Raw genomic sequence first — 72,089 nt, forward strand, 5'->3', positions numbered from 1 at the left:
GCCGAAAACAAGGTTTTAAATACATGTACAAAACATTTTACATATTATATATGTATATATATATATATCTCAGATATAGGACAGAAACTTCAGAATAAACTTCCTTTTGTTTTTGGGGGGACTATGCTGTTCCAGGTAGAGAATCTGTTATTCAATGCGCTTCTATGGGCTAGTAGCAGTTTTGCCAAATTCAGTGTTTTATCAAATACACTGCTCAAAAAAATAAAGGGAACACTAAAATAACACATCCTAGATCTGAATGAATGAAATATTCTTATTAAATACTTTTTTCTTTACATAGTTGAATGTGCTGACAACAAAATCACACAAAAATTATCAATGGAAATCAAATTTATGGATGTCTGGATTTGGAGTCACACTCAAAATTAAAGTGGAAAACCACACTACAGGCTGATCCAACTTTGATGTAATGTCCTTAAAACAAGTCAAAATGAGGCTCAGTAGTGTGTGTGGCCTCCACGTGCCTGTATGACCTCCCTACAATGCCTGGGCATGCTCCTGATGAGGTGGCGGATGGTCTCCTGAGGGATCCCCTCCCAGACCTGGACTAAAGCATCCACCAACTCCTGGACAGTCTGTGTGCAATGTGGCGTTGGTGAATGGAGCGAGACATGATATCCCAGATGTGCTCAATTGGATTCAGGTCTGGGGAACGGGCAGGCCAGTCCATAGCATCAGTGCCTTCCTCTTGCAGGAACTGCTGACACACTCCAGCCACATGAGGTCTAGCATTGTCTTGCATTAGGAGGAACCCAGGGCCAACCGCACCAGCATATGGTCTCACAAGGGGTCTGAGGATCTCATCTTGGTACCTAATGGCAGTCAGGCTACATGGAGGGCTGTGCGGCCCCCCGAAGAAATGCCACCCCACACCATGACTGACCCACCGCCAAACCGGTCATGCTGGAGGATGTTGCAGGCAGCGGAACGTTCTCCACGGCGTCTCCAGACTCTGTCACGTCTGTCACATGTGCTCAGTGTGAACCTGCTTTCATCTGTGAAGAGCACAGGGAGACAGCGGCGAATTTGCCAATCTTGGTGTTCTCTGGCAAATGCCAAATGTCCTGCACGGTGTTGGGCTGTAAGCACAACCCCCACCTGTGGACATCGGGCCCTCATACCACCCTCATGGAGTCTGTTTCTGACCGTTTGAGCAGACACATTCACATTTGTGGCCTGCTGGAAGTCATTTTGCAGGGCTCTGGTAATGCTCCTCCTGCTCCTCCTTGCACAAAGGCAGAGGTAGCGGTCCTACTGCTGGGTTGTTGCCCTCCTACGGCCTCCTCCACGTCTCCTGATGTACTGGCCTGTCTCCTGGTAGCGCCTCCATGCTCTGGACACTACGCTGGCAGACACAGCAAACCTTCTTGCCACAGCTCGCATTGATGTGCCATCCTGGATGAGCTGCACTACCTGAGCTACTTGTGTGGGTTGTAGACTCCGTCTCATGCTACCACTAGAGTGAAAGCACCGCCAGCATTCAAAAGTGACCAAAACATCAGCCAGGAAGCATAAGAACTGAGAAGTGGTCTGTGGTCACCACCTGCAGAACCACTCCTTTATTGGGGGTGTCTTGCTAATTGCCTATAATTTCCACCTGTTGTCTATTCCATTTGCACAACAGCATGTGAAATTTATTGTCAATCAGTGTTGCTTCCTAAGTGGACAGTTTGATTTCACAGAAGTGTGATTGACTTGGAGTTACATTGTGTTGTTTAAGTGTTTCCTTGATTTTTTGAGCAGTGTATATATAAAAAAATATATATATAATGATAAAATTGTCTAATAAAATAGCTAAAGGATCCTTAGTATGATCTTCTTAAAATGTTAGGAGTTAGGAGACTCCAGATGGTTAATGAACAGGCTTTTTTAAGAGATCAGCAGAGGAAGGAACATAGAACAAGGTCTCTATCTGCCCTAGGGAATGTAGTGCAGCACTGTCATTCTGACAGTACACTTACCCTGATTATATATTGATACAGTGTAGCTACAGACAAGGAAAGTAACATCCTGTCCAACTGTTGGATGTCATTACTATGTCATTCAAGAAATCCATAACTCCATAACTAGGAATATCTTTACAGCAACGCCTTGTATGTCCAAGAAAGATATCCCATCTGGGACAATAAAGTTGATCTCATCTTCACTTTGTCCCCTCTCTCTAATAGATGTGTCAGAATGCTTCATCTGCAGAGACAACACGCTTGGAGTCAGGGACACCCTCGGGAACTTCTGTGACTGTAAGAACCCGATGGCCCATCACCTGTGTCTGTTTACCTGGATTCAGAAGGTAAACTCTTTCCCACAATTTAAGCCACTGTTATCATTGAATCTCTGGGCCTTCACAGGGCTAGCCATCTGGCTCAGATGAACGTTTGTCTGTCGATGTGTTGCTTTGTACAAAGCCCTTGTTGATGCTAGCCAGATGGCCGCAGTTATATAACTAGCTAGCAAGGGGGACAACAGCATGTGAAATTAATCGCATACAGCACATAGATACATTTTTTGCTTGCTGGCTAACATTAGCTGTATGGTTAGCATAATTCACTAGCTAGCTGTTATGCTAGGTAAAGACTCTCGGCAGCCAGCTACAGGCAGCTCCTTTATGGAAACAAATCCATTGTGATTTCAATATAATGTTACTAGCTACAGGGCCCAGATAGCTAGCTTGGTAGAACATGTCTAATGTTACTAGCTACAGGGCCCAGATAGCTAGCTTGGTAGAACATGTCTAATGTTACTAGCTACAGGGCCCAGATAGCTAGCTTGGTAGAACATGTATAATGTTACTAGCTACAGGGCCCAGATAGCTAGCTTGGTAGAACATGTCTAATGTTACTAGCTACAGGGGCCAGATAGCTAGCTTGGTAGAACATGTCTAATGTTACTAGCTACAGGGCCCAGATAGCTAGCTTGGTAGAACATGTATAATGTTACTAGCTACAGGGGCCAGATAGCATGTAGAACATGTCTAATGTTACTAGCTACAGGGGCCAGATAGCTAGCTTGGTAGAACATGTCTAATGTTACTAGCTACAGGGGCCAGATAGCTAGCTTGGTAGAACATGTCTAATGTTACTAGCTACAGGGGCCAGATAGCTAGCTTGGTAGAACATGTCTAATGTTACTAGCTACAGGGGCCAGATAGCTAGCTTGGTAGAACATTTAGTATTGTGTACATTGTGCTGCTCTTACCACCCAATGGCTTCATATGAAGTGAGTGTGACTGCCTTGCTCAGTTAGCTAACTAATAAGCTACTTTACATTATCAAAGCGAACAAAACAATCCTTCACAAATCTCCTTAGCTAGATGTACAAGATTTAAAGACTAGAATATTTATTATGATTTTTTGGGTTTTAGCTTGAACAATTCCGATGAAAGGGGTGGATTAGACCGACCGGAAAAAATACTGTTTTTTTTATTTTTCTTGTCACCCTTGTCGGGTCCCCCCTACATGGAGGTTCGTGCTCTCTGATTGGCTCAAAGACAAGTTGTCAGCCATTGCTGAGCATTGCGTTTTCACAGGTAGAAACGTCAGGTTTGTCGGTACCAGGTTGGTACACAGCAAGTACGTCTTTCGTTCCTGCAAGAGAAGGAACTGCCTCCTACTGTGATAATTACCTATCGTAAGTCTATCCACAGTCAGATGCTCAGTGTTCTCAGGAAAATAACAGTCAAAAAATTTAGTTTTCTAGATACCAGAAAAGTAGTTCTGCTAGGCTTCTGGTTTGTTTCCCTCTGATAAATTAAACTACTATACTACTATTCCACTATACTGCTATACTACAGTTTCAACTATACGACTACACTACTATACTGCTATACCACTATACTACTATACCACTATACTGCTATACTACAATTTCAACTATACAACTATACTGCTATACTGCTATACCACTATACTACTATACTACTATACTGCTATACCGCTATACTGCTATACCACTATACTACTATACTACTATACTAATATACTACTATACTGCTATACCGCTATACTGCTATACCACTATACTATATACTATACTGCTATACTAATATACCACTATACTGCTATACCACTATACTACTATACTACTATATTGATATACCACTATACTGCTATACTACAATTTCGTCTATACAACTTTACTGCTATACTGCTAAACCACTATACTACTATACTACTATACTGATATACCACTATACTGCTATACTACAATTTCGTCTATACAACTTTACTGCTATACTGCTAAACCACTATACTACTAAACTACTATACTGATATACCACTATACTGCTATACTGCTATACGGCTATACTACTATACTGATATACCACTGTACTACTATACTACTATGCTGATACGCCACTATGCTGCTATACTACATACTACTATGCTGATATACCACCATGCTGCTATACTACTACACTACTATGCTGATATACCACTATGCTGCTATACTACTATACTACTATACTGATATACCGCTATACTGCTATACTACTATAATACTATACCACTATACTGCTATACCACTATACTACTATACTACTATACTGCTATACTACAATTTCAACTATACAACTATACTGCTATACTGCTATACCACTATACTACTATACTACTATACTGCTATACCGCTATACTGCTATACCACTATACTACTATACTACTATACTGATATACCACTATACTGCTATACCACTATACTACTATACTACTATATTGATATACCACTATACTGCTATACTACAATTTCGGCTATACAACTTTACTGCTATACTGCTAAACCACTATACTACTATACTACTATACTGATATACCACTATACTGCTATACTACTATACTACTATACCGGTATACCACTATACTGCTATACTACTATAATACTATACTACTATACTGCTATACCACTATACTACTATACTACTATACTACCGTACTACTATACTGCTATACTGGCATGCTGCTATGCCACTATGCTGCTATACTACTATACCGCCATACTACTACACCGCTATACCACTATACTGCTATACTGCTATGATACTATACCACCATGCTACTATACTGCTGTACTTATATGATACTATACTACTATACCACCATGCTACTACACCGCTACACTGCTATACTTCTATGCTAATATACTACTATACCGCTATACTGCTATACCGCTATAATACTATACTACTATACTGCTATAATACTATACTACTATACTGATATAATACTATACTGCTATACGCCTATACTGCTACACTGCTATACCACTATACTACTATACTGCTATACTACTATGCTACTTTGGTGCCGTAGTACTATACTACTATACTACTATACTGCTATACTACTATGTCACTATACTACTATACTGCTATACTACTATACCGCTATACTGCTACACCTATATAATACTATACTACTATACTGCCATAATACTATACTACTATACTGCTATAATATTAATACTAATAAACTACTATACTGTTATACTACGGTACTACTATGCTACTATGCTGCTATACTGCTGTTCTACTATAACACTATACTGCTATACTGCTATAATATTATACTACCGTACCGCTACTATACTACTATACCACTGTGCTACTATACCACTATACCACTATACTGCTACTCTGCTATACTACTAAACCACTATACTGCTATACTACTATAACACTGTGCTACTATACTGCTATAACACTATACTACTATACTGCTATACTGCTATACTACTATAACACTGTGCTGCTATTCTACTATAACACTATTCTGCTATACTACTATACACTATACTACTATACTGCTATACCACTATACTACTATAACACTGTGCTACTATACTATTATATCACTATACTACTATAACACTATACTACTGTACCACTATACCGCTATACCACTATACGACTATATTACTATAACACTGTGCTACTATACCTCTATAACACTATACTACTATACTGCTATACTGGTATAACACTATACTACTATACTACTATACCACTATACTACTATACTGCTATAACACTATACTACTATCTAGGAACCTTCAAAGTAGGAGAAGAACAGCCAATTAGATGTCAGATCTGATCTCGATTGTCACTGAGAATTTTGCTGAAGCATCAGGAAATTCAAATGAGCCTCGTGAGTGGCGTAAAATGCAAGAGCAGTCGAGTCATTGGGATCGGGGCTTACTATCAAAATAATGTTCTCTCTCACTCGCTCAAACACTAGGCCTAGGTCCTATTACTGCAATGTTTGAATGCACAAAAATGGTTCTGAAATGCAACCATACACATAAACTACTGTTGATTTATATAGCTTAATAACACAAGATAGATATTGGTCTCCATTAGGCTACAACATACAGCTGTCTGGTGTTTCCTAAGCTTACAAATAAACTGTCAAAATTAAGTTAAATCGTGGGGTGATCTAGCGGTTAGGGCCGCTCCCTTCAGCATGCACATACAGTGCCTTCAGAATATATTCACACCCCTTGTATTTTACATACTGCATTTGAAATAGATTCAATTCGAATGTTGTTTTCACTGGCCAACACACAATCCCCCATAATGTCAAAGTGGAATTATGTTTTCAGAAATATTTACAAATTAAATAAAAAATGAAAAGCTGAAATGTCTTGAGTCAATAAGTATTCAATCCTTTTGTTATGGCAAGCCTAATATGTTTGGTAGTAAAAATGTGCCTAACAAGTCACATGTAATATGCTGGTATAGTTCCCCTGCATTACAGTCCCCGGCCACTAGGAGCGCCGCCTCTGGATGAGCATTTTCCTGTTTGCTTATGGCCTTATACAGCTCATTGAGTGCGGTCTTAGTGCCAGCATCTGTTTGTGGTGGTAAATAGACAGCTACGAAAAATATAGATGAGAACTCTCTTCGTAGATAGTGTGGTCTACAGCTTATCATGAGATACTCTACATCAGGCGAGCAAAACATTGAGACTTCCTTAATATTAGATTCCGTGCACCAGCTGTTGTTTACAAATAGACACAGACCTCCACCCCTTTTCTTAGCGGAGGCAGCTGCTCTATCTTACCGATCCACGACTTGGTGAAACATAAGATATTACAGTTTTTAATGTCCTGTTGGTAGGATAGTCTTGAATGGAGTTCATCCATTTCTTACTCCAATGATTGCACGTTGGCCAATAGGGTGGATGGTAGAGACCATTTACTCACACGCCGACGAATCCTAACAAGGCACCCGGATCTATGTCCGCTGTATCGGCGTCTTCTCTTCATGCGAATGACTGCGATTTGGGCCTGGCCGGACATCTGCTGTAAATGCGTCCGACTCGTTTAAAGAATAAAATCGTTGTTCAGTTCGAGGTGAGTAATCGCTGTTCTGATATCCAGAAGCTCTTTTCGGGCAAAAGAGATGGTGGCCGAAACATTTTGTACGAAATAAGTTACAAACAACGTGAAAAACACCCCCACAAAATAGCACAATTGGTTAGGGAGCCTGTAAAACGGCAGCCATCTTCTCAGGTGCCATTCTTCATAACTCAGTAAAATGAATTATTTAGCTATCTAAAAAAACACCTGTATGATACCTGTCATGTCCTCAACGATGGAGAAGCAGACCAAGCAATATGTGAGAGGAAGACCCTATACCGTAGGATAATTATTCTGGTCGGTGTCAACTTCATTCATTGTACTGATTACTTTTTTGAAATTCTTCTTTTTGTTGTTGCTAACCCTTGAAACCCCCCCCACTCCCCCCACCCCTTCGGAGGATACATATCTCTTTAGTTTTTTTCACAGATTGTCTGCTACATATACAGTACAAGTCAAAAGATTGGACTCACGGGTTTTTCTTATTTAAAAAAAGCGATTTTCTACATTTTAGAAATGTAGTGAAGACATCAAAACTATGAAATAACACATATGTAATAATGTAGTAATATATTTTATATTTGAGATTCTTCAAAGCAGCCACCCTTTCCCTTGATGACAGCTTTGCACACTCTTGGCCTCTCTCAACCAGCTTCATGGGGTAGTCACCTGGAATTCATTTTAATGAAGAGGTGTGCCTGTTCAAAGTGGATTTGTGGAATTTCTTTCCTTCTAAATGGGTTTGAGCCAATAAGTTGTGATAGATGTGGTATTGTCACGACTCCTACCGAAGTTGGCTTCCCTTCCTGTTCGGGTGGCGCTCGGCGGTTGTCGTCACTGGCCTACTAGCTGCCACTGATCCCTTTTTTCCCCTTTTCTGTTTATTGGTTTCACCTGTGTTTAGTTCAGGCTGATTGGTTGGGCTTTATTTACCAGCCGGCCCGACTGCTGGTTGTGCGGGATTATTTCAATGTACATGTGTACACGTCTGTATGTCACGGTTGTCCGTGTGTTTTATTTATTTTTGCTGTCCCCCGTGTTTGGGGCATTTGTTTTGGTTGGCGTCTGTTCACCGTTGTAGTGCATTAAAAGTTAGCGCTACCCTGAACTCTCTGCTTCCTGCGCCTGACTTCTTCCCCACTACACCCCGGAGGTTACAGGTATACAGAAGATAGCCCTACCTGGTAAAAGACCAAGTCTAATTTATGGCAAGAACAGCTCGAATAAGCAAAGAGAAACGACAGTTCATCATTACTTTAAGACATGACGGTCAGTCAATCCGGAACATTTCAAGAACTTTGAAAGTTTCTTCAAGTGCAGTTGCAAAAACCATCAAGCGCTATGATGAAACTGGCTCTCATGAGGACTGCCACAGGAAAGGAAGACCCAGAGTTACCTCTGCTGCAGAGGATAAATTCATTAGAGTTACCAGCCTCAGAAATTGCAGGTCAAATAAATGCTTCACAGAGTTCAAGTAACAGACACATCTCAATATCAACTGTTCAAAGGAGACTGTGTGAATCAGGCCTTTGTGGTCGAATTGCTGCAAAGAAACCACTACAATAATAAGAAGAGACTTGCTTGGGCCAAGAAACACGAGCAATGGACATTAGACTGGTAGAAATCTGTCCTTTGGTCTGATGAGTCCAATTTAGAGATGTTTGGTTCTAACCGCTGTGTCTTTGTGAGACACAGAGTAGGTGAACGAATGATCTCTGGATGTGTAGTTCACACTGTGAAGCATGGAGGAGGTGGAGTGATGGTGTGGGGGTGCTTTTCTGGTAACACTGTTTGTGATTTATTTAGAATGCAAGGCACACTTAACCAGCATGGCTTCCACAGCATTCTGCAGCGATACGTTATCCCATCTGGTTTGAGCTTAATGGGACTATCATTTGTTTTTCAACACACCTCCAGGCTGTTTAAGGGCTATTTTACCAAGAAGAAGAGTGATGGAGTGCTGCATCAGATGACCCGGCCTCCACAATCACCCAACCTCAACACAATTGAGATGGTTTGGGAGGAGTTGGACTGCAGAGTGAAGGAAAGGCAACCAACAAGTGCTCAGAGTGTTGGAAAACCATTCCAGGTGAAGCTGGTTGAGAGAATGCCAAGATTGTGCAAAGCTGGCATCAAGGCAAAGGGTGGCTACTTTGAAGAATCTAAAATCTAAAATATACTTTTTTGCTTACTACATGATTCCATATGTGTTATTATATAGTTTTGATGTCTTCACTATTATTATACAATGTAGAAAATAGTAAAAATAAAGAAAAATCCTTTAGTAGGTGTGTCCAGACTTCTGACTTGTACAGTACATCGATTCTGTTACTTTTTTAGTTGTTCACTGAATTGCAAGCACCAGTTGGTCACGCTGCTACAGCGGCGACAATGTTGCTTCAAACATCTTGCACTGGGTGGAATGTGAATGCATTATCACGTGATGCTACCTTCGAATCCCTTCCCAAATGGCAGTAACCTACTGGAAAAGTGTTACCTACTAATGTATGTGCCTGCTGCCTTTGGATTGGTTAAATAATTACAGTAGGCTACACCAACATTAGTTTCCATTCACAGAAAGTGTCAAAACTCACGATGCTCGGAGCCGAAGCACGCTGTCAGACCACTACTATAAGCCAGTTCACAATGCTTTAGTGAGAATTCTCTGTGAGAATACTTGATGATAAATTTATGGTTTAAGGTCCGTTGATGTGCACATCCATCCCCAAACCATAGCCCACTAGGTACGGTATTGTACAAACATTCCTACATTCTACGTCCTACAAACACTGCTTCCAGCTACTTCCTGGTTTGCGATTATACATGTTCTATATTCATTTAAAACATCCTGCTGCAGGATTATTTTCCCCGTACGACTAAATGGCTCGTATTAAGATCCGACATCTGTACAGTGTAAAGTTAACCTTACACTGTACAGATGTCAGATCTTACTGGTTTAATACTATACGTGGATAAGGATCTGTTCGACCACACCATGGATGTCTTATTGCATTGCAGCCTTCCTTCGCTGGCACGGTGATAGATACTCTCATGAACTAATATATCTTCTAAACGGGAAAGCTATCAATAGCCCATTGGAATGATTAACAGTGTGTAGTTAGATTGTGTTGTCTGTTGGTTGTAATTAAAGTTTACGGAGCTAAAGATCCATGTTTATGCTGAGGTATTTTTATCAACACTGATTCTTTACTGTGATTAGTGCCTCAGCAATCACCCATCAGGGGCTTTCTACAACTAACACACTAAAACACAGCCAAGACTCATCAGGCATCTATAGCTATCTATAGTAGTTTTGTTTCTTAAAGGCAGTTGTTGAAACCAGAGAATCTCTTTACGTAACATAACAATTCCAAAAAGAGAAAGCCTGTAGATGTACAGGGTATTCACACTTCTTGATTTTTTGTCCCTCATGTTGTTGTGTTGCAGCCTGAATTTATAACGGAGATGTTGTGTCACTGGCCTACACACGATAACCCCATAACGTCAACGTCAAAATGGGAATTATTTTTGCAGAAATGTTTACAAATTAAATACATTTTTTTAACTTGAAATGTCTTCAGTCACTAAGTTTTCAACCCTTTTGTTATGGCAAGACTAAATAAGTTCAGGAGTAAAAATGTGCTTAACAAGTCACATGATAAGTTGCATGGACTCACTCTGTGTACAATAACAGTGTTTTTTTTAACACGATTACCTCATCTCAGTCGTGCAGTGAAATTCAAACACAGATTCAACCTCAAAGACCAAGGAGGTTTTCCAATGCCTCGCAAAGAAAGGCACCTATTGCTTCTACACCTGCATTGCTTGCTGTTTGGGGTTTTAGGCTGGCTTTCTGTACAGCACTTTGAGACATCAGCTGATGTAAGAAGCGCTTTCTAAATATATTTGATTGATTGATAGATTTAAAAAAAATACATTGAATATCCCTTTGAGCATGGTGAAGTTATTGATTACACTTTGGATGGTATAACAATATACCCAGTCACTACAAAGATACAGGTGTCTTTCCTAACTCAGTTGCCGGGGAGGAAGGAAACTACTCAGGGATTTCACCAATGGTGACTTTGAAACAGTTTGAGGATGGATCTACAACATTGGAGTTACTCCACAATACTAACCTAAATGACAGATTGAAAAGAAGGAAACCTATACAGAATAAAACTATTCCAAAACATGCATCCTGTTTGCAATATGGCACTAAAGTAAGAAACTGCAAGAAACGTGCAAAATAAATTAGCATTATTTCAAAGATTCATGTTTGGGGCAAATCCAAACACAACACAGTACCACTCTTCATATTTTCAAGCATGGTGGTGGCTGCATCATGTTATGGGTATGTTTGTGATCGGCAAGGACTAGAAAGATTTTTGGGGGTAAAAAGAAACGGATTAGAGCTAAGCACAGGCAATTTCCATCAGATACTGGAAGACAAATGAACCTTTCAGCAGGACAATAACCTAAAACACAAGGCCAAATATACACTGCAGTTGCTTACCAAGATTGAATGTTCCTGAGTAGCCGTATTATAGTTTTGACTTAAACTGTCTTGAAAATAGCGGTTTAGCAATAATCAACAACCAACTTGAAAGAGATTGAAAAATGTTTTAAAGAATAGTGTGCAAATATTTCACAATCCAGGTGTGCAAAGCTTTTAGAGACATACCCAGAAAGAACCTCAGGTGTAATGGCAGCATGTAATGGCAATATGTATTGACTCAGGGGTGTGAATACTTATGTACATTAGATATTTAATTTTCAATCAATTAGCATGTTTTCACTTTGTCGTTATGGGGGTATTATGTGTAGATGAGTGATAAAAAAATAGATTTAATCCATTTTGAATTCAGGCTGTAACACAACAAAATGTAGAATAAATCAAGGGGTGTGAATACTTTCTGGAGGAACTGTATTTGGTTCTAAACGCCATTATCTCAACATGGGCAATATGGATAGAATATGATATCACTATATTTTTCGAATTTTTGACAGTATGGTGGTATTTGACGGTATTTGAATAATAACATGCCTTACCCTAGTGGTTAGAGCGTTGGCCAGGTATCCTAGTGGTTAGAGCGTTGGGCAGGTATCCTAGTGGTTAGAGCGTTGGGCAGGTATCCTAGTGGTTAGAGCGTTGGGCAGGTATCCTAGTGGTTAGAGCGTTGGGCAGGTATCCTAGTGGTTAGAGCGTTGGGCAGGTATCCTAGTGGTTAGGTTGGGCAGGTATCCTAGTGGTTAGAGCGTTGGGCAGGTATCCTAGTGGTTAGAGCGTTGGGCAGGTATCCTAGTGGTTAGAGCGTTGGGCAGGTATCCTAGTGGTTAGAGCGTTGGGCAGGTATCCTAGTGGTTAGAGCGTTGGGCAGGTATCCTAGTGGTTAGAGCGTTGGGCAGGTATCCTAGTGGTTAGAGCGTTGGGCAGATATCCCAGTGGTCTCTAGCGTTGGGCAGGTATCCCAGTGGTTAGAGCGTTGGGCAGGTATCCTAGTGGTTAGAGCGTTGGGCAGGTATCCCAGTGGTTAGAGCATTGGGCAGGTATCCTAGTGGTTAGAGCGTTGGGCAGGTATCCTAGTGGTTAGAGCGTTGGGCAGATATCCTAGTGGTTAGAGCGTTGGGCAGATATCCTAGTGGTTAGAGCGTTGGGCAGGTATCCTAGTGGTTAGAGCATTGGGCAGGTATCCTAGTGGTTAGAGCGTTGGGCAGGTATCCTAGTGGTTAGAGCGTTGGGCAGGTATCCTAGTGGTTAGAGCGTTGGGCAGGTATCCTAGTGGTTAGAGCGTTGGGCAGATATCCCAGTGGTCTCTAGCGTTGGGCAGGTATCCCAGTGGTTAGAGCGTTGGGCAGGTATCCTAGTGGTTAGAGCGTTGGGCAGGTATCCCAGTGGTTAGAGCATTGGGCAGGTATCCTAGTGGTTAGAGCGTTGGGCAGGTATCCTAGTGGTTAGAGCGTTGGGCAGATATCCTAGTGGTTAGAGCGTTGGGCAGATATCCCAGTGGTCTAGCATTGGGCAGGTATCCCAGTGGTCTCTAGCATTGGGCAGGTATCCCAGTGGTCTCTAGCATTGGGCAGGTATCCCAGTGGTTAGAGCATTGGGCAGGTATCCCAGTGGTTAGAGCGTTGGGCAGGTATCCCAGTGGTCTCTAGCATTGGGCAGGTATCCCAGTGGTCTCTAGCATTGGGCCAGTAACTGTAAGTTTGCTGGATAGAATCCCCGTGCTAACAAGTTACAAATCTGTCGTTCTGCCCCTGAACAAGGCAGTTAACCCACTGTTCCCTGGTAGGCCGTCATTGTAAATAAGAATTTGTTCTTAATTGACTTGCCTAGTTAAATAAAGGTTAAATGAAAGATAAAATTATGTTAAATCAAACTTCAACAAAACAATTTTTTGTTATACATTTTCAACGAATTCTTAGGAAACCATGTGTTTTATGTATTTGATACCATTCCACCAATTCTGCTCCAGCCATTACCACGAGCCCGTTCTCCCCAATTAAGGTGTTTACCAACCCCCTGTGGCGCAGCCCTACCTCACCATGTATTTTACATTTCATTACTCATCCAATAGAAGAGGAAGAAGCATCTAATTAGGTGACATTTTAAGATGGAACAAATTGTGCGACATAACGTACAGTATCCCAGTATACCATTAACATGTACAGTAGTATGGTGCCTTCATCATCGTACTCAGTTATTCACCCTGCTCTTTGACCTCTTCTTCCTCATCATACTCAGTCATTCACCCTGCTCTTTGACCTCTTCTTCCTCACCGTACTCAGTCATTCACCCTGCTCTTTGACCTCTTCTTCATCATCGTACTCAGTCATTCACCCTGCTCTTTGACCTCTTCTTCATCACCCTGATCTTTAACCAACTGTTCCTCTCTTAGTTTTCTCCATACTCCAATCCTCTGGTATGTTTGAATCTCCTATAAGTGACAGACAACATGCTACAGTCATCTTTTCATCTCCAACCCACTTCACCCTCCTCTCACCCCTCAACCCCCCCTCACCGCTCCACCCCCTCACTGCCTCCTACCCCCTCCACCCTCCCTGACTCCCTCCTACCCCTTCACCGTCTCCCCATCTCCCCCAGCTGCCAGAGTAGAGAGCCACTTCCCGTAAGTGTGTGTCTCGGCACATACCAAATTACACACAACACACACACTCATCCCTCTCCACCAGGAGTGTGTGCTGATATATGCAGCATGTCGGACTTCTCCAGAAGTTTTTTTTTTTTGTCTACCTCTCTAAAGTGCTCAGGGGAGGCTAACCGCTTTGCCTCAGTCCAAACAGGAATCAGTGACTGACCTGTCACTTTCCGTCTGATAGCCATCTGCAGAAAGCAGGTCTGCATCCCTAATGGCACCTTGTTCCCTATGTAGAGCCCATAGGGCCCTGGTCAGAAGTAGTGCACTATGTAAGGAATAGGGTTCCATTGGGGATATATCCAGCGATTGACCTGTCATTTTTCCTCTGATAGCCATCTCCAGAAAGCAGGTCATGCGCGTACGTCTAAAGTGCCTCTTAACCGCATTTTATGAAGCCAGAAAATGTAATCCAATAACGATTAGACACGTGAGTGCCGCGTTGCAGCCAGGCTGCAGGCTGGGAGGGGAGTGATAGCATGGGCTGTTACCACTCTAAAAAGCAGCTGGAAAAAAAAAAAAAAAAAAAAAAACAGCAAATTCCACGTCCTTATCTAATTTTAACCCAGAGCAGTTGCTATACCATCCAGATGCTGTGTTTTGAAACAGTCCGGCCTTAATTCTAGAACACTTAGGGAAACAAAGCAACCATTGACTTCAGTTCCCTTTGTTCATATATATCTCAGCTGTGTACAGCACAGACAAAATAGTATCAGACCCCCTCAGCTGTGTGAATGCAGCTAGTATAATGGTATCTCTATGCAGCTAGTATAATGGTATCTCTATGCAGCTAGTATAATGGTATCTCTATGCAGCTAGTATAATGGTATCTCTATGCAGCCAGTATAATGGTATCTCTATGCAGCTAGTATAATGGTATCTCTATGCATGCAGCTAGTATAATGGTATCTCTATGCAGCCAGTATAATGGTATCTCTATGCAGCTAGTATAATGGTATCTAATGCAGCTAGTATAATGGTATCTCTATGCAGCTAGTATAATGGTATCTCTATGCATGCAGCTACTATAATGGTATCTCTATGCAGCCAGTATAATGGTATCTCTATGCAGCTAGTATAATGGTATCTCTATACAGCCAGTATAATGGTATCTCTATGCAGCCAGTATAATGGTATCTCTATGCAGCTACCTAATGCAGCCAGTATAATGGTATCTCTATGCAGCTAGTATAATGGTATCTCTATGCATGCAGCTACTATAATGGTATCTCTATGCAGCCAGTATAATGGTATCTCTATGCAGCTAGGATAATGGTATCTCTATACAGCCAGTATAATGGTATCTCTATGCAGCTAGTATAATGGTATCTCTATGCAGCTAGTATAATGGTATCTCTATGTAGCTAGTATAATGGTATCTCTATGCAGCCAGTATAATGGTATTTAATGCAGATAGTATAATGGTATCTCTATGCAGCTAGTATAATGGTATTTAATGCAGCTAGTATAATGGTATCTCTATGCAGCTAGTATAAGTTTTTCAATGGGATCTATCCATAGGGGGAGCCTGGGCAACTAAAATGTCTGACCATTTTCCATTTTCAGTCTGACTGTGAACATCTGTACGAAAACCAAATTAAGGGAGACATTGATATAACTAAAATACAACCCTTTAATTAACAAATGCAATATAAAAAAAAAATGGGTGGAGGAGATTAATCATAAACCCAAACTGAGAACCTTTTGTTTGATTAAAAGGCGAATTTGTATGTGAGAGATATATTATGTACAATCTACCTATAAGCAAGTATTGAAACAGGTCAGATCAGGGATATTGCCTCTGCGTATTGAAACAGGTCAGATCAGGGATATTGCCTCTGCGTATTGAAACAGGTCAGATCAGGGATATTGCCTCTGCGTATTGAAACAGGTCAGATCAGGGATATTGTCTCTGCGTATTGAAACAGGTCAGATCAGGGATATTGTCTCTGCGTATTGAAACAGGTCAGATCGGGGATATTGTCTCTGCGTATTGAAACAGGTCAGATCAGGGATATTGTCTCTGTGTATTGAAACAGGTCAGATCAGGGATATTGTCTCTGCGTATTGAAACAGGTCAGATCAGGGATATTGTCTCTGTGTATTGAAACAGGTCAGATCAGGGATATTGTCTCTGCGTATTGAAACAGGTCAGATCAGGGATATTGTCTCTGCGTATTGAAACAGGTCAGATCAGGGATATTGTCTCTGCGTGCTAAAACAGGTCAGATCAGGGATATAGTCTCTGCGTTTTGAAACAGGTAAGATCAGGGATATTGTCTCTGCGTATTGAAACAGGTCAGATCAGGGATATTGTCTCTGCGTATTGAAACAGGTCAGATCAGGGATATTGTCTCTGCGTATTGAAACAGGTCAGATCAGGGAAATTGTCTCTGCGTATTGAAACAGGTCAGATCAGGGATATTGTCTCTGCGTATTGAAACAGGTCAGATCAGGGATATTGTCTCTGCGTATTGAAACAGGTCAGATCAGGGATATTGTCTCTGCGTATTGAAACAGGTCAGATCAGGGATATTGTCTCTGCGTATTGAAACAGGTCAGATCAGGGATATTGTCTCTGCGTATTGAAACAGGTCAGATCAGGGATATTGTCTCTGTGTATTGAAACAGGTCAGATCAGGGATATTGCCTCTGCGTATTGAAACAGGTCAGATCAGGGATATTGTCTCTGCGTATTGAAACAGGTCAGATCAGGGATATTGTCTCTGCGTATTGAAACAGGTCAGATCAGGGATATTGTGTCTGTGTATTGAAACAGGTCAGATCAGGGATATTGCCTCTGCGTATTGAAACAGGTATTGTGGTGAAATGGAAGAGGAAATCCTATGTAACTATTGGGACCTCGAAGAAATAGAGAATGAACCTCATTGTATCCTCTATTGCCATTTCTACCACGATATATGCTTGCTCTTACTCCAGAAAGCACACCAGATATACCCTGGAATTATGTGGCTGAGTGATGAGGAGACAGACCACCAGATATACCCTGGTATTATGTGGCTGAGTGATGAGGAGACAGACCACCAGATATACCCTGGTATTATGTGGCTGAGTGATGAGGAGACAGACCACCAGATATACCCTGGTATTATGTGGCTGAGTGATGAGGAGACAGACCACCAGATATACCCTGGTATTATGTGGCTGAGTGATGAGGAGACAGACCACCAGATATACCCTGGTATTATGTGGCTGAGTGATGAGGACACAGACCACCAGATATTCCCTGGCATTATGTGGCTGAGTGATGAGGAGACAGACCACCAGATATACCCTGGTATTATGTGGCTGAGTGATGAGGAGACAGACCACCAGATATACCCTGGTATTATGTGGCTGAGTAATGAGGAGACAGACCACCAGATATACCCTGGTATTATGTGGCTGAGTGATGAGGAGACAGACCACCAGATATACCCTGGTATTATGTGGCTGAGTGATGAGGAGACAGACCACCAGATATACCCTGGTATTATGTGGCTGAGTGATGAGGAGACAGACCACCAGATATACCCTGGTATTATGTGGCTGAGTGATGAGGACACAGACCACCAGATATACCCTGGCATTATGTGGCTGAGTGATGAGGAGACAGACCACCAGATATACCCTGGTATTATGTGGCTGAGTGATGAGGAGACAGACCACCAGATATACCCTGGTATTATGTGGCTGAGTGATGAGGAGACAGACCACCAGATATACCCTGGTATTATGTGGCTGAGTGATGAGGAGACAGACCACCAGATATACCCTGGTATTATGTGGCTGAGTGATGAGGAGACAGACCACCAGATATACCCTGGTATTATGTGGCTGAGTGATGAGGAGACAGACCACCAGATATACCCTGGTATTATGTGGCTGAGTGATGAGGAGACAGACCACCAGATATACCCTGGTATTATGTGGCTGAGTGATGAGGAGACAGACCACCAGATATACCCTGGTATTATGTGGCTGAGTGATGAGGAGACAGACCACCAGATATACCCTGGTATTATGTGGCTGAGTGATGAGGAGACAGACCACCAGATATATACCCTGGTATTATGTGGCTGAGTGATGAGGAGACAGACCACCAGATATACCCTGGTATTATGTGGCTGAGTGATGAGGAGACAGACCACCAGATATACCCTGGCATTATGTGGCTGAGTGATGAGGAGACAGACCACCAGATATACCCTGGTATTATGTGGCTGAGTGATGAAGAGACAGACCACCAGATATACCCTGGTATTATGTGGCTGAGTGATGAGGAGACAGACCACCAGATATACCCTGGTATTATGTGCTGAGTGATGAGGAGACAGACCACCAGATATACCCTGGTATTATGTGGCTGAGTGATGAGGAGACAGACCACCAGATATACCCTGGCATTATGTGGCTGAGTGATGAGGAGACAGACCACCAGATATACCCTGGCATTATGTGGCTGAGTGATGAGGAGACAGACCACCAGATATACCCTGGCATTATGTGGCTGAGTGATGAGGAGACAGACCACCAGATATACCCTGGCATTATGTGGCTGAGTGATGAGGAGACAGACCACCAGATATACCCTGGCATTATGTGGCTGAGTGATGAGGAGAAACTGAAATGTTTTTTTTTCCATTGTGTATTTTCCGTTTGCAGAATATTTAGATAAAGCCTTGAATTAAAGAAAAATGGCCACCTATAATCAGTGGTGGAAAAAGTATCCAACTGTCATACTTGAGTAAAAGTAAAGATACCTTAATAGAAAATGACTCAAGTAAAAGTCACCCAGTAAAATAACACTTGAATAAAAGTCTAAAAGTATTTGGTTTTAAATGTACTTAAGTATCAAATGTAAAAGTTAAAGTATAAATAATTTCAATTTCGTTATATTAAGCAAGCCAGACAGCATCATCTTCTTGTTGTTTTAAATTATGGATAGCCAGGGGCACACGCCAACACCCAGACATATTTTACAAACGATGCCGTTGTGTTTAGGGAGTCTGCCAGATCAGGTAGTAGGGATGACCAGGGATGTTCTCTTGATAAGTGTGAATTGGGCCATTTTCCTGTCCTGCTAAGCATTCAAAATGTAAGAAGTCCGTCTATGAGTCAGGAAAACTGTACGGAGTAAAAAAGTTAATTTTTTTCTTTAAGAATGTAGTGAAGTAAAAGTAAAAGTAGTCAAAAATGTAAATAGTCACGTACAGATACCCAAAAAAACGACTTAAGTAGTACATAAAATTATTTTTACTTAAGTATTATACACCACTGCCTGTGATTTAATTCTACAAATATTTAGCTTCTATGTGGTAAATGACAAATAGATTGTGTATAGGCTTGTCTCCCACTTCAAAAGTATCTTTGTTCCACACTGGGTTCAAATGCCTTCTGTTAAATTGTTATGTATTCATTTATCTGTATATGTTATGTACAGTAGAAGTCAGAAGTTTAGATACACCTTAGCCAAATACATTTAAACTCAGTTTTTCACAATTCTTGACATTTAACCCTAGTAAAAATTCCCTGTTTTAGGTCAGTTAGGATCACCACTTTATTTTAAAAATGTGAAATGTCAGAATAATAGTAGAGAGAGTGATTTATTTCAGCTTTTATTTCTTTCATCACATTTCCAGTGGGTCAGAAGTTTACATACACTCAATTAGTATTTGGTAGCACTGCCTTTAAATTGTTTAACTTGGGTCAAACGTTCTGGGTAGCCTTCCACAAGCTTCCCACAGTAAGTTGGGTGAATTTTGGCCCATTCCTCCTGACAGAGCTGGTGTAACTGAGTTAGGTTTGTAGGCCTCCTTGCTTGCACACGCTTTTTCAGTTCTGCCTACACATTTTCTATAGGAATGAGGTCAAGGGCTTTGCGATGGCCACTCCAATACCTTGACTTTGTTGTCCTCAAGCCATTTCAAATCAAATCAAAATGTATTTGTCAGTCGCGCCAAATACAACAGGTATAACTTACAGTGAATTGCTTACTTACAGGCTCTAACCAATAGTGCAAAAAAGGTATTAGGTGAACAATAGGTAAGTAAAGAAATAAAACAACAGTAAAAAGACAGGCTATATACAGTAGCGAGGCTATAAAAGTAGCGAGGCTACATACAGACACTGGTTAGTCAGGCTGATTGACGTAGTATGTACATGTAGAAATGGTTAAAGTGACTATGCATATATGATGAACAGAGAGTAGCAGTAGTGTAAAAGAGGGGTTGGTGGGTGGTGGGTGGCGGGACACAATGCAGATAGCCCGGTTAGCCAATGTGCGGGAGCACTGGTTGGTCGTCCCAATTGAGGTAGTATGTACATGAATGTATAGTTAAAGTGACTATGCATATATGATAAACAGAGAGTAGCAGCAGCGTAAAAATAATGTTTGGGGGGGATTGGGGGGGGCACACAATGCAAATAATCCGGGTAGCCATTTGATGACCTGTTCAGGAGTCTTATGGCTTGGGGGTAAAAACTGTTGAGAAGCCTTTTTGTCTTAGACTTGGCACTCCGGTACCGCTTGCCATGCGGTAGTAGAGAGAACAGTCTATGACTGGGGTGGCTGGGGTCTTTGACCATTTTTAGGTCCTTCCTCTGACACCACCTGGTGTAGAGGTCCTGGATGGCAGGCAGCTTAGCCCCAGTGACGTACTGGGCCGTACGCACTACCCTCTGTAGTGCCTTGCGGTCAGAGGCCGAGCAATTGCCATACCAGGCAGTGATGCAGTAATGCAACCAATGCTCTCGATGTTGCAGCTGTAGAACCTTTTGAGGATCTCAGGACCCATGCCAAATCTTTTTAGTTTCCTGAGGGGGAATGGGCTTTGTCATGCCCTCTTCACAACTGTCTTGGTGTGTATGGCCCATTCTAGTTTGTTGTTTATGTGGACACCAAGGAACTTGAAGCTCTCAACCTGCTCCATTACAGCCCCGTTGATGAGAATGGGGGCGTGCTCGGTCCTCCTTTTCTTGTAGTCCACAATAATCTCCTCAGTCTTGGTTACGTTGAGGGATAGGTTGTTATTCTGGCACCACCCGGCCAGGTCTCTGACCTCCTGATCAGGCCTACCACTGTTGTGTCGTCTGAAAACTTAATGATGGTGTTGGAGTCGTACCTGGCCATGCAGTAGTGGGTGATCAGGGAGTACAGGAGGGGACTGAGCATGCACCCCTGTGGAGCTCCAGTGTTGCGGATCAGCTTGGCATATGTTTTGGTACCTACCCTCACCACCCCGGGGCGGCCTGTCAGGAAGTCCAGGATCCAGTTGCACGGGGAGGTGTTTAGTCCCAGGATCCTTAGCTTAGTGATGAGCTTTGAGGGTACTATGGTGTTGAACGCTGAGCTGTAGTCAATGAATAGCATTCTCACATAAGTATTCCTTTTGTCCAGGTGGGAAAGGGCAGTGTGGAGTGCAATAGAGATTGCATCATCTGTGGATCTGTTTGGGCGGTGTGCAAATTGGAGTGGGTCTAGGGTTTCTGTGATAATGGTGTTGATGTGAGCCATTTGTACAGTCCTTAAGACATTTTGCCACAACTTTAGATGTGTGCTTGAGGTCATTGTCCATTTGGAAGACCCATTTGCGACCAATCTTGAACATCCTGACTGATGTCTTGAGATGTTGCTTCAATATATCCACATAATTTTCCTTTCTCATGATGCTATCTATTTTGTGAAGTTTAAAAAAATCATACAATGTGATTTTTGGGATTTTTGTTTTAGATTCCGTCTCTCACAGTTGAAGTGTACCTATGATTAAAATGACAGACCTCTACATGCTTTGTAAGTAGGAAAACCTGCAAAATCGGCAGTGTTTCAAATACTTGTTCTCCCCACTGTATATTCTGTTAGTATATTGGTATCTATATCCTGCTTGTATAACGGTATCTATATGCTGTTAGTATAATAGTATCTATATCCTGATTGTATAACAGTATCTATATGCTGTTAGTATAATGGTATCTATATCCTGATTGTATAACAGTATCTATATGCTGTTAGTATAATAGTATCTATATCCTTATTGTATAACAGTATCTATATGCTGTTAGTATAATGGTATCTATATCCTGATTGTATAACAGTATCTATATGCTGTTAGTATAATGGTATCTATATCCTGATTGTATAACAGTATCTATATGCTGTTAGTATAATGGTATCTATATCCTTATTGTATAACAGTATCTATATGCTGTTAGTATAATGGTACCTATATCCTGCTTGGTGCGGCAGGGTAGTGGCAGGGTAGCCTAGTGGTTAGAGTGTTGGACTAGTAACCGGAAGGTTGCAAGTTCAAATCCCCGAGCTGACAAGGTACAAATCTGTCGTTCTGCCCCTGAACAGGCAGTTAACCCACTGTTCCTAGGCCGTCATTGAAAATAAGAATTTGTTCTTAACAGACTTGCCTGGTTAAATAAAGATAAATAAAAAAAATCAAATAAAAAAATAACGGTATCTATATCCTGTTGTATAACAGTATCTATATGCTGTTAGTATAATGGTATCTATATTTATTTATTTAACCTTTATTTAACCAGGAAGGGCTCATTGAGATTTAAAATCTCTTTTTCAAGAGCGTCCTGGCCAAGATAGGCAGCACCAAGTCATCACAAAATTTACAGACAAACTACAAGTAATGAAAAACTACAAGTAATCTAGTAAAAACCATATAATTCACAAGAGTATAACAAAATCAAAAACAGCTAATTAAAAACATTGACAGGTCAGGGAATCAGCCTCAAGATCATTCATCAGTGATTTAAAAATACCAATCGGGACAAGTTCTTCCAGTTTAACAGTATTTTGTAATGCGTTCCAAGACGATGGCTCAGAGTACATAAAATACTAATTTCAGCTTCAATTTTTTTAACCTCTCTGTCCCTATATTTATATGCTGTTAGTATAATGATATCTATATGCTTTTATTATAATGATATCTATATGCTGTCAGTATAATGGTATCAAAATGCTGCTGGAGGTATCAGGGAACATGATAATGGTATCAGGGAACATGATTACTATATGTGTTGAGGCAAAACATAAGTTATATTTTTTAGAGTTTCCTCATATGTGACCCCCCCTTCCCTCCCCATTCAGGTTCCTGAAGACAAATAGGCACAAAACAAATTAGCGAGCAAGAACTAGTTAAGGGATGTCCTTTGAGAAAGCAAGGCCTGGGGCCTGATTTAAATATAGGGACAGAGAGGTTCTTCGCATCCCAAATGGAGCCCTTGTTCCCTTTGTAGTGCACTGATCAAAAGTAATACACGATATAGGAGACAAAGGTGGCGTTTGGGACGCGAGCCAGAGAGAGTCAGTGATTGAACGTGCCTGGGAGATCCCTCGGGCCTTAGGGTTCTCTAGGCTCCTTGACCATCTGACTCACCTTTATTATAGGGAGATAGTGCTTGCCTTTACTGGAGGGCTGGATGGAGCCCTGTGCATTCACCAAGGGCATTGTGGGAGGAGGAGAGGACTAGTGGGATTGGATGGGGGGACTGGATGTTTTGCTTCCCAAATGACACTCTATTTCCGATGTAGTGCACTACTTCGGACGAGATCCCTATGAGCCCAAATATAACCCTATTCCCTATATAGTGTTCTACTTTTGACCTTTCAAAAGCAGTGCACTATATTGGGAACAAGTTTCCATTTGGAACTCAACGATATGTGTGGGAGCCTTGTTTACTGTAACATATCAGCGTTAGTCTGGTGAGGTTCACTCCCTTTCCCTCAATCCCCTCTAAAGGGTTGGTTCTTTAAATCAGAGGGTTTGAGACCATACAGAGTAATGATGATAGTGGTATAGGTTTGAGACCGTACAGAGTAATGATGATAGTGGTATAGGTTTGAGACCATACAGAGTAACGGTGATAGTGGTATAGGTTTGACAGCATTACAGAGTAATGATGACAGTGGTATAGGTTGTGCAACAGGGCCTCCCACTCCTCTTTCTATTCTGGTTAGAGCCACTTTGCTCTGTTCTGTGAAGTGAGTAGTACACAGCATTGTACGAGATCTTCAGTTTCCTGGAAATTTCTCGCATGGAATAGCCTTCATTTCTCAGAACAAGAATAAACTGACGAATTTCTGAAGAAAGGTTTTTGTTTCAGGCCATGTTGAGCCTGTAATGGAACCCACAAATGCTGATGCTCCAGATACTCAACTAGTCTAAAGAAGTTTTAGTGATTTTTTTCAATCAGAAAAACAGTTTTCAGCTGTGCTAACATAATTGCAAATGGGTTTTCTAATGATCAATTAGGCTTTTAAAAAGATAAACTTTTATCTCACACAACGTGCCACTGGAACACAGTAGTGATGGTTGCTGAGAAAACTCAGCCGTTTCCAGCTGCAATAGTCATTTACAACATTAACAATGTCAACACTGTATTTCTGATCAATTTGATGTTATTTTAATGGACAAGAAATGTGCTTTTCTTTCAAAAACAAGGACATTTCTAAGTGACCCCAAACTTTTGAATGGTAGTGGACATATATTAAAAAATGGATCAAATCGACACACAATGAAATGGAAAAAACAGGTTTTAGACATTTTTTAACATTTATAAAAATAAAAAAACACTGTTGAAGCACCTTTGGAAGTGATCAAACTGTGAGTCTTCTTTGGTATGATGCTGCCAATCCTGTCACACCTGTATTTGGGAAGTTTCTCACATTTTTCTCTGCAGATTTTTTCAGGTGTCTCCAGAGATGTCCAGTTAGGTTCAAGTCCGGCCTCTGGCTGGGCCACTCAAGGACATTCAGATACTTGTCCCGAAGCCACTCCTGCATTGTCTTGGCTGTGTGCTTAGGGTCGTCCTGTTGGAAGATAAACCTTCACCCCAGTTTGCGATCTTGAATGCTCACGAGCAGGTTTTCATCAAGGATCTATCTGTACTTTACTCCGTTCATCTTTCCCTCGATCCTGACTAGTCTCTCAGTCCCTGCCGCTGAAAAACATCCCCATAGCATGATACTGCCACCACCATGCTTCACCGTAGGGATGGTGCCAGCTTTCCTCCAGACGTGACACTTGGCTTTCATGCCAAAGAGTTCAATTTTGGTTTCATCAGACCAGAGAATCTTGTTTGTCTTGGTTTGAGAGTCCTAAAGGTGGCTTTTTGTCAAACTCCAAGTGGTCTAAAGTGCCTTTTACTGAGGAGTGGCTTCCGTCTGGCCACTCTACCATAAAGGCCTGATTAGTGGAGTGCTGCAGAGATGGTTGTCATTCTGGAAGGTTCTCTCATCTAAACAGAAGAACTCTGGAGCCTTGTCAGAGTGACAATTGGGTTCTTGGTCACCTCCCTGACCAAGGCCCTTCTCCCCTGATTGCTCAGTTTGGTCGGGCGACCAGCTCTAGGAAGAGTCTTGTTGGTTCCAAACTTCTTACATTTAAGAATGATGGAGGCTTCTGAGTTCTTGGGGACCTTCAATGCTGCAGAAATGTTTTGGTACCCTTCCCCACATCTGTGCCTCGATACAATCCTGTCTCTGAGCTCTACGGACAATGCCTTCAACCTCATGGCTTGGTTTTTGCTCTGACATGCACTTTCAACTGTGGGACCTTATATAAACAGGTGTGTACCTTTCCAAATCATGTCCAATCAATTGAATTTACCACACATGGATTCCAATAAGTTGTAGAAACATCTCAAGGATGGTCCATGGAAATAGGATGCACCTGAGATCAATTTCGAGTCTCATAGCAAAGGGTCTGAACACTTACGTAAAAAGGGTATTCTGTTTTGTTTTATTTTTAATGCATTTGTGAAAATGTAAAAAAGTATGTTTTTCCTTTGTACAAAAAAAAACCAGTAGTGCAAAAAAGGTATTAGGTGAACAATAGGTAAGTAAAGATTATTATGAGGTATTGTGTGTAGATTGACGAAAGAAAAAACAATGTAATCTATTTTAGAATAAGGCTGTCACGTAACAAAATGTGGAAAAAGTCAAGGGGTCTGAATACTTTCCAAATGTACTGTACATACATACACCAATATATAAATATCAATATATAACACCGTACAATGGAGCACGTAGCTACATCTGGTTTCAAACTATTTGAGCTAAATGGATATGTTACGCGAAAAATAATCCGCTCATGTTTAATGTTTAAAATAATTCCAACATATTGAATCCTATCCGTCTGAAATAAACTTCAACGCAATAGGAGCACAGAATGGGTGTTTATAGTCATATCCACATGCACAGGAGCCTTTCAAATGCTAACAACTAGCTCCTTTCCATCTATTTTTTTTCGAGAAAGAGAGCTTAAAAACATCTAGCCTTGGTTAAATTGCATATCATAAGTATGTGTGTTTTGCATTTGAATTTTTTTTTTTTAAAGAGAAGAAATTGAAGATTTATGAAAACATGTTGATGCAAATAGCACAGAACTGTAGCAGCATACGAATTGAGGCGTGTCAGGTTGGAATTCTAGATGTACAGTGCACTGTGCAATTAATATCCTGTCAAATCTATTTTTGGAAATCAGGTTCATTATTTTGTGTGTCAATTTTACAGTATGTTTATCAGTTTCAAAAGTGAAAAACCCCTAAGGTATTGTGATTGTGCGTCTACATTCTTGTGTGTGTGTGTGTGTGTGTGTGCTCTCTTGACTGTGTGAGTGTGTCTCGTCTGTGCCTCTCTCTTAATTGCGAGTGGTCCGAGCAGTGAGTTAATGCTCCCCACCCCCTCCTTCCCCAACACCACCCACCACCCACCACCTCCCCTCTATCTCTCTCTCTCTCTCTCTCTCTCTCTCTCTCTCTCTCTCTCTCTCTCTCTCTCTCTCTCTCTCTCTCTCTCTCTCTCTCTCTCATGGGTTGATAATTCTCATCATTGCAAACAGACTTGTATTACATTCATTAGCCAAACACTCACAGCAAATCAGGCCACAGCGCCAGGGGCACCGGCCCTCTTGTAAAATCACATGGCCTAATAGAACTGTTGTATAATTACATTCCATTATCATCTATGAAACCGTGATTCTACAAGCCACACATATTAGTACTAGATTTGTGGTGTTTTTTTTTTTTTTTTTTGCCTTCTTATTTTACCAGAGGCACTTCGTTAAAAAACCAGCTCGATGATTATTACCGACCAACGTGTTAGCATTTCACTTGAGAAAAAAAAAATCAAGTTGTGTTACGTTTGGAAAAGCTAGGAAGCACTTCATTTTTACACGTAGGCCCACTACTAATTCATTACAAATGCATGAAAAGTACAAATGTATTCCAAATGTGTTTTGATTTCTTTCTTGCATGTCATCGGCAGTGAGGACAGGTTGAAATGCAGTGTGTTCAATGCAAAGGCAAGTGTCTGTGTTTATTTCAGTGTTACAGTATGTGTGTTAGTAGATAAATAAGTTAGGGTGTGTGTGTCTGTGCACACAAGTGCGTCAGTACATCTGGGTGTGGAGGTGTGTATGGGTTGTGTGTGGGTGTGGAGCGGTGTGGAGGGGTGTGTCTGGGTGTGGAGGGGTGTGGAGGGGTGTGTATGGGTGTGGAGGAGTGTGTATGGGTGTAGAGGGGTGTGCATGGGTATGGATGGGTGTAGAGGGGTGTGGATGGGTGTAGAGTGGTGTGGATGGGTGTAGAGGGGTGTGAATGGGTGTAGAGTGATGTGGATGGGTGTAGAGGGGTGTGTATGGGTTGTGTCTGGGTGTGGAGGGGTGTGGAGGGGTGAGGATGGGTGTGGATGGGTGTGCATGGGTGTAGAGGGGTGTGGATGGGTGTAGAGGGGGTGTGGATGGGTGGGGTGTGTCTGGAGGGGTGTGCATGGGTGTGGGAGGGGTGTGGATATGTGTGGAGGGGTGTGCATGGGTGTAGAGGGGTGTGGATGGGTGTGGAGGGATGTGGATGGGTGTGGATGGGTGTGGATGGATGTGGAGGAGTGTGTCTTGAGAGGTGTGATGGGTGTGGAGGGATGTGGAGGGGTGTGGATGGGTGTGGAGGGGTGTGGATGGGTGTGTCTGGAGGGATGTGGAGGGATGTGGAGGGATGTGGATGGGTGTGTCTGGAGGGATGTGGAAGGGTGTGGATGGGTGTGTCTGGAGAGGTGTGATGTGTGTGGATGGGTGTGGATGGGTGTGTCTGGAGAGGTGTGATGGGTGTGATGGGTGTGGATGGGTGTGTCTGGAGGGATGTGGAGGGGTGTGGATGGGTGTGTCTGGAGAGGTGTGATGGGTGTGGATGGGTGTGGATGGGTGTGTCTGGAGGGATGTGGTGGGGGTGTGGATGGGTGTGTCTGGAGAGGTGTGATGTGTGTGGATGGGTGTGGATGGGTGTGTCTGGAGAGGTGTGATGGGTGTGGATGGGTGTGTTTATAACTGTGGCTTAATTTCCTGATTTAGTGAAAACATTGAGATGATTGAAATTGAGATGGTTTTGATTGAAAGCATCACAATCCCATCGCTCCATAGGATCTACTTTCAAATATGTAATGACATCACTCTGGGAGAGAGAGAGAATCTACCAATAAATATCTGCAACTAATGGCCAATTAGCTCTTTGTTTCTCACTCACTCACTCATTCACTCACTCACTCACTCACTCACTCACTCACTCACTCACTCACTCACTCCCTCTTCTGACTTCGCCGATTTGTGAGGAGCAGCCATAGCCGTGTTGGTTATGAGCAGTAAAGCTGTGTTTTATTCCTAATAATGTGCCAGATCTCTCACTGTGGAAACATTATAATATGATGATATTTGACACAGGATGCAATGTGGAAGACATGTAATGTCCAAATCCGTATTCATTTCATAGGCCCAAATTTATCAAGCTTTTTTTTTTTGAGGTACATCTCTGATGCAAATTCTTTGTCGACATTTCGCTGGTACTGCATGAGTTCATTTGGTGAGGCTGATATGGCATCACAGTCAGGGTCGCACGCTCACTAAGGTGGGCACCGCACAAACAGTCTCTAGATTAGGACGCCGGGCCTGTCATTGATGCTCTGTATGTATTCATGCCAGCACAGTGGGTCAACATGACAAACTGTTTTATTCAGTGTTAGTCCTTCTTTACCTCACCTCGCAAACATCTTTATTTTTACAGTTTCACAGAAAGAATGTATAGGAACCACAGATTTATATTTATTGGGGGTTTAGAAACGGAATATCTTGAAAATAGTGATTTGAGTGATGAAATCAACAATATATAAAAAAACGAACACAAGGAAGTTATTTGATTTAGATATTCACACGCACACGCACACGCACACACACACAAAGCCGCGCACACACACGTATGAGAACCCGGGGAGTATCTAGTGAGAACCCGGGGAGTATCGTATGAGAACCTGGGGAGTATCATATGAAAACCCCGGGAGTATCGTGTGAGAACCCGGGGAGTATCGTGTGAGAACCCGGAGAGTATCGTGTGAGAACCCGGAGAGTATCGTGTGAGAACCCAGGGAGTACCGTGTGAGAACCTGGAGAGTATCGTGTGAGAACCTGGAGAGTATCGTGTGAGAACCTGGAGAGTACCGTGTGAGAACCTGGAGAGTATCGTGTGAGAACCTGGGGAGTATCGTGTGATGGGCTGTCCGAGGAGGGAGTTATCACACGACACGTCCCCGTGTTTGAGGGCCTTATTGCTTTCATAAAATGGTTGCCAACATATATATTTTTAAATAAACGTTTAACTACATGCTTCCATTTAAAAACATTATTTGAATGTGTATTTTACTTCATCCATCCACCACACGATCTAGTCCGGAGAAAAGCCAGTTGTTAGTTCTATAAGGTCCTGAAGTTGCTAACCAAACAGGTTGGTAATTAATTACATTCTCATGTTTTGACCCAGTCCTTCATTCAATTCATTCTATTCCTTCCACGTTGCTATGCTAAACAAATCGTTGGCATGTAGCTAGCGAGCAATGTTCAAAAATGGCGAGAGATAAGAAGTTCAATAAATCATGATTTAATAAAGAGTTTTATAGGAACAACCCGGCTTTATGCCATATCTTGTCATCGTTCATCTTGCTGATTCCTTTCTGTGTTCTGAGTGACAGACATACTGTATGTAACCAATAAACTAAATGGAATTATACTGTAAATAATACATCATTTTTTAAGTGGATACGTTTTAGGACATGCGTTTTGAGAAAGACATTTCATGACCCCCATTCATTCTTTTCAATATCATGTTAAGTTTTAATGCCAAACTCGATGTTTATAGGGCAGAATCTACAGTCTCATGCCTGCTTGTTGCAGGTCAGTTCTGTGTTTGTGAAAGCTCCAAGAGTCTCCGTAATGGGTTCCAGCCGCTCCCACCTGACCATTGTAACCCGTCCCAAATGGCACTCTATTCCCTATAGAGTCACTACCTATGACCAACACATTGTAACCCATCCCAAATGGCACTCTATTCCCTATAGAGTCACTACCTATGACCAACACATTGTAACCTGTCCCAAATGGCACTCTATTCCCTTTAGAGTCACTACCTATGACCAACACATTGTAACCCGTCCCAAATGGCACTCTATTCCCTTTAGAGTCACTACCTATGACCAACACATTGTAACCTGTCCCAAATGGCACTCTATTCCCTTTAGAGTCACTACCTATGACCAACACATTGTAACCCGTCCCAAATGGCACTCTATTCCCTTTAGAGTCACTACCTATGACCAACCCATAGTAACCCGTCCCAAATGGCACTCTATTCCCTATAGAGTCACTACCTATGACCAACACATTGTTACCTGTCCCAAATGACACTCTATTCCCTATAGAGTCACTACCTTTGACCAACCCATAGTAATGCCTCCCAATGCCTTTAAATAGGACTCATTTTCAGCTACAGTGTTTGGCCTGAGGCGAGAGGAGGGAGGTCGCCAATGCTGAGAAAACTATTTTCTGGGGAGTATCTCTCCTTCCTCCTCTGCTTCTCATTTACCTGAGATTTGATCGCCTTCCTCTGTCGATCGCTGTTGCTCCTGGAATTTCAAACTCCTGTTTTGTTTACCCCCATCATACACACCACATTGTTCTGTTAGCGCCTGTCACACTGTACCACTGGAAAGACATATTCATGCTTGAAAGACATCCTTTTGAGTTACCAAACAGAGGAGAGAGGCAGTATCTTGTGTAGTGATGGGTATAGCACATGGCAGTATTTTCATTTAGAGAATGACAAGCATTTTTTTTAAAGGCCTCCTCTTTATTGATATTCACTCTGATTTAAGTTATCAATATAATAACATTTGAATGTCTGTGTGATAGTAGCCATTTAAAATGTCCTCTCAGAGGGATGTTAATGCAGATCAGCCGTGGCTATGATGATAATGATAATAATTGTGTCCTAAGCTGTTATCACTCTGCAATACATTAACATTGCTTCTCTCTCTCTCACTCTCTCTAGCTCTCTCTCCAATTAAGAACCTATAACCATTAACATAACTACAGCTTTGAAAAACTCCCCGCATTCTCCTAATGCAGTATCCTCTTTCAGCTGGCCATTTATTTCACTGCAGTATCCTCTTTCAGCTGGCCATTTATTTCACTGCAGTATCCTCTTTCATCTGGCCATTTATTTCACTGCAGTTTCCCCTTTCAGCTGGCCATTTATTTCACTGCAGTATCCCCTTTCAGCTGGCCATTTATTTCACTGCAGTTTCCCCTTTCAGCTGGCCATTTATTTCACTGCAGTTTCCCTTTCAGCTGGCCATTTATTTCACTGCAGTTTCCCCTTTCAGCTGGCCATTTATTTCACTGCAGTATCCCCTTTCAGCTGGCCATTTATTTCACTGCAGTATCCCCTTTCAGCTGGCCATTTATTTCACTGCAGTATCCCCTTTCAGCTGGCCATTTATTTCACTGCAGTTTCCCCTTTGAGCTGGCCATTTATTTCACTGCAGTTTCCCCTTTGAGCTGGCCATTTATTTCACTGCAGTTTCCCCTTTGAGCTGGCCATTTATTTCACTGCAGTTTTCCCCTTTCAGTTGGACATTTGTTTCACTGCATTTTGTTGATGCTAGTTCTTGTTCCAGTTGGTTGGTTTTTTATCTTATTTTTCCCGAAGCCGGGTCTCAAATGTGGGCCATTTGTGTGAGTTATGCTAATTTGTTAGGGCAACGAATGCATTAATTTCATTAGCAAATGGCCTCAAAGCTATTACCATAATTAACAGAGTAGGTGTGTCACAAACAATCATGTTAAAATTTACGAGTTAATTATTAAGATTTTGTTCTGAGGGACCTAGATTTGACATGAGTCGCCGAGGGAAAGACGAGGAGAGGGGGGAAGAAGTGAACGCATTCCAGTAGGCTAAGGTGGAGGGAACGAGGGAGGAGTGGTGGTGATGGTAGAGAGGAGGGAACGAGGGAGGGGTGGTGGTGATGGTAGAGAGGAGGGAACGAGGGAGGGGTGGTGGTGATGGTAGAGAGGAGGGAATGAGGGAGGAATGGTGGTGATGGTAGTGAGGAGGGAATGAGGGAGGAATGGTGGTGATGGTAGAGAGGAGGGAACCAGGGATGGCTGGGTGATGGTAGTGAGGAGGGAACGAGGGAGGGAGGTGGTGATGGTAGAGTGGAGGGAACGAGGGAGGGGGTGGTGGTGATGGTAGAGAGGAGGGAATGAGGGAGGAATGGTGGTGATGGTAGTGAGGAGGGAACGAGGGAGGGTGGTGAGGGTAGTGATGATGGTAGTGAGGAGGGAATGAGGGAGGGGTGGTGATGGTAGTGAGGAGGGAACGAGGGAGGGGTGGTGGTGATGGTAGTGAGGAGGGAACGAGGGAGGGGTGGTGGTGATGGTAGTGAGGAGGGAACGAGGGAGGAATGGTGGTGATGGTAGTGAGGAGGGAACGAGGGAGGGAGGGTAGTGATGGTAGTGAGGAGGGAACGAGGGAGGGGGGGGTACACTACTATACCATAACATACACTAATATACCATAATACACTACTATACCCTAACATAATACACTACTAATATACCATAATACACTACTATACCATAACATACACTAATATACCATAACATACACACTATACCCTAACATACACGACTATACCATGACATACACTACTATACCATAACATACACTACTATACCCTAACATACACTACTATACCCTAACATACACTACTATACCATAACATACACACTATACCCTAACATACACGACTATACCATGACATACACTACTATACCATAACATACACTACTATACACTAACATACACTACTATACCATAACATACACTTCTATACCCTAACATACACTACTATACCATAACATACACTAATATACCATAACAGACACTACTATACCATAACATACACTACTATACCCTAACATACACTACTATACCATAACATACACTACTATACCATAACATATACCACTACACCATAACATACACTACTATACCCTAACATTCTATACCATAACATACACTACTATACCATAACATACACTACTATACCCTAACATACACTAATATATCCTAACATACACGACTATACCATGACATAGACTACTATACCATAACATACACTACTACCGTACACTACTATACCATAGCATACACTACTACACCATAACATACACTAATATACCATAACATACACTAATATACCATAACATACACTACTATATCCTAACATACACGACTATACCATAACATACACTGCTATACACTAACATACACTACTTTACCCTAACATACACTACTATACCATAACATACACTAATATACCATAACATACACTACTATACCATAACATACACTACTATACCATAACATACACTACTATACCATAACATACACTACTATACCATAACATACACTACTATACCCTAACATACACTACTATACCATAACATACACTACTATACCATAACATACACTACTATACCCTAACATACACTACTATACCCTAACATACACTACTATACCATAACATACACACTATACCCTAATATACACGACTATACCATGACATACACTACTATACCATAACATACACTACTATACACTAACATACACTACTATACCATAACATACACTACTATACACTAACATACACTACTATACCATAACATACACTAATATACCATAACATACACTACTATACCATAACATACACTACTATACCCTAACATACACTACTATACCATAACATACACTACTATATCATAACATATACCACTACACCATACCATTTACTACTATACCCTAACATACACTACTATACCCTAACATTCTATACCATAACATACACTACTATACCCTAACATACACGACTATACCATAACATACACTACTATACCATAACATAGGGAACGAGGGAGGGCTGGGTGATGGTAGAGAGGAGGGAATGAGGGAGGGGGTGGTGATGGTAGTGAGGAGGGAACCAGGGAGGGCTGGGTGATGGTAGCGAGGATGGAACGAGGGAGGGGTGGTGGTGATGGTAGAGAGGAGGGAACGAGGGAGGGGTGGTGGTGATGGTAGTGAGGAGGGAACAAGAGAACGAGGGAGGGGTGGTGGTGATGGTAGTGAGGAGGGAACAAGAGAACGAGGGAGGGGTGGTGGTGATGGTAGAGAGGAGGGAACGAGGGAGGAATGGTGGTGATGGAAGTGAGGAGGGAACAAGGGAGGTGTGGGTGACGGTAGCGAGGAGGGAATGAAGGAGGGGGTGGTGGTGATGGTAGTGAGGAGGGAATGAGGGAACGAGGGAGGAATGGTGGTGATGGTAGTGAGGAGGTAACGAGGGAAGGGTGGCATAACTATACCCTAACATACACTACTACACCATAACATATGCTACTGTACCATAACATACACTACTACACCATAACATACACTATAAAATAACAACAAAATAACCTCACACTCAACGTCAACAAAACTAAGGAGATGATTGTGGACTTCAGGAAACAGCAGAGGGAACACCCCCCATCCACATCGATGGAACAGTAGTGGAGAGGGTAGCAAGTTTTAAGTTCCTCGGCATACACATCACAGACAAACTGAATTGGTCCACTCACACAGACAGCATCGTGAGGAAGGCGCAGCAGCGCCTCTTCAACCTCAGGAGGCTGAAGAAATTCGGCTTGTCACCAAAAGCACTCACAAACTTCTACAGATGCACAATCGAGAGCATCCTGGCGGGCTGTATCACCGCCTGGTATGGCAACTGCACCGCCCTCAACCGTAAGGCTCTCCAGAGGGTAGTGAGGTCTGCACAACGCATCACCGGGGGCAAACTACCTGCCCTCCAGGACACCTACACCACCCGATGCTACAGGAAGGCCATAAAGATCATCAAGGACATCAACCACCCGAGCCACTGCCTGTTCACCCCGCTGTCATCCAGAAGGCGAGGTCAGTACAGGTGCATCAAAGCTGGGACCGAGAGACTGAAAAACAGCTTCTATCTCAAGGCCATCAGACTGTTAAACAGCCACCACTAACATTGAGTGGCTACTGCCAACACACTGTCAATGACACTGACTCTACTCCAGCCACTTTAATCATGGGAATTGATGGGAAATGATGTAAATATATCACTAGCCACTTTAAACAATGCTACCTTATATAATGTTACTTACCCTACATTGTTCATCTCATATGCATACGTTGATACTGTACTCTATATCATCGACTGCATCCTTATGTAATACATGTATCACTAGCCACTTTAACTATGCCACTTGGTTTACATACTTATCTCATATGTATATACTGTACTCGATATCATCTACTGTATCTTGCCTATGCTGCTCTGTACCATCACTCATTCATATATCCTTATATACATATTCTTTATCCCCTTACACTGTGTATAAGACAGTATTTTTTTTGGAATTGTTAGTTAGATTACTTGCTCGTTATTACTGCATTGTCGGAACTAGAAGCACAAGCATTTCGCTACAGTCGCATTAACATCTGCTAACCATGTGTATGTGACAAATAAAATTTGATTTGATTTGATTTGATTTATACCATAACATACACTACTATACCATAACATACACTACTATACCCTAACATACACTAATATATCCTAACATACACGACTATACCATGACATAGACTACTATACCATAACATACACTACTACCGTACACTACTATACCATAGCATACACTACTACACCCTAACATACACTAATATACCATAACATACACTAATATACCATAACATACACTACTATATCCTAACATACACGACTATACCATAACATACACTGCTATACACTAACATACACTACTTTACCCTAACATACACTACTATACCATAACATACACTAATATACCATAACATACACTACTATACCATAACATACACTACTATACCATAACATACACTACTATACCATAACATACACTACTATACCATAACATACACTACTATACCCTAACATACACGACTATACCATAACATACACTACTATACCATAACATACACTACTATACCCTAACATACACTACTATACCCTAACATACACTACTATACCATAACATACACACTATACCCTAACATACACGACTATACCATGACATACACTACTATACCATAACATACACTACTATACACTAACATACACTACTATACCATAACATACACTTCTATACCCTAACATACACACTACTATACCATAACATACACTAATATACCATAACATACACTACTATACCATAACATACACTACTATACCCTAACATACACTACTATACCATAACATACACTACTATATCATAACATATACCACTACACCATACCATTTACTACTATACCCTAACATACACTACTATACCCTAACATTCTATACCATAACATACACTACTATACCCTAACATACACGACTATACCATAACATACACTACTATACCATAACATACACTACTATACCATAACATACACTTCTATACCCTAACATACACTACTATACCATAACATACACTAATAACATACACTACTATACCATAACATACACTGCTATACACTAACATACACTACTATACCCTAACATACACTACTATACCCTAACATACACTACTATACCCTAACGTTCCTGCAGACTCCTTAGTGATACCACTGGTACTACTGGTAGTACTGAAACTACTGGTACAGCTGGTACTACTGGTCCTACTGATCCTACTGGTTCTACTGGTACTACTGATACAGCTGGTACAGCTGATACTACTGGTACAGCTGATACTACTGGTACTACTGATACTACTGGTACAGCTAGTACTACTGGTACAGCTGGTACTACTGGTACTACTGGTACAGCTGGTACTACTGGTACTACTGATACAGCTGGTACTACTGGTACTACTGATACAGCTGGTACTACTGGTACTACTGGTACAGCTGGTACTACTGGTACTACTGATACAGCTGGTACTACTGGTACAGCTGATACTACTGGTACTACTGGTAGAGCCGGTACTACTGGTGCACACTGGATATATAATATAATAGACTAGAAAAAATTTATTTCTCAAGACAACAAATTGTAACCAACATATTTGTGTGCCACACACACACACACACACACACAGGCATGAACAGGTATGAACACACACACACAGGCATGAACAGGTATGAACACACACACACAGGCATGAACAGGTATGAACACACACACACGTATGCATGAACAGGCAATGTTGCTTTGAAGAATTGCTTGTTAAATGGACTTTGTTTCTCAACAAACCTTTTGCTGAACTCTTACTGTAACAATGCCATTTAAACAATAACTCTATGAAGAAGCACTTTTTGTTCTGTGACAACTAGTTTGTATGAAAATCTTTGAGAATGTAAATTAGCCACAAGGTCACCAAAATAATAACAACAACCCACTCAACAGGCAGCGTGGTTGAATGTAAGGTCAGGAACAATATTTAATTTTCATCAATAGCAGGGTCAGTCTGCCTCTACAGCAGCACACAGTTACCAGGCTCACACAATTTCCCTCTTTTTTCTTAACCCTGGTGCCCCCTCAATTCCCCTCCCCCCTGCCCTCCTGCCCCGGGCTGAATTCATTTGAGTTCCTGCTTGGGAGGTTCCCGGGGCTGATTCAGTCAAGCGCTTGTTTAATTGGCTCCCAGCCATTCAAATTGAAACTGATGGAGAATTAATAATAGCTATAATTGGTTCCCACACTGGTTGTAACCTTGGAAACCTCCTCAAAAGATGGAAATGGTGTTCCTGGTGGTGGTTTGGGCTGGCCGTTTCTCAAAATGGGAGGTCGGACATACTCTGGGGGTGATTACAGAGTACATGAATGCGAGCACGCAAACACACACAGACACACAAACTCTCTCTCTCTCTCTCTCTCTCTCTCTCTCTCTCTTTAATTTGCAAACTGTTTGTCTTACATTGTTTTGATGACACAACTGTGTGTGGAATGTAAAGTCAGAGTTAATGCCGTGCTGAAAACAACTGGGTACTCGGGGGGAAGAAAAAGCAGCTTAAACTGGGAAAAATCGATTTGAACGGTCATCCAACTTGGAATTCCAACGCAGGATCTCGGGCCTCTTTGCAGAGCTACAATTTTCCGACCTGAAGATCACTGACACCATGATTTGACCTCGTATTTTTCAGAGTTTCCAGTTGTCTTGAATGCGCCAGTAGCTATAAGCTGTGTGTGGAGCAGAGTTTCCATGTGCCTGTCATTACCTCCACCTCACCCTCAAAGTGAGAACCACGGTTCAGGAAGAACCAGGAAAAAATGCAGGGACACGCACACACACACACACACACACACACACACACACACACACACACACACACACACACACACACACACACACACACACACACACACACACACACACACACACACAGCTGTGAATGGTTCAGAAACAGGGAAAACACAGGTGGTTACAACAAAGGCCCTCCTGGCCACAGGGATCAGAAACTCAGAGAGTAAGGGTCCAACACGTGTTATAGGGTCTTATTTTTTTGCCTGATTCTTTTAATTTTTTTCCCCCCAAAATTTCTTTTCACCGCTTTGTTTTTCCAGGTGTTGGTTTTTCTCTTCAGGTTTTTCGCTCTCTTCAAATATCACAGTGTTTTTAATAGAATAACAACAACAAACAAAAAGGCTTAAACCAGAAGGCTACTTTTGAAGTCGGGGGCGGGGGGGGGGGGACTTTAATTCAACTGTGCACTAGACAGAGACTGTTGTTTGGTTAGCAATGTTTCTGTAGACTCAAGCGATCCAGTTTGCACCCCCCACCCCCCAAACATGGCCACTGGTTTCATGATGTCATTTTGCAAAGTAGCCTAAGGCTACTTGATAGTATAATTGAGGAGGTTTTTGGGAAAGGCCTTTCCATCTACCAGAAGACTGTTTTTGTTAGCATCATCGCTAATGGCTACACAAAGTGGTAAACACACACACACACACACAGACAGGGGCATTCCTGTGTCGTTGCCTCTTCAGAAAGTTGAAGGAAAATATAAGTCAGTAGCTTGGTTTCCATCCAACTGGCGACAGATTTTCATGTGAATATTCTAAAATCCGCGTAAAGAAAATATGAAGATTTTCCCCACCTGTGGTTTGTTTCCACCAAACGGACTTGTTGCAGATAAAAATCAGTTTGTCATGACGTAGCGCACACAAAATTAACATTTATCATCGCATTTTGAACTTTACCCGATAGTTGTGTCACAAAAACGTTTAAACCTTTTACTGCAGTGGGTTAAATCGGGGTGACAAAAAGTGTTTCTGGGTAGTCTTAAACACATCTACATTGAAACAAAAGTGTACACCGCGTAGAGGAAGAGGAGAATGGCTGTCGTAGAGGAAAGAGGAGACCGAAGAGGAGAATGGCTGTCGTAGAGGAAAGAGAGGAGCGTAGAGGAGAATGGCTGTCGTAGAGGAGAGAGCAGAATGGCTGTCGTAGAGGAAGAGGAGAATGGCTGTTGTAGAGGAAAGAGGAGAGCGAAGAGGAGAATGGCTGTCGAGAGGAAAGAGGAGAGCGTAGAGGAGAAGGGCTGTCGAGAGGAGAGAGGAGAATGGCTGTCGAGAGGAAAGACGAGAGCGAAGAGGAGAATGGCTGTCGAGAGGAAAGAGGAGAATGGCTGTCGAGAGGAGAGAGGAGAATGGCTGTCGAGAGGAAAGAGGAGAATGGCTGTCGTAGAGGAGAGAGGAGAATGGCTGTCAGAGAGGAGAGAGGAGAATGGCTGTCGAGAGGAGAGAGGAGAATGGCTGTCGTAGAGGAGAGAGGAGAATGGCTGTCGAGAGGAGAGAGGAGAATGGCTGTCGAGAGGAGAATGGCTGTCGTAGAGGAAAGAGGAGAGCGAACAGGAGAATGGCTGTCGTAGAGGAAGAGGAGAATGGCTGTCGAGAGGAGAGAGGAGAGAGGAGAATGGCTGTCGTAGAGGAGAGAGGAGAATGGCTGTCGTAGAGGAAAGAGGAGAGCGTAGAGGAGAATGGCTGTCGTAGAGGAGAGAGGAGAATGGCTGTCGTAGAGGAAAGAGGAGAGCGAAGAGGAGAATGGCTGTCGTAGAGGAAAGAGGAGAATGGCTGTCGTAGAGGAAAGAGGAGAATGGCTGTCGTAGAGGAAAGAGGAGAATGGCTGTCGTAGAGGAGAGAGGAGAATGGCTGTCGTAGAGGAGAGAGGAGAATGGCTGTCGTAGAGGAGAGAGGAGAATGGCTGTCGTAGAGGAAGAGGAGAATGGCTGTCGAGAGAGGAGAGAGGAGAATGGCTGTCGTAGAGGAGAGAGGAGAATGGCTGTCGAGAGGAAAGAGGAGAATGGCTGTCGTAGAGGAAAGAGGAGAATGGCTGTCGAAAGAGGAGAGAGGAGAATGGCTGTGGTAGAGGAAAGAGGAGAGCGTAGAGGAAAGAGGAGAATGGCTGTCGAGAGGAAAGAGGAGAATGGCTGTCGTAGAGGAAAGAGGAGAATGGCTGTCGTAGAGGAAAGAGGAGAATGGCTGTCGTAGAGGAAGAGGAGAATGGCTGTCGTAGAGGAAAGAGGAGAATGGCTGTCGTAGAGGAAAGAGGAGAATGGCTGTCGTAGAGGAGAGAGGAGAATGGCTGTCGTAGAGGAAAGAGGAGAGCGAAGAGGAGAATGGCTGTCGTAGAGGAAAGAGGAGAATGGCTGTCGTAGAGGAGAGAGGAGAATGGCTGTCGTAGAGGAGAGAGGAGAATGGCTGTCGTAGAGGAGAGAGGAGAATGGCTGTCGAGAGGAGAGAGGAGAATGGCTGTGGTAGAGGAATGAGGAGAATGGCTGTCGTAGAGGAAAGAGGAGAATGGCTGTCGAGAGGAAGAGGAGAATGGCTGTCGAGAGGAAGAGGAGAATGGCTGTCGAGAGGAGAGAGGAGAATGGCTGTCGAAGAGGAGAGAGGAGAATGGCTGTCGAGAGGAAAGAGGAGAGCGTCGTAGAGGAGAGGAGAATGGCTGTCGAGGAGAGGAAAGAGGAGAGCGAAGAGGAGAATGGCTGTCGAGAGGAAAGAGGAGAATGGCTGTCGAGAGGAAAGAGGAGAATGGCTGTCGTAGAGGAAGAGGAGAATGGCTGTCGTAGAGGAGAGAGGAGAATGGCTGTCGAGAGCAGAGAGGAGAATGGCTGTCGTAGAGGAGAGAGGAGAATGGCTGTTGTAGAGGAGAGAGGAGAATGGCTGTCGAGAGGAAAGAGGAGAATGGCTGTCGTAGAGGAGAGAGGAGAATGGCTGTGGTAGAGGAAAGAGGAGAGCGAAGAGGAGAATGGCTGTCGAGAGGAGAGGAAAGAGGAGAATGGCTGTCGAGAGGAAAGAGGAGAATGGCTGTCGAGAGGAGAGAGGAGAATTGCTGTCGAGAGGAAAGAGGAGAATGGCTGTCGAGAGGAGAGAGGAGAATGGCTGTCGTAGAGGAGAGAGGAGAATGGCTGTCGTAGAGGAGAGAGGAGAATGGCTGTCGTAGAGGAGAGAGGAGAATGGCTGTCGAGAGGAGAGAGGAGAATGGCTGTCGAGAGGAGAGAGGAGAATGGCTGTCGTAGAGGAAGAGGAGAATGGCTGTCGAGAGGAGAGAGGAGAATGGCTGTCGAGAGGAGAGAGGAGAATGGCTGTCGAGAGGAAGAGGAGAATGGCTGTCAAAGAGGAAGAGAGGAAGAGGAGAATGGCTGTCGTAGAGGAAGAGGAGAATGGCTGTCATAGAGGAAAGAGTAGAGCGAAGAGGAGAATGGCTGTCGTAGAGGAAAGAGGAGAATGGCTGTCGTAGAGGAGAGAGGAGAATGGCTGTCGTAGAGGAGAGAGGAGACTGGCTGTCGTAGAGTAGAGAGGAGAATGGGTGTCGTAGAGGAAAGAGTAGAGCGAAGAGGAGAATGGCTGTCGTAGAGGAAAGAGGAGAATGGCTGTCGTAGAGGAGAGAGGAGAATGGCTGTCGTAGAGGAAAGAGGAAAGAGGAGAGCGTAGAGGAGAAGGGCTGTCGTAGAGGAGAGAGGAGAATGGCTGTCGTAGAGAGGAAAGACGAGAGCGAAGAGGAGAATGGCTGTCGTAGAGGAAAGAGGAGAATGGCTGTCGAGAGGAGAGAGGAGAATGGCTGTCGAGAGGAAAGAGGAGAGCGAGAGAGGAGAATGGCTGTTGTAGAGGAGAGAGGAGAATGGCTGTCGAGAGGAAAGAGGAGAGCGAAGAGGAGAATGGCTGTCGTAGAGGAGAGAGGAGAATGGCTGTCGTAGAGGAGAGAGGAGAATGGCTGTCGAGAGGAGAGAGGAGAATGGCTGTCGTAGAGAGGAAGAGGAGAATGGCTGTCGAGAGTAGAGAGGAGAATGGCTGTCGAGAGGAGAGAGGAGAATGGCTGTCGAGAGAGGAGAGAGGAGAATGGCTGTCGTAGAGGAAAGAGGAGAATGGCTGTCGAGAGGAGAGAGGAGAATGGCTGTCGTAGAGGAAAGAGGAGAATGGCTGTCGAGAGGAAAGAGGAGAATGGCTGTCGTAGAGGAAAGAGGAGAATGGCTGTCGAGAGGAGAGAGGAGAATGGCTGTCGAGAGGAAAGAGGAGAATTGCTGTCGTAGAGGAAAGAGGAGAATTGCTGTCGAGAGGAAAGAGGAGAATTGCTGTCGTAGAGGAAAGAGGAGAACGAAGAGGAGAATGGCTGTCATAGAGGAGAGAGGAGAATGGCTGTCGTAGAGGAAAGAGGAGAATTGCTGTCGTAGAGGAAAGAGGAGAATGGCTGTCGAGAGGAGAGAGGAGAATGGCTGTCGAGAGGAGAGAGGAGAATGGCTGTCGAGAGGAGAGAGGAGAATGGCTGTCGTAGAGGAAGAGGAGAATGGCTGTCGAGAGGAGAGAGGAGAATGGCTGTCGAGGAGAGGAGAGAGGAGAATGGCTGTCATAGAGGAGAGAGGAGAATGGCTGTCGAGAGGAGAGAGGAGAATGGCTGTCGAGAGGAGAGAGGAGAATGGCTGTCGAAGAGGAGAATGGCTGTCGAGAGGAAGAGGAGAATGGCTGTCGAGAGGAGAGAGGAGAATGGCTGTCGAGAGGAGAGAGGAGAATGGCTGTCGTAGAGGAGAGAGGAGAATGGCTGTCGAAGAGGAAGAGGAGAATGGCTGTCGTAGAGGAAGAGGAGAATGGCTGTCATAGAGGAAGAGGAGAATGGCTGTCATAGAGGAAAGAGTAGAGCGAAGAGGAGAATGGCTGTCGTAGAGGAAAGAGGAGAATGGCTGTCGTAGAGGAGAGAGGAGAATGGCTGTCGAGAGGAAAGAGGAGAATGGCTGTCGAGAGGAAAGAGGAGAATGACTGTCGTAGAGGAAAGAGGAGAATGGCTGTCGTAGAGGAGAGAGGAGAATGGCTGTCGTAGAGGAGAGAGGAGAATGGCTGTTGTAGAGGAGAGAGGAGAATGGCTGTCGTAGAGGAGATAGGAGAATGGCTGTCGAGAGGAAAGAGGAGAATGGCTGTCGAGAGGAAAGAGGAGAATGGCTGTCGTAGAGGAGAGAGGAGAATGGCTGTGGTAGAGGAAAGAGGAGAGCGAAGAGGAGAATGGCTGTCGTAGAGGAAAGAGGAGAATGGCTGTCGAGAGGAGAGAGGAGAATGGCTGTCGAGAGGAGAGAGGAGAATGGCTGTCGTAGAGGAGAGAGGAGAATGGCTGTCGTAGAGGAAAGAGGAGAATGGCTGTCGTAGAGGAAAGAGGAGAATGGCTGTCGTAGAGGAGAGAGGAGAATGGGTGTCGTAGAGGAAAGAGGAGAGCGAAGAGGAGAATGGCTGTCGTAGAGGAGAGAGGAGAATGGCTGTCGTAGAGGAAAGAGGAGAATGGCTGTCGTAGAGGAAAGAGGAGAATGGCTGTCGAGAGGAGAGAGGAGAATGGGTGTCGAGAGGAGAGAGGAGAATGGCTGTCGTAGAGGAGAGAGGAGAATGGCTGTCGTAGAGGAAGAGGAGAATGGCTGTCGAGAGGAGAGAGGAGAATGGCTGTCGAGAGGAGAGAGGAGAATGGCTGTCATAGAGGAGAGAGGAGAATGGCTGTCGAGAGGAGAGAGGAGAATGGCTGTCGTAGAGGAGAGAGGAGAATGGCTGTCGAAGAGGAGAATGGCTGTCGAGAGGAAGAGGAGAATGGCTGTCGAGAGGAGAGAGGAGAATGGCTGTCGAGAGGAGAGAGGAGAATGGCTGTCGAGAGGAGAGAGGAGAATGGCTGTCGAGAGGAAGAGGAGAATGGCTGTCGAGAGGAAGAGGGGAGAATGGCTGTCGAGAGGAAAGAGGAGAATGGCTGTCGAGAGGAAAGGGGAGAATGGCTGTCAGAGAGGAGAGAGGAGAATGGCTGTCGAGAGGAGAGAGGAGAATGGCTGTCGAGAGGAGAGAGGAGAATGGCTGTCGAGAGGAAGAGGAGAATGGCTGTCGAGAGGAAAGAGGAGAATGGCTGTCGAGAGGAAGAGGAGAATGGCTGTCATAGAGGAAAGAGTAGAGCGAAGAGGAGAATGGCTGTCGAGAGGAAAGAGGAGAATGGCTGTCGTAGAGGAATGAGTAGAGCGAAGAGGAGAATGGCTGTCGAGAGGAAAGAGGAGAGTGTAGAGAGAATGGCTGTCGAGAGGAAAGAGGAGAATGGCTGTCGAGAGCAAGAGGAGAATGGCTGTCGAGAGGAAGAGGAGAATGGCTGTCGTAGAGGAAAGAGTAGAGCGAAGAGGAGAATGGCTGTCGAAGAGGAGAGAGCAGAATGGCTGTCGTAGAGGAAAGAGGAGAATGACTGTCGTAGAGGAAAGAGTAGAGCGAAGGGGAGAATGGCTGTCGTAGAGGAAAGAGGAGAATGGCTGTCGAGAGGAGAGAGGAGAATGGCTGTCGAGAGGAGAGAGGAGAATGGCTGTCGTGAGAGGAGAGAGGAGAATGGCTGTCGAGAGGAAAGAGGAGAATGGCTGTCGAGAGGAAAGAGGAGAATGGCTGTCGTAGAGGAGAGAGGAGAATGACTGTCGAGAGGAGAGAGGAGAATGGCTGTCGAGAGGAGAGAGGAGAATGGCTGTCGTAGAAGAGAGAGGAGAATGGCTGTCGTAGAGGAGAGAGGAGAATGGATGTCATAGAGGAGAGAGGAGAATGGCTGTCGTAGAGGAGAGAGGAGAATGGCTGTCGAGAGGAGAGAGGAGAATGGCTGTCGAAGAGGAGAATGGCTGTCGAGAGGAAGAGGAGAATGGCTGTCGAGAGGAGAGAGGAGAATGGCTGAGAGGAGAGAGGAGAATGGCTGTCGAGAGGAGAGAGGAGAATGGCTGTCGTAGAGGAAGAGGAGAATGGCTGTCGAGAGGAAGAGGAGAATGGCTGTCGTAGAGGAAAGAGGAGAATGGCTGTCGAGAGGAAAGAGGAGAATGGCTGTCGTAGAGGAGAGAAGAGAGGAAGAGGAGAATGGCTGTCATAGAGGAAAGAGTAGAGAAGAGGAGAATGGCTGTCGAGAGGAAAGAGTAGAGCGAAGAGGAGAATGGCTGTCGTAGAGGAAAGAGGAGAATGGCTGTCGTAGAGGAGAGAGGAGAATGGCTGTCGAGAGGAATGAGGAGAATGGCAGTCGAGAGGAATGAGTAGAGCGAAGAGGAGAATGGCTGTCGAGAGGAAAGAGGAGAGTGTAGAGGAGAATGGCTGTCGAGAGGAAAGAGGAGAATGGCTGTCGTAGAGCAAGAGGAGAATGGCTGTCGTAGAGGAAGAGGAGAATGGCTGTCGTAGAGGAAAGAGGAGAGCGAAGAGGAGAATGGCTGTCGTAGAGGAAAGAGGAGAATGGCTGTCGAGAGGAGAGAGGAGAATGGCTGTCGTAGAGGAAGAGAAGAATGGCTGTCGAGAGGAAAGCTGGAGAGAGAAGAGGAGAATGGCTGTCGTAGAGGAAGAGGAGAATGGCTGTCGAGAGGAAGAGGAGAATGGCTGTCAGAGAGGAAAGAGGAGAATGGCTGTCGAGAGGAGAGATGAGAATGGCTGTCGAGAGGAAAGAGGAGAATGGCTGTCGAGAGGAGAGAGGAGAATGGCTGTCGAGAGGAGAGAGGAGAATGGCTGTCGAGAGGAAAGAGGAGAATGGCTGTCGAGAGGAGAGAGGAGAATGGCTGTCGTAGAGGAGAGAGGAGAATGGCTGTCGTAGAGGAAAGAGGAGAGCGAAGAGGAGAATGGCTGTCGTAGAGGAAAGAGGAGAATGGCTGTCGAGAGGAGAGAGGAGAATGGCTGTCGAGAGGAAAGAGGAGAATGGCTGTCGAGAGGAAAGAGGAGAATTGCTGTCGAAAGAGGAAAGAGGAGAATGGCTGTCGTAGAGGAGAGAGGAGAATGGCTGTCGTAGAGGAAAGAGGAGAATGGCTGTCGAGAGGAGAGAGGAGAATGGCTGTCGTAGAGGAAGAGGAGAATGGCTGTCATAGAGGAAGAGGAGAATGGCTGTCGAGAGGAAAGAGGAGAATGGCTGTCGAGAGGAAAGAGGAGAGTCGAGAGGAAGAGGAGAATGGCTGTCGAGAGGAAAGAGGAGAATGGCTGTCGTAGAGGAAAGAGGAGAATGGCTGTCGAGAGGAGAGAGGAGAATGGCTGTCGTAGAGGAGAGAGGAGAATGGCTGTCGTAGAGGAGAGGAGAAGAGGAGAGAGGAGAATGGCTGTCGTAGAGGAAAGAGGAGAATGGCTGTCGTAGAGGAAAGAGAGGAGAATGGCTGTCGAGAGGAGAGAGGAGAATGGCTGTCGTAGAGGAAAGAGGAGAGCGAAGAGGAGAATGGCTGTCGAGAGGAAAGAGGAGAATGGCTGTCGAGAGGAGAGAGGAGAATGGCTGTCGAGAGGAAAGAGGAGAATGGCTGTCGTAGAGGAAAGAGGAGAATTGCTGTCGAGAGGAAAGAGGAGAATGGCTGTCGAGAGGAGAGAGGAGAATGGCTGTCGAGAGGAAGAGGAGAATGGCTGTCGAGAGGAAGAGGAGAATGGCTGGAGAAGAGGAGAATGGCTGTCTGTCGAGAGGAGAGAGGAGAATGGCTGTCGTAGAGGAGAGAGGAGAATGGCTGTCGTAGAGGAGAGAGGAGAATGGCTGTCGAGAGGAGAGAGGAGAATGGCTGTCATAGAGGAGAGAGGAGAATGGCTGTCGTAGAGGAAGAGGAGAATGGCTGTCATAGAGGAAGAGGAGAATGGCTGTCGAGAGGAAAGAGGAGAATGGCTGTCGAGAGGAAAGAGGAGAGTGAAGAGGAGAATGGCTGTCGAGAGGAAAGAGGAGAATGGCTGTCGAGAGGAAAGAGGAGAATGGCTGTCGAGAGGAGAGAGGAGAATTGCTGTCGTAGAGGAGAGAGGAGAATGGCTGTCGAGAGGAGAGAGGAGAATGGCTGTCGTAGAGGAAGAGGAGAATGGCTGTCGAGAGGAAAGAGGAGAATGGCTGTCGAGAGGAAAGAGGAGAATGGCTGTCAGAGAGGAGAATGGCTGTCGAGAGGAAGAGGAGAATGGCTGTCATAGAGGAAAGAGAGAGCGAAGAGGAGAATGGCTGTCGTAGAGAGGAAAGAGTAGAGGAAGAGGAGAATGGCTGTCGAAGAGAGGAAAGAGGAGAATGGCTGTCGTAGAGGAGAGAGGAGAATGGCTGTCGAGAGGAAGAGGAGAATGGCAGTCTAGAGGAATGAGTAGAGCGAAGAGGAGAATGGCTGTCGAGAGGAAAGAGGAGAGCTGTAGAGGAGAATGGCTGTCGTCGAGAGGAAAGAGGAGAATGGCTGTCGTAGAGCAAGAGGAGAATGGCTGTCGAGAGGAAGAGGAGAATGGCTGTCGAGAGGAAAGAGGAGAGCGAAGAGGAGAATGGCTGTCGTAGAGGAAAGAGGAGAATGGCTGTCGAGAGGAGAGAGGAGAATGGCTGTCGTAGAGGAAGAGAAGAATGGCTGTCGTAGAGGAAAGAGGAGAGCGAAGAGGAGAATGGCTGTCGAGAGGAAGAGGAGAATGGCTGTCGAGAGGAAGAGGAGAATGGCTGTCGAGAGGAAAGAGGAGAATGGCTGTCGAGAGGAGAGATGAGAATGGCTGTCGTAGAGGAAAGAGGAGAATGGCTGTCGAGAGGAGAGAGGAGAATGGCTGTCGTAGAGAGGAGAGAGGAGAATGGCTGTCGAGAGGAAAGAGGAGAATGGCTGTCGAGAGAGGAGAGAGGAGAATGGCTGTCAGAGAGAGAGAGGAGAATGGCTGTCGAGAGGAAAGAGGAGAGCGAAGAGGAGAATGGCTGTCGAGAGGAAAGAGGAGAATGGCTGTCGTAGAGGAGAGAGGAGAATGGCTGTCGAGAGGAAAGAGGAGAATGGCTGTCGAGAGGAAAGAGGAGAATTGCTGTCGAGAGGAAAGAGGAGAATGGCTGTCGAGAGGAGAGAGGAGAATGGCTGTCGAGAGGAAAGAGGAGAATGGCTGTCGAGAGGAGAGAGGAGAATGGCTGTCGAGAGGAAGAGGAGAATGGCTGTCATATAGGAAGAGGAGAATGGCTGTCGTAGAGAGGAAAGAGGAGAATGGCTGTCGAGAGGAAAGAGAGAGAAGAGGACAATGGCTGTCGAGAGGAAAGAGGAGAATGGCTGTCGAGAGGAAAGAGGAGAATGGCTGTCGAGAGGAGAGAGGAGAATGGCTGTCGAGAGGAGAGAGGAGAATGGCTGTCGAGAGGAGAGAGGAGAATGGCTGTCGAGAGGAAAGAGGAGAATGGCTGTCGAGAGGAAAGAGTAGAATGGCTGTCGTAGAGGAGAGGAGAGAGGAGAATGGCTGTCGAGAGGAAAGAGGAGAGCGAAGAGGAGAATGGCTGTCGTAGAGGAAAGAGGAGAATGGCTGTCGAGAGGAGAGAGGAGAATGGCTGTCGTGAGAGGAAAGAGGAGAATGGCTGTCGTAGAGGAAGAGAGGAAAGAGGAGAATTGCTGTCGTAGAGGAAAGAGGAGAATGGCTGTCGTAGAGGAGAGAGGAGAATGGCTGTCGAGAGGAAGAGGAGAATGGCTGTCGAGAGGAGAGAGGAGAATGGCTGTCGAGAGGAGAGAGGAGAATGGCTGTCGTAGAGGAGAGAGGAGAATGGCTGTCGAGAGGAGAGAGGAGAATGGCTGTCGAGAGGAGAGAGGAGAATGGCTGTCATAGAGGAGAGAGGAGAATGGCTGTCGAGAGGAAGAGGAGAATGGCTGTCATAGAGGAAGAGGAGAATGGCTGTCGTAGAGGAAAGAGGAGAATGGCTGTCGTAGAGGAAAGAGGAGAGTGAAGAGGAGAATGGCTGTCGTAGAGGAAAGAGGAGAATGGCTGTCGAGAGGAAAGAGGAGAATGGCTGTCGAGAGGAGAGAGGAGAATTGCTGTCGAGAGGAGAGAGGAGAATGGCTGTCGAGAGGAGAGAGGAGAATGGCTGTCGTAGAGGAGAGAGGAGAATGGCTGTCGAGAGGAGAGAGGAGAATGGCTGTCGTAGAGGAGAGAGGAGAATGGCTGTCGAGAGGAGAGAGGAGAATGGCTGTCGTAGAGGAGAGAGGAGAATGGCTGTCGTAGAGGAGAGAGGAGAATGGCTGTCGTAGAGGAGAATGGCTGTCGTAGAGGAGAGAGGAGAATGGCTGTCGTAGAGGAAAGAGGAGAATGGCTGTCGTAGAGGAATGAGTAGAGCGAAGAGGAGAATGGCTGTCGTAGAGGAAAGAGGAGAGTGTAGAGGAGAATGGCTGTCGTAGAGGAAAGAGGAGAATGGCTGTCGTAGAGCAAGAGGAGAATGGCTGTCGAGAGGAAAGAGTAGAGCGAAGAGGAGAATGGCTGTCGAGAGGAAGAGGAGAATGGAATGGCTGTCGAGAGGAAAGAGGAGAATGGCTGTCGAGAGGAGAGAGGAGAATGGCTGTCGAGAGGAGAGAGGAGAATGGCTGTCGAAGAGGAGAATGGCTGTCGTAGAGGAAGAGGAGAATGGCTGTCGAGAGGAGAGAGGAGAATGGCTGTCGAGAGGAGAGAGGAGAATGGCTGTCGAGAGGAAAGAGGAGAATGACTGTCGAGAGGAAAGAGTAGAGCGAAGGGGAGAATGGCTGTCGTAGATGAAAGAGGAGAATGGCTGTCGTAGAGGAGAGAGGAGAATGGCTGTCGAGAGGAGAGAGGAGAATGGCTGTCGTAGAGGAGAGAGGAGAATGGCTGTCATAGAGGAGAGAGGAGAATGGCTGTCGAGAGGAAGAGGAGAATGGCTGTCGTAGAGGAAGAGGAGAATGGCTGTCGTAGAGGAAAGAGGAGAATGGCTGTCGAGAGGAAAGAGGAGAGCGAAGAGGAGAATGGCTGTCGAGAGGAAAGAGGAGAATGGCTGTCGAGAGGAAAGAGGAGAATGGCTGTCGAGAGGAGAGAGGAGAATTGCTGTCGTAGAGGAAAGAGGAGAATGGCTGTCGTAGAGGAGAGAGGAGAATGGCTGTCATAGAGGAGAGAGGAGAATGGCTGTCGAGAGGAGAGAGGAGAATGGCTGTCGAGAGGAGAGAGGAGAATGGCTGTCGAGAGGAGAGAGGAGAATGGCTGTCGTAGAGGAGAGAGGAGAATGGCTGTCGAGAGGAAAGAGGAGAGCGAAGAGGAGAATGGCTGTCGAGAGGAAAGAGGAGAATGGCTGTCGAGAGGAGAGAGGAGAATGGCTGTCGTAGAGGAAAGAGGAGAATGGCTGTCGTAGAGGAAAGAGGAGAATGGCTGTCGTAGAGGAAAGAGGAGAATGGCTGTCGTAGAGGAGAGAGGAGAATGGCTGTCGAGAGGAAGAGGAGAATGGCTGTCGAGAGGAGAGAGGAGAATGGCTGTCGAGAGGAGAGAGGAGAATGGCTGTCGAGAGGAGAGAGGAGAATGGCTGTCGAGAGGAGAGAGGAGAATGGCTGTCATAGAGGAGAGAGGAGAATGGCTGTCGTAGAGGAAGAGGAGAATGGCTGTCATAGAGGAAGAGGAGAATGGCTGTCGAGAGGAAAGAGGAGAATGGCTGTCGAGGAGAGGAAAGAGGAGAGCGAAGAGGAGAATGGCTGTCGAGAGGAAAGAGGAGAATGGCTGTCGAGAGGAAAGAGGAGAATGGCTGTCGTAGAGGAGAGAGGAGAATTGCTGTCATAGAGGAAGAGGAGAATGGCTGTCGAAAGAGAGGAAGAGGAGAATGGCTGTCATAGAGGAAGAGGAGAATGGCTGTCATAGAGAGAGAGAGGAGAATGGCTGTCGTAGAGGAAGAGGAGAATGGCTGTCATAGAGGAAGAGGAGAATGGCTGTCGAGAGGAAAGAGGAGAATGGCTGTCGTAGAGGAAAGAGGAGAGAGAGGAAGAGGAGAATGGCTGTCGTAGAGGAAAGAGGAGAATGGCTGTCGAGAGGAAAGAGGAGAATGGCTGTCGAGAGGAGAGAGGAGAATTGCTGTCGTAGAGGAGAGAGGAGAATGGCTGTCGTAGAGGAAAGAGGAGAATGGCTGTCGTAGAGGGAGAGGAGAATGGCTGTCGTAGAGGAAAGAGGAGAATGGCTGTCGTAGAGGAGAGAGGAGAATGGCTGTCGAGAGGAGAGAGGAGAATGGCTGTCGAGAGTAGAGAGGAGAATGGCTGTCGTAGAGGAGAGAGGAGAATGGCTGTCGAGAGGAAAGAGGAGAATGGCTGTCGAGAGGAGAGAGGAGAATGGCTGTCGTAGAGGAAGAGGAGAATGGCTGTCGTAGAGGAGAGAGGAGAATGGCTGTCGTAGAGGAGAGAGGAGAATGGCTGTCGTAGAGGAAAGAGGAGAATGGCTGTCGTAGAGGAGAGAGGAGAATGGCTGTCGTTGTTATGGACTTTAAAAAAAAAGAAGAAACCTGTACCATGTTAGATACAGATTTTTTCATGTATTCAATTTTTTGTTTGCATCCCAAAACTGTACTTTATATATATATCACAGAAGACAAAATATAACAAAACCATTTGACATATAAAAAATTGATTTTAGGCTGGTTGAAGTTTTTTTTAAATTTTATTAGTTATGAAATTATGAAAAATGTTTGGTCATTCCACTGCAGGAAAGGGATCTACGTAGCAAATGTGCCAACCCTGGGGGTTTTATTTGTCAAACGATCATGTCACCAGAATAAGACCCTGGATATTTATTGGAAAGGAGCATCAAGCTCATCACCGTGCACATTCACCACCCTGAGAAGTTCATCATCATTTATTTAATCTATAGCCTCATTTAAACTGCACGGTTTCCCCAGGTCGTAGAGGGAGGACCACACACACCGTGATCATTACGTCACTCCAAGTTTATTTTTTCGATATGAAGGTTATTAAATCAATAAGACGTTTCCAACGCCATTTCTTGCGTAATTAAATGACAGACACAAAAAAAAAAAAATTATCCCACCGTGTCGAATGGAACTAATTGTCTGTCGGCATTTATACAATTTTACCAAAACGTCCTGTTTCCCATCGCAGCTGTCGGGATTTTGTTTTTATACGTTCTTACTGTGGATGGCAACGTGGTTACTGATGCGTTTTGTTCATGTTTTATGATAATATTCGACAAATTCATCAGATAACAATACATTTGTTGGATTTCCTACTATTTCTTACTAAGTTAGTTGATTTCAAATACATTTTTTAATATTGTTTTAATTCCGTGACTCCGACCGCGTTCTCTGCAACGCGGATTTCAACGGGGCCCTAAAAGCCAGGGTACAGAACATGTTACCTTGGCTGATGCTTTGCTGAAAACAATCACTTTATTTTAAAAGCATGTGTGAACCCTTTTGGACATCCACTGAAAACATGACTGATGTTTTTGAATTCAGGTTGCAAACCACACTTTAATAATTCAACAGACCAGTCCTAAATATATATAGTTAATACTAGAACACTGTCCTATTGTTTGATAGGATGTTATTCAAATCAAATCAAATGTATTTATATAGCCCTTCGTACATCAGCTGATATCTCAAAGTGCTGTACAGAAACCCAGCCTAAAACCCCAGACAGCAAGCAATGCAGGTGTAGAAGCACGGTGGCTAGGAAAAACTCCCTAGAAAGGTATTCATTCTCTTGAAATGTGTTGAAAGTGGCTGCTAATGGGAATGCACTGTTAATGTAATACCCACAGTGAAAAGGCCTTCAGCACATCACATGACTCAATATGAAGTGTTCACGCTATTTGTTAAAGGAAACCACTGCAGACATACAACACAAGATAATTAAATGTCTGCCACACAAATATTTCTGATTTGCTTCCATTGTGTTTGCAGAGCAGTTTGGTTGTGCTGTTTGGGCTTGGTGTAAATAGGGCATATGAAATGATTTGCATTACGTAGTGCACTATACTGTAAATAGGATGACATTTGAGATGTAGATGCCCTGTTTATTCTCTGTGTCGAAATGTAGACCGCGTAATCGGTCCCCGTTCACATGTGGGCCAAGATAAGAGTATTTTTTATTTGTAAATCTATCCCGAGAGGCCTCATTCTTGACTCTGACTATGGTAAGCCGTGCCTCCGAGCCATAGCACTGTGATTTGCAGAGTGTGTGTGTGTGTGTGTGTGAGTGTGTGTGTGCATGTGTGCATGTGTGCGTGCGTGTGTTTGTCAGAGGGGTGTAACTGGTCCTCCATTCGCAGTCCCCACCCTTTGCCTCGGGACCCTTGGTAATTGAGAGATGATCTGAGCATCACACACACACACACAACCACAAAGGTCACACTGCCCCAGGAAGTGAACGCAAATAATCTTTGGATGAGGAAGTGCAAATAATCTTTGTAACGAGCCCTGGATGAGGAAGTGCTGTTTTTCCATCTCACAAAGGAAACAAGGGGACTGTGGGACAGTAGAGGAACATGATATCTCATAGTCTCATCCAGACACTAACTGGCCTCATATGTTGATTCATTGTATGCCAATAACAGAGAAGAGCTTCTCAATACTGTGTGTTATATATTCATGGAGAAGGGAAAGCAATTTTTTTGTACTTGTGTTTTGGTATTCTGACATGTCTAACGTCTTTCAGCACCTTGAACCGGTGGTATACCCTTGCCAGAGAGCATTGTAAACAACATCACTTTGTTTCAACACAATCTGCCGCATTTTACAGTGTGTGTTCTCATTCAGAGACATCCATTCCACTCCTCCCTCATTACGTCAATTCTACAGTACCAGAATCCATTGCGAAGGAAACTTTATTACACGTTTGACACTTTGAGCCACATTGACTTTAATTAAACTCTCTGAATAGACACATATGCATAGATATTGCCATATTTTATCGGCTGATAAAAAGGGAAGTTTATTTGATAAACTACAAAGAAACCATTTATTCACACCAAAACAGCACTTTGCGCCATGACAAATTACACTTATAAGTCTCATGAATAATTCTCAAATTCTGAGCAATCAGGTTTTAAAGAGGTTGTAAATCCTGTTTTAACTGGCTTCATTACGGCCTGCCGTACGGAACAGATACTTAAACACTCTTCTGTCTGGGAACGTCACACCCTGCTCTGTCTGTGTTTTACAGGATGGTGTCCCGTTAGCTGACTAGGACCTGATGTATTGTCTGTCCTAAATGGTGCCCTATTCCCTTTATAGTGCACTGCTTTTTACTTTTTTTCATAACCAGGGCCCATAGGGATCTGGTCCAACATATTGCAGAATATAGGAAATAGGGTGGCTGTGCCATTTGAGATGCATTGATGATGTGTTGCATTACAGGACATGAAGACGTGCTGGTGGTCCTCGTTAGAATTCTAGGTAACCCCGGGCAGAGGGTGTCAAATGCTCACGGAATTTACAGCTCAATTTGGAACCCAAAGACACAGCGAGAGGTGAGGAGAGAGGAGAGAGTGGAGGAGAGAGGAGAATGGCTGTCGTAGAGGAGAGAGGAGAATGGCTGTCGTAGAGGAGAGAGGAGAATGGCTGTCGTAGAGGAAGAGGAGAATGGCTGTCGCAGAGGAGAGAGGAGAATGGCTGTCGTAGAGGAGAGAGGAGAATGGCTGTCGTAGAGGAGAGAGGAGAATGGAGAGAGGAGAGGAGAATGGCTGTCACAGAGGAGAGAGGAGAATGGCTGTCGTAGAGGAGAGAGGAGAATGGCTGTCGAGAGGAAAGAGGAGAATGGCTGTCGTAGAGGAGAGAGGAGAATGGCTGTCAGAGGAGAGAGGAGAATGGCTGTCGTAGAGGAGAGAGGAGAATGGCTGTGGTAGAGGAGAGAGGAGAATGGCTGTCGCAGAGGAGAGAGGAGAATGGCTGTCGTAGAGGAGAGAGGAGAATGGCTGTGGTAGAGGAGAGAGGAGAATGGCTGTCGAGAGGAAAGAGGAGAATGGCTGTCGTAGAGGAGAGAGGAGAATGGCTGTGGTAGAGGAGAGAGGAGAATGGCTGTCGTAGAGGAGAGAGGAGAATGGCTGTCGTAGAGGAGAGAGGAGAATGGCTGTCAGAGGAGAGAGGAGAATGGCTGTCGAGAGGAGAGAGGAGAATGGCTGTCGTAGAGGAGAGAGGAGAATGGCTGTCGTAGAGGAGAGAGGAGAATGGCTGTCGTAGAGGAGAGAGGAGAATGGCTGTCGTAGAGGAGAGAGGAGAATGGCTGTCGTAGAGGAGAGAGGAGAATGGCTGTCGTAGAGGAAAGAGGAGAATGGCTGTCGTAGAGGAGAGAGGAGAATGGCTGTCGTAGAGGAGAGAGGAGAATGGCTGTCGTAGAGGAGAGAGGAGAATGGCTGTCGTAGAGGAGAGAGGAGAATGGCTGTCGTAGAGGAGAGAGGAGAATGGCTGTCGTAGAGGAAAGAGGAGAATGGCTGTGGTAGAGGAGAGAGGAGAATGGCTGTCGTAGAGGAAAGAGGAGAATGGCTGTCGTAGAGGAGAGAGGAGAATGGCTGTCGTAGAGGAGAGAGGAGAATGGCTGTCGTAGAGGAGAGAGGAGAATGGCTGTCGTAGAGGAGAGAGGAGAATGGCTGTCGTAGAGGAGAGAGGAGAATGGCTGTCGTAGAGGAGAGAGGAGAATGGCTGTCGTAGAGGAGAGAGGAGAATGGCTGTCGTAGAGGAGAGAGGAGAATGGCTGTCGTAGAGGAGAGAGGAGAATGGCTGTCGTAGAGGAGAGAGGAGAATGGCTGTCGTAGAGGAAAGAGGAGAATGGCTGTCGTAGAGGAAAGAGGAGAATGGCTGTCGTAGAGGAGAGAGGAGAATGGCTGTCAGAAGAGAGAGGAGAATGGCTGTCGTAGAGGAGAGAGGAGAATGGCTGTGGTAGAGGAGAGAGGAGAATGGCTGTCGCAGAGGAGAGAGGAGAATGGCTGTCGAGAGGAGAGAGGAGAATGGCTGTGGTAGAGGAGAGAAGAGAATGGCTGTCGTAGAGGAGAGAGGAGAATGGCTGTCGTAGAGGAGAGAGGAGATGGCTGTCGTAGAGGAGAGAGGAGAATGGCTGTCATTGAGTAGAGAGGAGAATGGCTGTCGTAGAGGAGAGAGGAGAATGACTGTCGTAGAGGAGAGAGGAGAATGACTGTCGTAGAGTAGAGAGGAGAATGGCTGTCATTGAGTAGAGAGGAGAATGGCTGTCGTAGAGGAGATAGAAGAATGGCTGTCGTAGAGGAGAGAGTAGCATGGCTGTCGTAGCGGAGAGAGGAGAATGGCTGTCGTAGAGGAGAGAGGAGAATGACTGTCGTAGAGTAGAGAGGAGAATGGCTGTCATTGAGTAGAGAGGAGAATGGCTGTCGAGAGGAAAGAGGAGAATGGCTGTCGTAGAGGAGAGAGGAGAATGGCTGTCATAGAGGAGAGAGAAGCATGGCTGTCGTAGCGGAGAGAGGAGAATGGCTGTCGTAGAGGAGAGAGGAGAATGGCTGTCGTAGCGGAGAGAGGAGAATGACTGTCGTAGAGTAGAGAGGAGAATGGCTGTCGTAGCGGAGAGAGGAGAATGACTGTCGTAGAGTAGAGAGGAGAATGGCTGTCATTGAGTAGAGAGGAGAATGGCTGTCGTACAGGAGAGAGGAGAATGGCTGTCGTAGATAGCCAGTATTAAGTTGCGCTCTAGGATACCATAATACCCAGTGGTAAAGACCCAGTGCCTGGCCAGGGGGCGTGGCAATAACAGGATATTTAAATAAATGTATGAAATACCTTTGGGTCATTATTTTTCAGTTGTCACATCTCATTACTTGGCTAGTAGTGGAAACCAGTTCCTCTACAGCACTTCTTTTACTCTCTCAACAAACAGTGATCAGTGTTTAAGAGACTTTGAATGATTCAATGTAACAAAACAAAACACTAAACCTCGTAAACAATTCATGGTAATTCATAGTAACCTCTTTAAGCAATTAATTTACACCCCGGCTATTAAAAAGGGACAGGCGGCTATTTGAGACTGTGTTTAATTGAAGTTTTACGGTAGGTTACGTAGGCGATGAAGGCTGCTGGAAGTCATTACAAGGATTATTTACTCTCACTAATTGTGGTTTTATCTTTAAACTAGAACTAAAGGTTAACGTAGTTGTGATATATATTCCCTCTCACTCCTCCGCAGAGCACACTGGCTGACTGGCTGGCTGACTGACTGACTGACTGACTGACTGGCTGACTGGCTGACTGGCTGGCTGACTGGATGGCAGGCTGAGGCAGGCTGGCTGACTGGCTGACTGGCTGACTGGCTGACTGGCTAGCTGACTGGCTGACTGACTGGCTGACTGGCTGACTGACTGACTGACTGACTGACTGACTGGCTGACTGGCTGGCTGGCTGACTGGCTGACTGGCTGGCTGTCTGACTGCATGGGAGGAGGTGGAGGTAGTTTGCATTAGGGTTATTATTGTTCAGCACATCCCAAATGGCACCCTTTCCCCTACAGAGTGCACTACTTTTGACCAGAGCCCCATTGGTTCTGATTAAAAGTAGTGCCCTTTATAGGGGTTAGGGTGCTATTTGAGATGCATCCCCAACTGACAACTGATGTCTGGGAGAGGAGTATAGAGTAGTGAAGGGCTTGTGATAATATTGATATTACTACTGAGGTCCTACAGCACTAATATATGCAGCATTGTCGTTTCATGAGTCTTAAAAAAAAAAAAAAAATTAAGCAGGTGATAAAGTTTATTTTTTTGCCCTCGGGTAGCTGTAATCTACGTAACCCATCACCACCACGTTGAATCTCTTCTCTCAGTAACAACCGCGTCATCTTGATAAGTCTCAGTGCACACGTAAATCAATGACACTGACTCTACTCCAGCCACTTTAATAATGGGAATTGATGGGAAATGATGTAAATATATCACTAGCCACTTTAAACAATGCTACCTTATATAATGTTACTTACCCTACATTATTCATCTCATATGCATACGTAGATACTGTACTCTATATCATCGACTGCATCCTTATGTAATACATGTATCACTAGCCACTTTAACTATGCCACTTGGTTTACATACTCATCTCATATGTATATACTGTACTCGATATCATCTACTGTATCTTGCCTATGCTGCTCTGTACCATCACTCATTCATATATCCTTATGTACATATTCTTTATCCCCTTACACTGTGTATAAGACAGTAGTTTTTTTGGAATTGTTAGTTAGATTACTTGTTCGTTATTACTGCATTGTCGGAACTAGAAGCACAAGCATTTCGCTACACTCGCATTAACATCTGCTAACCATGTGGATGTGACAAATAAAATTTGATTTGATTTGATTTGAAATCACAAAAGCAAGGTTTTAAAGTGAATTGAAAGGACAGATTTGAAGTGACATTAACATGATGTAATTCTTCTGCTCTTTAAATGACCCTTGTCTCTGTGTTCACGGGGAAAGTCGCTCTAATAAGTCGTTCCAATAGCGATTTAAAATTACAAAACTGCTAACCTGTAGGTTAATAAAAATGTTAATTTAACTAGTATCTGATTTAATTGACTCTGAAGAAAGTATTTAAAACGTGTTGGCGTTCTGCTGGAAAACGTACCTGCTCAGCGGCAATGGAATTTGAGTCTCCAGCTGTCTAGATAATACATTTGACTATTTCATCACTGTAATCTCCTGACAATCTCTCTTTGTACTTGTCTGCTATGGTTATCCTCTAATGTAATGAATCACCTACAAGTTTTAAAATGTTTCACACGGTAGAAAAGATGGATTGATTTAAGACTCTTTTTAACTTGGCGTATTTATTCCATACTGTGTTTCAACAGCACTTCTCACCTGTGCTTGTAGCCCATAAGGACCTGAAGGACAAATGTACAAAGTCATTGTCCAATGAGCCTTTTGGAGGTTTGAAATTACCATAACGATGTCAAAAGTACGATCTTGATTGAAGGACAGCTGATTCTGGTTCTGTTAGATTTCCGGTGATTTATTCCTGATATTTCACTACTGTGCAGAACCACAAAGCAGTATCACCCAGCGTTCCATTTTTGCTCAAACGCTTCCGCGTTCACAGTGATCTTGTCCAGTGAGCACTCTCACCCACTTCATACGGGGGTTGGCTATCTCGTAAAATACCAATTTCTAAAAATGTATTTTCATTTTGGTGAAACAGCTGTTGGCTTTACTATAATAATGTACTTTTGTTTTATCAACAACAAATAAATAGGCTACCTTGTAGCTTCACCATGTAGCTTCACCATGTAGCTTCACCATGTAGCTTTACCATGTAGCTTCACCTTGTAGCTTTACCATGTAGCTTCAACATGTAGTGTTACCTTGTAGCTTCACCATGTAGCTTCACCTTGTAGCTTCACCATGTAGCTTCACCATGTAGCTTTACCATATAGCTTTACCATGTAGCTCTACCTTGTAGCTTTACCATGTAGCTGCACCTTGTAGCTTTACTATATAAAGTGATATTGATATTTAGTGACATTTATAATAGTGCTTTAAACTTATTTGAAGGCTAGCCTATATATACTAACTTCTATAGTTTCTACAATATATTTTGCCTTCCTTGTTGACAGTTTAACTAAAACAGGGTTGGGCACATTACATGAAAAATCTAATCCCTAAACCTAATATGTAGCTTCACCATGTAGCTTCACCATGTAGCTTCACCATGTAGCTTCACCATGTAGCTTCACCATGTAGCTTCACCATGTAGCTTCACCATGTAGCTTTACTATTTAAAGTGACCTAATATTACAGTTAGCCCCTGGGCAGAATATTTAATATCCTACATGACAAATCGAATTCAACGGAAGAACTTGAAATACAAGTTATTTAAACCTTGTAATAATTAATTGTATATTTTGAATTGGCTCCTATCAATATAATTGAACTGTTTTGCTTAATTGGCAAATATATATATATATGAAAAGGAGATGGAATACCAGTTGTGTGAATTACTTAAGTAAAAATACTATGAAGAACTACTTAAGTATTTTTTGGGTATCTGTATTTTTACTTCACTACATTCCTAATGAAAAGAATGTACTTTTTACTCCATACATTTTCACTGACACCCAAAAGTACTCATTTTGACAGGAAAATGGTCCAATTCACACACAAAGGGAACATCCCTGGTCATCCCTACAGCCTCTGATCTGGCGGACTCACTAAACAGAGAACATCCCTGGTCATCCCTACAGCCTCTGATCTGGCGGACTCACTAAACAGAGAACATCCCTGGTCATCCCTACTGCCTCTGATCTGGCGGACTCACTAAACAGAGAACATCCCTGGTCATCCCTACAGCCTCTGATCTGGCGGACTCACTAAACAGAGAACATCCCTGGTCATCCCTACTGCCTCTGATCTGGCGGACTCACTAAACAGAGAACATCCCTGGTCATCCCTACAGCCTCTGATCTGGCGGACTCACTAAACAGAGAACATCCCTGGTCATCCCTACTGCCTCTGATCTGGCGGATCCCTACAGCCTCTGGCGGACTCACTAAACAGAGAACAACAGAGAACATCCCTGGTCATCCCTACTGCCTCTGATCTGGCGGACTCACTAATCAGAGAACATCCCTGGTCATCCCTACAGCCTCTGATCTGGCGGACTCACTAAACAGAGAACATCCCTGGTCATCCCTACTGCCTCTGATCTGGCGGACTCACTAAACACACAATGCTTCATTTTGTAAATTATGTCTGATTCTTGTCGCTTGCCCCTGGCTATCCACCAATAAATAAATACAAAGAAAATTGTGCCATCTGCTTAATATAAGGAATTTTAAATGGTTTATATACATACTTCTGAAGCTTCAGTACATTTTAGCAATTCCATTTACTTTTGATACTTGTGTATATTTTAAACCAAATACTTTTAGACTTTTACTATTAAGGTATCTTTACTAGTACTCAATTATGACAATTAAGTACGTTTTTCCACCACTGCGGAATTGTGACTGACCTGCACAGGTAGGAAAGTGTCCAGACGACTATGTGCTGATTGACCCGTTTAGGCTAATTTTGAATGTTGTGGAAGCTAAATTCTAATCAATCATCAGAACCCTCCAGGCCTTGGGCTTATAGCTAATGGGTTATTGACTCACCTTCTACCATCAATGCCTCAGGGTTACTGACTCACCCCTCCAGGCTTGTGGCTAAGGGGTTACTGACTCACCCCTCCAGGCTTATGGCTAAGGGGTTCCTGACTCACCCCTCCAGGCTTATGGCTAAGGGGTTACTGACTCACCCCTCCAGGCTTATGGCTAAGGGGTTCCTGACTCACCCCTCCAGGCTTATGGCTAAGGGGTTACTGACTCACCCCTCCAGGCTTATGGCTAAGGGGTTACTGACTCACCCCTCCAGGCTTATGGCTAAGGGGTTACTGACTCACCCCTCCAGGCTTATGGCTAAGGGGTTCCTGACTCACCCCTCCAGGCTTATGGCTAAGGGGTTCCTGACTCACCTTTGACCATCAATGACTCAGGGTTACTAACTCACCCCTCCAGGCTTATGGCTAAGGGGTTACTGACTCACCCCTCCAGGCTTATGGCTAAGGGGTTACACTCACCCTCCAGGCTTATGGCTAAGGGGTTCCTGACTCACCCCTCCAGGCTTATGGCTAAGGGGTTCCTGACTCACCTTCTACCATCAATGCCTCAGGGTTACTGACTCACCCTCCAGGCTTATGGCTAAGGGGTTCCTGACTCACCCCTCCAGGCTTATGGCTAAGGGATTACTGACTCACCCCTCCAGGCTTATGGCTAAGGGATTCCTGACTCACCTTCTACCATCAATGCCTCAGGGTTACTGACTCACCCCTCCAGGCTTATGGCTAAGGGGTTCCTGACTCACCCCTCCAGGCTTATGGCTAAGGGATTACTGACTCACCCCTCCAGGCTTATGGCTAAAGGGTTCCTGACTCACCCCTCCAGGCTTATGGCTAAGGGATTCCTGACTCACCCCTCCAGGCTTATGGCTAAGGGATTCCTAACTCCACTTTCTACCCTCCAGGCTTCAGGGTTCCTGACCCCTTCAGGGTTATTGCTAATGGGTTACTGACTCCCCTTCTACCCTCCAGGCTTCAGGGTTCCTGACCCCTTCAGGGTTATTGCTAATGGGTTACTGACTCCCCTTCTACCCTCCAGGCTTCAGGGTTCCTAACTCCCCTTCTACCCTCCAGGCTTCAGGGTTCCTGACTCCCCTTCTACCCTCCAGGCTTCAGGGTTCCTGACTCCCCTTCTACCCTCCAGGCTTCAGGGTTCCTGACTCCCCTTCAGGGTTATGGCTAATGGGTTACTGACTCCCCTTCTACCCTCAAGGCTTCAGGGTTCCTGACTCCCCTTCTACCCTCCAGGCTTCAGGGTTCCTGACTCCCCTTCTACCCTCCAGGCTTTAGGGTTCCTGACTCCCCTTCAGGGTTCCTGATTCCCCTTCAGGGTTCCTGACTCCCCTTCAGGGTTATGGCTAGGGGATTCCTGACTCCACTTTCTACCCTCCAGGCTTCAGGGTTTCTGACACCCCTTCAGGGTTCCTGATTCCCTTTCAGGGTTCCTGACTCCCCTTCAGGGTTCCCAAATCCCCTTCAGGGTTCCCGACTCCCCTTCAGGGTTCCTGACTCCCCTTCAGGGTTCCCGACTCCCCTTCAGGGTTCCTGACTCCCCTACCATATGGCTTAAACCATATGACACAACTAATTATTGAATCCATATGGCTCAAACAGCACAGGAAATAAATCATCAACATGTATTGATCACATTTTTACTAATGCTGCATGCATTTTCTTTAAAGCAGTATTCAAATCCATAGGATGTAGTGATCACAATATAATAGCCATATCTAGGAGAACCAAAGTTCCAAAGGCTTGGCCTAATATAGTGTATAAGAGGTCATACAATAAGTTTTGTAGTGATTCATATGTTGATGATGTAAAGAATATTTGCTGGTCTGTGGTGTGTAATGAGGAGCAACCAGACGCTGCACTTGGCACATTTATGAAACTACTTATTCTAGTTACTAATAAGCACACATTCATTATAATCAATCCTCAAGTTGTTTTTACAATATATAATCGATCAAATTCAACCGGGATTGTAGCTTCTTCAATAGGAGAGAGAGAGAGAAATGTTGCTCCAAGCTGTTGCGCATGCAAATCGCTGCCATACAATGACGCAATGTGATCTTTCTCGCAAATTTTTCTAAATAAAAGCCTGAAACTATGTCTAAAGACTGTTCACACCATGGGGAAGCCATAGGAAAAGGAATCTGATTGATATCCCTTTAAATGGAGCGAAGGCAGGCTATGGAACAGAGAGCTTTCAGGAAAAACAACACTTCCGAGTTGGATTTTACTCAGGTTTTCGCCTGCAATATCAGTTTTGTTATACACACAGATAATATTTTGACAGTTTTGGAAACTTTAGAGTGTTTTCTATCCCGATCTGACAATTATATGCATATTCTGGATTCTAGGCCTGATAAATAGACAGTTTCATTTGAACACGTTTTTCATCCAAACATCAAAATACTTCCCCCTACACTCGAGGATAAAAAATGTTTGACATGTTTCTACGAATATTACGGATACTATTTGGAATTTTCATCTGCGATGTCGTGACCGCTCGAGCCTGTGGATTTCTGAACATAATGCTCCAATGGAGGTATTTTGGATATAAAAATAATCTTTATGGAACAAAAGGAACATTGTGTAACTGGGAGTCTCGTGAGTGCAAACATCCGAAGATCATCAAAGGTAAGCAATTCATTTTATTGCTTTTCTGACTTTTGTGACCAATCTACTTGGATGCTAGCTGTTTGTAATATTTTGTCTACTGAGAGAGATGTCCTTACATCTCGCTTATATTGTGATTTCACTTGTGATTTCATGAAAACGTAATATTTTTAGTAATTTAATTTGAAACTCTGCAATTCAGGGAATGTTGATGAAAATTATCCCGCTAATGATCGCGTGCACGGTGACCAGCCTGCCACAGGAGTCGCTGGTGAGACAAGGATATCCCTACCGGCCAAATCCTCCCTAACCTGGATGACGCTAGGCCAAGTGTGCGTTGCCCCACAGACCTCCCGGTCACGACAGAGCCTGGGTGCGAACCCAGAGTCTCTGGTGGCACAGTTAGCGCTGCAATGCAGTGCCCTAGACCACTGCGCCACCGGGAGGCCCTTATTATAGACAGACTTCTCCCCATCTTCGCTATTACTGCATCAATATGTTTTGACTATAACAGTTTACAATCTAGTGTTACTCCAAGCAGTTTAGTAATCTCAATTTGCTCAATTTCCACATTATTTATTACCAGATTTAGTTGTGGTTTAGGGTTTAGTGAGTGTTTTGCTCCAAATACAATGCTTTTAGTTTTAGAAATATTTATTCCTTGCCACCCACTCTGAAACTAACTGCAGCTCTTTGTTGAGAGTTGCAGTCATTTCAGTCACTGTAGCAGCTGCCAACGTATATAGTGTTGAGTCATCCGCATACATAGAAACTCTGGCTTTACTCAAAGTCAGTGGCATGTTGTTAGAAAAAATTGGTAAGTGCAAGGGGCCTAAACAGTCGCCCTGGGGAGTTCCAAATTCTAATTGGACTATAGGCTTCCATTAAAGAACACCCTCTGTGTTCTGTTAGACAAGTAACTCTTTGTCCACATTATAGCCATAACACATATGTTTTTCCAGCAGAAGACTATGATCAATAATGTCAAAAGCTGCACTGAAGTCCAACAAGACAGCCCCCACAATCATTTTATTATCAATTTCTCTCAGCCAATCATCAGTCATTTGTGTAAGTGCTGTGCTTGTTGAGTGTCCTTCCACAACTTTTTCCAGAGGTTTACTGAGGGTTGGTAACAGGCTGATTGGTCGGCCATTTGAGCCAGTAAAGGAGGCTTTACTATTCTCAGGTAGCGGAATGACTTTAGCTTCCCTCCAGGCCTGAGGGCACACACTCTCAAGTAGGCTTAAATGTAATATGTGGCAAATAGGATTGGCAATATCGTCTGCTATTATCCTCAGTAATTTTCTATCTAGATTGTCAGACCCTGGTGGCTTGTTATTGTTGATAGACAAACCAAATTCACCTCTTCCACACTGACTTCACAGAATTCAAAAGTACAATTCTTGTCTTTCATAATTTGTTCTGATATACTTGGATGTGTAGTGTCAGCGTTTGTTGCTGGCATGTCATCTCTAAGTTTGCTTATCTTGCCAAGGAAAAAGTAATTAAAGTAGTTTGCAATATCAGTGGTCTTTCTGATGAATGAGCCATCTAAATGAAGGAGCCGAGTTGGCTTTTTTTCCCCAAAATTTAATTTAAGGTGCCCCAATTTTTTATATAATTTAACTTTGTTTCATAGTGTAGTTTCTTTTTCTTTAGTTTAGTCACATGATTTCTTAATTTGCAGTACGTTTGCCAATCAGTTGGGCTACCAGACTTAATTGCCATACTTTTTGCCTCATCGCTCTCAACCATACAGTTTTTCAATTCCACATCAATCGAAGGGAATTTAAGAGTTTTTATTTTCTTACACTATCATCAAGGCAGGTCCTACAGGCTCTAGTTTTGTCGCACTTTGACTACTGTTCAGTCATATGGTCAGGTGGCACAAAAAAGGACTTAGGAAAATTGCAATTGGCTCAAATCAAAACTTATTTTTCACATACACATGGTTAGCAGATGTTAATGCGAGTGTAGAGAAATGCTTGTGCTTCTGGTTCCGAACATGCAGTAATATCTAACAAGTAATCTAACCAAACAATTTCATAACAACTACCTTATACACACGTGTAAAGGAACGAAAAAGAATATGTACATAAAAATATATGAATAAGTGATGGCCGAACGGCAAAGGCAAGATGCAGTAGATGGTATAGAGTACAGTATATACATATGAGATGAGTAATGTAGGGTATGTAAACATGATATAAAGTGACATTGTTTCAAGTGGCTAGTGATACATTTATTACATCAATTTGTCCATTATTAAAGTGGCTAGAGTTGAGTCAGTATGTTGGCAGCAGCCACTCAATGACAGTGATGGCTGTTTAACAGTCTGATGGCCTTGAGATAGAAGCTGCTTTTCAGTCTCTCGGTCCCTGCTTTGATGCAGCTGTACTGACCTCGCCTTCTGGAGGATAGCGGGGTGAACAGGCAGTGGTTCGGGTGGTTGTTGTCCTTGATGATCTTTTTGGCTTTTCTGTTACATTGGGTGGTGTAGGTGTCCTGGAGGGCAGGTAGTTTGCCCCCGGTGATGCGTTGCACAGACATCACTACCCTCTGGAGAGCCTTACTGTTGTGGCCGGAGCAGTTGCTGTACCAGGCAGTGATCTGTAAAAGTTTGTGAGTGTTTTTGGTGACAAGACAAATTTCTTCAGCCTCCTGAGGTTGAAGAGACGCTGCTGCGCCTTCTTCACCACGCTGTCTGTGTGGGTAGACCATTTAAGTTTGTCTGTGATGTGTACGCCGAGGAACTTAAAACTTTCCACCCTCTCCACTACTATCCCGTCAATGTGGATAGGTGGCTGCTCCCTCTGCTGTTTCCTGAAGTCCATGATCATCTCCTTTGTTTTGTTGACATTGAGTGTGAGGATATGTTCCTGACACCACACTTTGAGGGCCCTCACCTCCTCCCTGTCGGCCGTCTCGTCATTGTTGGTAATCAAGCCTACCACTGTAGTGTCGTCTGCAAACTTGATGATTGAGTTGGAGGTGTGCATGGCCACGCAGTCATGGGTGAACAGGGAGTACAGGAGAGGGCTGAGAACGCACCCTTATGGGGCCCCAGTGTTGAGGATCAGCGGGGTGGAGATGTTGTTACCTACCCTCACCACCTGGAGGCAGTCCGTCAGAAAGTCCAGGACCTAGTTGCACAGGGTGGGGTCGAGACCCAGGGTTTCGAGCTTAATGATGAGTTTGGAGGGTACATTGGTGTTAAATGCTGAGCTGTAGTCGATGAACAGCATTCTTACATAGGTATTCCTATTGTTTAGATGGGTTAAGGCAGTGTGCAGTGTGAATGCGATTGCATCATCTGTGGACCTATTGGGGCGGTAAGCAAATTGGAGTGGGTCTAGGGTGTCAGGTAGGGTGGAGGTGATATGGTCCTTGACTAGTGTCTCAAAGGACTTCATGATGATGGAAGTGAGTGCTACGGGGCGGTAGTGATTTAGCTCATTTACCTTAGCTTTCTTGGGAACAGGAACAATGGTGGCCCTCTGAAGCATGTGGGAAGAGCAGACTGGGATAAGGATTGATTGAATATGTCCGTAAACACACCAGTCAGTTGGTCTGCGCATGCTCTGAGGACGCGGCTGGGGATGCCATCTGGGCCTGCAGCCTTGCGAGGGTTAACACGTTTAAATGTTTTACTCACGTTGGTTACAGTGAAGGAGAGCCCGCAGGTTTTGGTAGCGGGCCGTGTCACTGGTACTGTATTGTCCTCAAAGCGAGCAAAGAAGTTTAGTTTGTCTGGGATCAAGACATCGCTGTCCTCGATGGGGCTGGTTTTTCCGTAATTAACTGTAGACCCTGCCACATACCTCTCGTGTCTGAGCCGTTGAATTGCAACTCTACTTTGTCTCTATACTGACGCTTAGCTTGTTTGATTACCTTGCGGAGGGAATAGCTACACTGTTTGTATTCGTTCAGGTTTCCGGTCACCTTGCCATGATTAAAAGCAGTGGTTCGCAGGCGTTGTGGGTACAACAAAACCGATGCACTTGCTAATAAACTCACTCACCGAATCAGCGTATTCATCAATGTTGTTGTTGTTCGACGCTATGCGGAACATATCCCAGTCCACGTGATCGAAGCAATCTTGAAGCGTGGAATCCAGCATTGAACAGACCTGAGTGCGGGTGCTTCCTGTTTTAGTTTCTGTCTATAGGCTGGAAGCAACAAAATGGAGTCGTGGTCAGCTTTTCCGAAAGGAGTGCGGGGGAGGGCCTTATATGCGTCGCGGAAGATAGAATAACAATGATGATCCAGGGTTTTGCCAGCCCGGGTCGCACAATCGATATGCTGATAAAATTTAGGGAGCCTTGTTTTCAGATTAGCCATGTTAAAATTCCCAGCTACAATAAATGCAACCTCAGGATAGGTGCCTGTACCGACGATAGCGTGTCTCGAGTGAGCCATGTTTCCGTGAAACAAAGAACGTTACAGTCTCTGATGTCTCTCTGGAAGGCAACCCTTGCTCGGATTTCGTCTACCTTGTTGTCAAGAGACTGGACATTGGCGAGTAGTATACTCAGGAGCGGTGAGTGATGTGCACATCTACTGAGCCTGACCAGAAGACCGCTCAGTCTGCCCCTTCTGCCGTTGTTTTTGGTCGGCTACTGGGATTAAACCTATTGTCCTGGGTGGTGCTCAAAACAGAGGATCCGCTTTGGGAAAGTCGTATTCCTGGTCGTAATGTTGGTGAGTTGACGTTGCTCTTATATCCAATAGTTCTGATCGACTCTATGTAATAAGACTTAAGATTTCCTGAGGTAACAGTGTAAGAAATAATACATTAAACAAACTAAATACTGCATAGTTTCCTAAGAATGCAAAGTGAGGCGACCATCTCTGTCGGCGCCATCAGCCACTCGGGAGCACTATGCTCGGGAGTGATGCAAGATGTGCCCGTCTACAGAGCCTGACCAGAAGACCGCTCAGTCTGCCCCTTCTGTTGCGCCGTTGTTTTGGGTCGCCGGCTGGGATCCGATCCATTGTCCTGGGTGATGGGCACAAACAGAGGATCCGCTTCGGGAAAGTCGTATTCCTGGTCGTAATGTTGGTGAGTTGACGTTGCTCTTATATCCAATAGTTCCTCCCGACTGTATGTAATAAAACCTAAGATTTCCCGGGGTAACAATGAATGAAATATCACATAAAAACTACAAAATATTGCATAGTTTCCTAGGAACGTGAAGCGAGATGGCCACCTCTGTCAGCGCCGGAATAGATGGCAGCACGGCTGGCCCTTGGATGTACCCAGAGAGCTAATATTAATAATATGCATGTCAATCTCTCCTGGCTGAAAGTGGAGGAGAGATTGGATTCATCACTAATTTTATTTATGAGAGGTATTGACATGTTGAATGCACCGTGCTGTCTGTCTAAACTACTGGCACACAGCTCGGACACCCATACATACCGCACAAGACATGCCACAAAGGTCTCTTCACAGTCCCCAAGTCCAGAACAGACTACAGGAGGCACACAGTACTACATAGAGCCATGACTACATGGAACTCTATTCCACATCAGGTAACTGACGCAAGCAGTAAAATTTCATTTAAAAAGCAGATTAAAAAACACCTTGTGGAACAATGGGAATTGTGAAGCCACGCAAACATTGGCAAAGACACACACACACACACACACACACACACACACACACACACGATAGCATACGCACTATACGTACACATGGATTAGTAATGTAGATATGAGGAAGTGGTGGAGTAGGGGCCCGAGGGCACACAGTGTGTTGTGAAGTCTGTGAATGTATTGTAATGTTTTAAAATTGTATAAATTTCGCTGGACCCCAATAAGAGTAGGTGCTGCTTTGGCAGGAACTAATGGGGATCCATAATAAATACAAATACAAACAATATGATACAACTAGTGACTGACTTCATATGGCTTAAACCATATGATACAACTAGTGACTGAGTCCATATGGCTTAAACCATATGATACAACTAGTGACTGAGTCCATATGGCTTAAACCATATGATACAACTAGTGACTGAGTCCATATGGCTTAAACCATATGATACAACTAGTGACTGAGTCCATATGGCTTAAACCATATGATACAACTAGTGACTGAGTCCATATGGCTTAAACCATATGATACAACTAGTGACTTAGTCCATATGGCTTAAACCATATGATACAACTAGTGACTGAGTCCATATGGCTTAAACCATATGATACAACTAGTGACTGAGTCCATATGGCTTAAACCATATGATACAACTAGTGACTTAGTCCATATGGCTTAAACCATATGATACAACTAGTGACTGAGTCCATATGGCTTAAACCATATGATACAACTAGTGACTGAGTCCATATGGCTTAAACCATATGATACAACTAGTGACTTAGTCCATATGGCTTAAACCATATGATACAACTAGTGACTTAGTCCATATGGCTTAAACCATATGATACAACTAGTGACTTAGTCCATATGGCTTAAACCATATGATACAACTAGTGACTGAGTTCATATGGCTTAAACCATATGATACAACTAGTGACTGAGTCCATATGGCTTAAACCATATGATACAACTAGTGACTGAGTCCATATGGCTTAAACCATATGATACAACTAGTGACTTAGTCCATATGGCTTAAACCATATGATACAACTAGTGACTTAGTCCATATGGCTTAAACCATATGATACAACTAGTGACTGAGTTCATATGGCTTAAACCATATGATACAACTAGTGATTGATTCCTTATGGCTTAAACCATATGATACAACTAGTGACTTAGTCCATATGGCTTAAACCATATGATACAACTAGTGATTTATTCTTTATGGCGTATACCATATGATACAACTGGAACACAATCCTTTTTAATGCTCTTTCAACATGCACTTAATCTCTGCTCACACACCCGAGAGTACTGGATAGGCCTAGCATAAAGTTGAATGTATTTTAATTCTTAAAGGCCATGCTTCATATTACCTCTCCCCCAAACACAGCAATCATTGTATAAATATGTATCAGTCTGATACAGTTTGTCTTAAACCATATGATTTTTTGCTATTTTAAACCATATGATACAATGACTTAAATTAGATACATGATCGATTAAAGTGACTGTCCATATGGCTTAAACCATATGATACAACTAGTGACACCATAAACACATTGTCCATGATTGCTTAAACCGTAGAAACAGGTGAATAAACTTTTGTGATTGATTCCTTATGGCTTAA

Source organism: Oncorhynchus tshawytscha, linkage group LG05 (assembly GCF_018296145.1).
Source record: "Oncorhynchus tshawytscha isolate Ot180627B linkage group LG05, Otsh_v2.0, whole genome shotgun sequence".
In the NCBI taxonomy this organism is placed as follows: Eukaryota; Metazoa; Chordata; class Actinopteri; order Salmoniformes; family Salmonidae; genus Oncorhynchus; species Oncorhynchus tshawytscha.